Source organism: Mytilus californianus, unplaced genomic scaffold (genome assembly GCF_021869535.1).
Source record: "Mytilus californianus isolate M0D057914Y unplaced genomic scaffold, xbMytCali1.0.p SCAF_10, whole genome shotgun sequence".
In the NCBI taxonomy this organism is placed as follows: domain Eukaryota; kingdom Metazoa; phylum Mollusca; class Bivalvia; order Mytilida; family Mytilidae; genus Mytilus; species Mytilus californianus.
In genome coordinates, this window is record NW_026262582.1 from 56,064,476 (window position 1) to 56,136,564 (window position 72,089).

Consider the following 72,089-nt stretch of genomic DNA (forward strand, 5'->3'; position numbering starts at 1 on the left):
AAGTATTCTGTTAAGCAGGATCAATTTCAAAGGCGCATAAACTGTTCAATATCATATATGAAACATCTAAGCGACATATTGCGAAACAAAAATTTATCGCAAGAACAAAATTTGGCGGAAGAAAACAAAAAAAAATTAAAAACCAATTGTTCAAAGAACAATTGAAGGTCTTTCCACATCAATTTTCTAAATAATTGATAAGAAGCTACTTCTGGTTTACTCAAAGCTACTATTAGCGTCAAATCATAGGTTTCTTCATACTGATTCAACAGATATATGGTTTCTATAGACTTTTGCCTGAAATAAGGGAGATAATTGTCAACTTCCGGTTTAAAAAATGTCACTTCCGGTCTCATATGATAGCTTTATTTACACTGATTCCAAAAATATATAGTTTATATATACTTTTGCCCGTAAAAAGGGAGATAATTGGCTACTTCCGTTTTAGAAAATGTCACTTCCGGTCTCATTTGATAGCTTTATTAACACTGATTCCAAAAATATATAGTGTGTATATACTTATGCCTGTAATAAGGAAGATAATATGCTACTTCCGGTTTTAAAATGTCACTTCCGGTCTCAAATGATAGGTTAATGTATGACCATTCAAAAAATATATGGTTTTTATGTATTTTTACATTAAATAAGTGCAAAAATGACTACTTCCGGTTTACTCCAGGTCACTTCCGGTTGATATTTTTCAAGGTCACATGTCACTTAACATTTTCTAAAAGACCGTATTGCTTTATCATGTACCAATCTGAAGTAATAATCAATTTACCTTAAAATAAAACATTTCAGGGGCAATAACTCCTATAAGATGTCACTGGATTGTTTCAGAGCAAATGTATCATATCTTCATCACAATACAACAAACATTTTGCACTAGTTCTTTTATATATAACGTAAAAAATATCAGAGAAAATGCAAAAACAAGCAAAAGACAAAATTGAGAACATGACCTTGACCTTTGACCTTGACCTCATTTTCTAAGGTAGGCCCCAAGGACCTCAAATAAAAAGACTATAGGTTTATACGGCTTACGGTTTATGAGTTACAAAAACATAACGACAAATTTATTTCATAAAGGAAGATAACTCCTATAAAATTTAATCGAATCGCTTCGATCCAAATTAGCCAAAAATTCCTGAGGATGTAACAAACAATTTAGAAAAAGAATTTTGTCAATATCTTTTTTTGTTACGAAGGAGATGCACACACTTGATAAACAGTGAATAGGGAGATAACTCTTACAAAGAAAATTGTTCGTCTTAGCAGGGTGAAATTTAAAAGCGCATAAACTATACGATACAATATGAGAAATATCTAAGCGACATATTGTGAAACAAATATTTATCGCGAGAACAAAATTAGGCGGAAGAAAAAAATAAAAAAAATAATAATTAAAAACCAATTGTTCAAAGAACAATTGAAGGTCTTTCCACATCAATTTTCTATATAGTTGATGAGAAGATAATTCTGGTTTACTCAAAGCTACTATTGGCGTCCAATTATAGGTTTCTTCATACTGATTCAATAAACATATGGTGTCTATATACTTTTGCCTGAAATAAGGGATATAATTGTCAACATCCGGTTTAGAAAATGTCACTTCCGGTCTCATATGATAGCTTTATTCACACTGATTCCAAAAATATATAGTTTGTTTATACTTATGCCTGTAATTAGGAAGATAATATGCTACTTCCGGTTTATAAAATGTCACTTCCGGTCTCAAATGATAGGTTAACCTATGATCATTCAAAAAATATATGGTTTCTAGGTACTTTTCCATGAAATAAGTGCAAAAAATACTACTTCCGGTTCACTCAAGTTCACTTTCGGTTTACTTTTTTCAAGGTCATATGTCAACCAACAGTTTGCAAAAGACCCCATGGATTTATCATGTACCAAGATGGAGTAAAAATCAATTAACCTTAAATTGAATCATTTCAGGAACAATAACTCCTATAAGATATCATTGGATTGTTTCAGACCAAATGTATCATATCTTAATCACAATTAAGCAAACATTTTGTACTAGTTCTTTAATTTGTATCTTTAAAAGTGACAGAGGAGATCAAATAACAAGGAAAAGTCAAAATTTAGAATATGACCTTGACCTTTGACCTTGGCCTCATTTTCATTTAAATGAACCAAGGAACTCAAATCAATATACCTTAGGTCTATATCTCTTACCATTCATGCTATACATTTATATATCCCTTATGTCAAATACAGAAGGGGAAATAACTCTCATATGGAATTTACGTATCGCTTCGGTCAAAATTTGACAAAACATCCTGAGGATATAACGAGCAATTTGGTAAAATAAATTTGTCGCTTTCTTTTACGGTTACGTAGGAGATGCACACACAAGGAAAACAGTGTTCAGGGAGATAACTCCTACAAAGAAAAGTATTCTGTTAAGCAGGATCAATTTCAAAGGCGCATAAACTGTTCAATATCATATATGAAACATCTAAGCGACATATTGCGAAACAAAAATTTATCGCAAGAACAAAATTTGGCGGAAGAAAACAAAAAAAAATTAAAAACCAATTGTTCAAAGAACAATTGAAGGTCTTTCCACATCAATTTTCTAAATAATTGATAAGAAGCTACTTCTGGTTTACTCAAAGCTACTATTAGCGTCAAATCATAGGTTTCTTCATACTGATTCAACAGATATATGGTTTCTATAGACTTTTGCCTGAAATAAGGGAGATAATTGTCAACTTCCGGTTTAAAAAATGTCACTTCCGGTCTCATATGATAGCTTTATTTACACTGATTCCAAAAATATATAGTTTATATATACTTTTGCCCGTAAAAAGGGAGATAATTGGCTACTTCCGTTTTAGAAAATGTCACTTCCGGTCTCATTTGATAGCTTTATTAACACTGATTCCAAAAATATATAGTGTGTATATACTTATGCCTGTAATAAGGAAGATAATATGCTACTTCCGGTTTTAAAATGTCACTTCCGGTCTCAAATGATAGGTTAATGTATGACCATTCAAAAAATATATGGTTTTTATGTATTTTTACATTAAATAAGTGCAAAAATGACTACTTCCGGTTTACTCCAGGTCACTTCCGGTTGATATTTTTCAAGGTCACATGTCACTTAACATTTTCTAAAAGACCGTATTGCTTTATCATGTACCAATCTGAAGTAATAATCAATTTACCTTAAAATAAAACATTTCAGGGGCAATAACTCCTATAAGATGTCACTGGATTGTTTCAGAGCAAATGTATCATATCTTCATCACAATACAACAAACATTTTGCACTAGTTCTTTTATATATAACGTAAAAAATATCAGAGAAAATGCAAAAACAAGCAAAAGACAAAATTGAGAACATGACCTTGACCTTTGACCTTGACCTCATTTTCTAAGGTAGGCCCCAAGGACCTCAAATAAAAAGACTATAGGTTTATACGGCTTACGGTTTATGAGTTACAAAAACATAACGACAAATTTATTTCATAAAGGAAGATAACTCCTATAAAATTTAATCGAATCGCTTCGATCCAAATTAGCCAAAAATTCCTGAGGATGTAACAAACAATTTAGAAAAAGAATTTTGTCAATATCTTTTTTTGTTACGAAGGAGATGCACACACTTGATAAACAGTGAATAGGGAGATAACTCTTACAAAGAAAATTGTTCGTCTTAGCAGGGTGAAATTTAAAAGCGCATAAACTATACGATACAATATGAGAAATATCTAAGCGACATATTGTGAAACAAATATTTATCGCGAGAACAAAATTAGGCGGAAGAAAAAAATAAAAAAAATAATAATTAAAAACCAATTGTTCAAAGAACAATTGAAGGTCTTTCCACATCAATTTTCTATATAGTTGATGAGAAGATAATTCTGGTTTACTCAAAGCTACTATTGGCGTCCAATTATAGGTTTCTTCATACTGATTCAATAAACATATGGTGTCTATATACTTTTGCCTGAAATAAGGGATATAATTGTCAACATCCGGTTTAGAAAATGTCACTTCCGGTCTCATATGATAGCTTTATTTACACTGATTCCAAAAATATATGGTTTATATGTACTTTTGTCTGTAAAAAGGGAGATAATTGGCTACTTCCGGTCTAGAAAATGTCACTTCCGGTCTCATGTGATAGATTTATTTACACTGATTCAAAAAATATATGGTTTGTTTATACTTTTGCCTGTAAAAAGGGAGATAATTGGCTACTTCCGGTTTAGAAAATGTCACTTCCGGTCTCATATGATAGATTTATTTACACTGATTCCAAAAATATATGGTTTATATATACTTATGCCTGTAATAAGGGAGATAATATGCTACTTCCGGTTTATAAAATATCACTTCTGGTCTCAAATGATAGATTAATGTATGACCATATAAAAAATATATGGTTTCTATGTACTTCTACATGAAATAGGTGCAAAAATGACTACTTCCGGTTCACTCAAGTTCACTTCCGGTTGACATTTTTCAAGGTCATATGTCACCCAACATTTTGCAAAAGATCTTATGGCTTTATCATGTACCAATATGAAGTAATAATCAATTTACCTTAAAATAAAACATTTCAGGGGCAATAACTCCAATAAGATGTCGCTGGATTGTCTCAGACCAAATGTATCATATCTTCATCACAATATTACAAACATTTTGCACTTGTTCGTTAATATATAACATTAAAAATATCGGAGAAAATGCAAAAACAAGCAATAGACAAAATTCAGAACATGACCTTGACCTTTGACCTTGACCTCATTTTCGAAGTTAGGATCCAACGACCTCAAATAAAAAGACTGTAGGTTTATACGGCTTATAGTTTATGAGTTACAAAAACATAAAGACAAATTTATTTCATAAAGGTAGATAACTCCTATAAAATTTCATCGAATCGCTTCCATCCAAATAAGCCAAAAATTCCTGAGGATGTAATGAACAATTTAGAAAAAGACTTTTGTCGATATTTTTTTTTGTTACGAAGGAGATGCACACACTTGATAAACAGTGAATAGGGAGATAACTCTTTCAAAGATAATTGTTCGGCTTAGCAGGGTGAAATTTAAAAGCGCATAAACCATACGATACAATATGAGAAATATCTAAGCGACATATTGCGAACTAAATATTTATCGCATGAACAAAATTTGGCGGAAGAAAAAAAAATAATAATAAATATAAATCAATTGTTTTAAAAACCATTGTTAAACGGTCTTTCCCCTCCGAAATATGATTAATTGGTTTTTTGGTTGGTTGGTTGGTTGGTTGGTTGGTTGGTCGGTCGGTCGGTCGGTCGGTCGGTCGGTCGGTCGATTGATTGATTGATTGATTGATTGATTGATTGCATGCATGGCACTTTTTCTGTGCGACGCAGCTAACTTAAATAACGCCTATATTCTAACCGAATGTGACTGCGCACCTTATACATCCCACACAGCCAAACGGACGCCTGAGATGTCCTCATAAAAATTGATCCTAGCATCATTCGTTTATAAATTTTCTCTAGTTTCTATGTTACCTCGGACTTCCATTGTTCATCTATTTGTTGTGTATGCATTTTGATTGAATTTGTAGGAAAACGGAGTAAATTTTATCTTGGAAGTTTTATTTTCCTTATTTGGATATGCAATGTTTTATTCTAAATTTAGGTCCGCGCGCGTGATGATGTTTTGAAGTCACGTGACGCTCGAATATATATGTCTGGAGTTAGAATATTAATTTCTTTTCAGGGGAGACCGTTGAACAGAGCACATGTGTATTGATCAGAGAAACACGATAACTATTGTTTTTATTTTGTACAGGTCATTGATGTCGGATCATGCATACATATCACGTACACATGTTTACGGGAGCACAGATTTGTATTTTAATGTATGATTAAAAAATTTGATTGTAGGATTTCAGCAATATTTACGATTTTTCTACGTCATTGAATTTTATTTCTCAATCAAGCGGACCGCGTCTAACGGGAACATGAATCGGAGCCGATTTTTGCAGGAATGAATTTCTATTTAAGAAGTTTGTACATCAGAAGGATTGCATTTTTACAGTCGAATGTACAGGACTGAACTTCAAGGCGAAATGGGATTCCTCAAAGTAGAAGAAGAAAAAAAAAGGGGGTGGGGGGGGGGAGAGAGGTGGAGGATGGTGGACCTTGGTTGATAAATTAAGATAAGATGCATGTATACATCATGATAGCTGCAAAGATTGAGGCTATAATTAGTTTATTTTGTTTATTTTACTATTTCAGTGGCATGGAACCCCTAAAACAATGACGCGTACCATTTTGACAAAAACTTTCCAGTTATATCATGTCGCAACTAACATTTTGGTCAAATTTTTTTTATACGGCTTACGGTTTACGTGTTACAAAAACATAACGACAAATTAATTTGGTAAAGGCAGATAACTCCTTTAAGATCTCACTGGATCGCTTCGATCCAAATTAGGCAAAAATTCCTGAGGATGTAACAAACAATTTAGAAAAAGAATTTTGTCAATATCTTTTTTTGTTACGAAGGATATGCACACACATGATAAACAGTGAATAGGGAGATAACTCTTGCAAAGAAAATGGTTCGGCTTAGCAGGGTGAAATTTAAAAGCGCATAAACTATACGATACAATATGAGAAATATCTAAGCGACATATTGCGAAACAAACATTTAACGCAAGAACAAAATTTGGCGGAAGAAAAAAAAAAATAATAATAATAATAATAATCAGAACAAATACAACAGGTCTTTCCACAGAAAAGTGGAAAGACCTAATAATCAGAACAAATACAATAGGTCTTTCCACAAAAAAGTGGAAAGACCTAATAATCAGAAGAAAACCAATAGGTCTTTCCACAGAAAAGTGGAAAGACCTAATAATAATTAAAAACCAATTGTTCAGAGAACAATTGAAGGTCTTTCCACAGCAATTTTAAAATTTATTGAAAAGAAGCTAATTCGTGTTTACTCAAAGTTAAAATTGGCATCTTATCATCAGTTTCTTCATACTGATGCGATAAATAAATGGCTTCTATATACTTTTGAGTGAAATAAGGGAGATAATTAGCTACTTCCGGTGAAGTAAATGTCACTTCCGGTCTCATATGATAGCATCTTTCACACTGATTCCAAAAATATATAGTTTCTATATACTTTTGCCTGTAAACCAGGAGATAATTTGCCACTTCCGGTTTATTGAAAGTCACTTCTTGTCTTGAAGTGATAGGTTAATGTATTTAAATTACAAAATATATGGATTCCGAGTACTTTTCCATGAAGAAAGTGCAAAAATTGATACTTCCGGTTTTCTGAAGGTCACTTCCGGTTGTCATTTTTCAAGGTCATATGCCACCCAACCTGTTGTAAAAGGTCATATGGCTTTATAATGAAACAAGTTGAAGTAATAACTCCTATAAGATGCATTAGATTGTTTAAAACCGAATGTAACATATCTTCAATAAAGCAAACATTTTGCACTTGTTCTTTCATAAATATCTTTAAAAGTGTTGGAGAAAATGCAAAAACAAGGAAAAGTCAATATTGAGAACTTGACCTTGACCTTTGACCTTGACCTTATTTTCTAAGTTAGGACATAGGGACCTCTAATAAAAGGATTCCATGATTATACGGTTAACAGTTAATGAGTTAAAAAAACATACCGACAAATTTATTTGGTAAAGGTAGATAACTCCTATAAAATTTCATCGAATTGCTTCGCTCCAAATTAGCCAAAAATTCCTGAGGATGTAACAAACAATTTAGAAAAAGAATTTTGTCGATATTTTTTTATGTTACGAAGGAGATGCACACACTTGATAAACAGTGAATAGAGAGATAACTCTTACAAAGAAAATTGTTCGGCTTAGATTGTAAGAAAATAAAAAGCGCATAAATTGTATGATACTATATAAGAAATATCTAAGCGACATATTGCGAAACAAAAATTTTACGCGAGAACAAAATTTGGCGGAAGAAAAAAATTATAATCAGAACATATACAATAGGTCTTTCCACAGAAAAGTGGAAAGACCTTATAATCAGAACAAATACAATAGGTCTTTCCACAGAAAAGTGGAAAGACCTAAATAATAATCAGAACAAATACAATAGGTCTTTCCACAGAAAAGTGGAAAGACCTAATAATAATCAGATGAAAATCAATAGGTCTTTCCACATTAAGAAAGACCTTATTAAAAACCAATTGTTCAGAGAACAATTGAAGGTATTTCCACATTACATTTCTATATAACGGATGAGAAGCTACTTTTGGTTTACTCCAAGTTACTATTGGCGTCCAAATATAGGGTTCTTCTTACTCATTCAAAAAATATATGGTTTCTTTATACTTTTGACTTAAATATGGGAGATGATTTGCTACTTCCTGTTAAGAAAATGTCATTTCAAGACTCATATTATAGCTTCCTTTGCTCTGATTATAAAAATATATGGTTTTATATACTTTTGTCTGAAATATGGGAGATAATTTGCTACTTCCGGTTAAGAAAATGTCATTTTCGGTTTCATAAGATAGCTTATTTTCCACTGATTCCGAAAATATATTGTTTCTATATACTTTTCCTTCAAACAAAGGAGATAAAAAAACTACTTCCGGTTTGTGTTAGGCGACTTCTGGTGTCATTTAAAAGGTTATTGTATGCTGATTTTAAAAATATATAGTTTATAAGTACTTTTTCCTTGAATCAGTGCAAAAATAGCTACTTCCGGTTTGCACAGGTCACTTCCGGTTGATTTTTGTCAAGGTTATGTGTCACCTAACCCTTTGCAAAAGACACTATGGCTTAATCATGTACCAGAATGAAGTTATATTTGATTTACCTTAAATTTCAACATTTAAGGGGCAATAACTCCTATAAGATATAATTCGATCGCTTCGGACTAAATTTAACATTTCTTCGTCTCAACAACCCAACCATTTAGCATCAGTTCGTTTATATGTAGCTTTTATAGTATAAGATAAGATGCACACACAAGCAAAGGGCAAATTTAGAAAATGACCTTGACCTTTGACCTTGACGCCATTTTCATGCTGGTGTACCAAGGACCTCAAATCAAGATACCATAGGTCTCTATCACTTACGGTTCATGAGTTACATTCATTTATCACTTATGTGAAACGCAAAAGGGGAAATAACTATCATATAAATTCTCAGTATCGCTTCGGTTAAAATTTAGATAAGCATCCAGAGGATTAACCAAGCAATTTGGAAAAATAAATTTGTCGATTTCTTTTACGGTTGCGAATGAGATGCATACACAAGAAAAACAGTGTTTGGGAAGATAACTCTTATAAAGAAATTAGTTCGGATCAATAGGGTCAAATTTAAAAACGCATACACTGTTCAATAACATATACCAAATATCTAAGCGACATGTTGCGAAACAAAATTTACACGGAAGAAAAAAAAAAAAAAAATAAATAAAAACCAATTATTCAGAGAACAATTGAAGGTCTTTCCACTTCTTACGATTCATTTTGATATGAAAATATTAAAATACGGTTTAAAATGTCATTTCGAGTGTCAAATGATACCTTTATGTACGGTGATTTCCAAAAATATATGGTTTCTATACAATTTTGTTTGAAATAAGGGAGATAATTTGTTACTTCCAGTCTGAAAAATGTCACTTCCGTTATTATTTGATAGTTTACTTGACACTGATTCCAAGAATATATGGTTCTATATACGTTTACATCAAATAAGTACAAAAGAACTACTTCCGGTTAACACAAGGTCATTTTCGGTTTTATTTTCAAGGTCATGTAAATTGCAACCTAATGAAAAAAGTCCCATGGCTTTATCGTGCTTAAATATGAAGTTAAAGCAAAGGTCAAATCTAGAACGTCAAATTCAACTTTGACCTTAAGCTCAATTTCAAGGTCATAAACCAAGGACCTTAAATCAAATTACCCTAGGTCTTTATTATACTTGGTAAATGAGTTATACCACCATACATGTAATTTTAAATATAAAAAGGGAGAAAACTCCAATTCACGGTCAACGTACCCTCGCATTAAAAATTTAGGTGTTACGACATGTCACAACTAACAATTTAGTAAAAAAAAATTGTCGATATCTTATACGGTTTTTTGAAAATAAGTGAAAATAAGCCAAAATCAAAATTGAGAATATGACCTTCACCTTTGACCTTGACCTAATTTTAATTTTTTTTTACCAAGGACCTCAAATCAAAAGACCCTAGGTCTCTATCACTTATGGTTTACTAGTTAGAAATGCATATCACTTATATCAAATGCATAAGGGGAAATAACTCTCATATGGAGTCTCAGGATAGCTTCGGTCCAAATGGTCATCCTAATCCTAAAGATGTAACGAGCAATTTGGTAAAATAAATTTGTCGTAATCTTTTACGGTTGCGAAGGAGTAGTGGACAAGAAAAACAGTGTTCGGGGAGATAACTGTTACAAGAAAAAGTTTTCGGTTAAACAGGGTCAGTTTCAAAAGCGTATAAACTGTTTGATACCATATACCAAATATCTAAGCGACATCTTGTGAAATAACAATACTGCGCAAGAACAAAATTTAGGCGGAAGAAAAAAAAAATAATAATCAGAACAAAAGCAATAGGTCTTTCCACGGAAAAATGGAAAGACCTAATAATAATAATCAGAACAAAATCAATAGGTTTTTCCACGGAAAAGTGGAAAGACCTAATAATCAGAAAAAATAAAATAGGTTTTTCCACAGAAAAGTGGAAAGACCTAATAATCAGACCAAAACTAATAGGTCTTTCCACAGAAAAGTGGAAAGACATTATAATCAGAACAAAATCAAAAGGTCTTTCCACAGAAAAGTGGAAAGACCTAATAATAACAATGATATGTTACAAATTAAATGTTTTCGACAATTCTGAATGTCCATGCATGTTTTATTATTCAATAACTCTGATGAACTGTTTACATAGTGTCTAAATGCTTGTGGCTAAACTGAAATAAAGTAACTGTCATTTTAGAAGGAGTGTGAAATATTCTCATATCTGTAAGTTGGACATGAATCATTTGTTTACGACATAAGAAAGTCATTTAAGATAAACAAACAACCATTCAGTTTTTTCATCAATAAAGTTGTTTTGATATTTTGTTTATCCTGACTTTTTTTTATATCTCCATTACAAGTAACTAAATGTGTTGACAAGTTCTCCACAATCTTTAAATGAAATGGATCGACTGCATGTCAATAGTATATCATATTTCAGCATATGGTCCGTATTTTCTATCTGCCATATTCTTAATTTTTTTTTAAAGTCGATCGTCCTCTTTGATTTTCTGCATTTGAACATAATTAGGCGTTAACATTTCATCTTTACTTGATTCCTCTCATGAGTACCTCGTTTACCCTAATATTATAATACGGAGAGTCTGGGGCTGTCTACGCCCGTATGTATTTAGAGAATGCTATACGCTCCATCATACGTAAAAAAAAAAGAACCTTTTGTAGATTTTTATAAAAAGTCCGCGACAGAAGGTTAACTTTCCCCTCTTCTCTCTTGTAGTATTAAAAGTTTATAAGCCCCTTTTTAATTTAAAACCCCAAAAACTGCTTCTAACAAACAAATTGACTTCTACATCGACATGAAAAGCATTGGAAATATAGAAAATGTACTAGTAGTTCATCGCACTTCAGCGTTACCACCATCGCACTTCGGTGTAGCTATCACCAAGATAGCGTCACAATGCCACCAACGCACTTCAGCGTGATCAAAAATACACTTCAGCGTCAAACATCGCACATCAGCGTGACTATCGAGGTTCGGAGTACCATCGATGTTCAGAGTCCTACATTTATACTATCAAGGTTCCGAGTCCTACATATACCGGTATACTATCGAGGTTCAGAGTCCTACATATATATACTATCGAGGTTATGAGTCCTACATATAAACCATCGAGGTTCAGAGTCCTACATACTATTGAGGTTCAGAATCCTACATATATATTATCGAGGTTCAGAGTCCTACATATATACTAGTCTTATTCAATTTTACATGACATTATACATTGCCCTAGCTCAAGTTAGCTATTGCCATATCTTGGCATCCTGCGTCCGGCGTTTTCAAAGATCTTCTCCTCTGAAACTACTAAACCAATTTCAACCAAACTCGGGGTGAATGATCCTTATGGTATCAAGTATATAGATTACGGTTTTTCTTACAGCAAGTCAACAAACATGGCCACCATGGATTAGAAAAGAACATAAGGGTAAAATGCAGTAATTGACTTATATCTTGAAAAATATAATGGATAGAGAAATCTGACGGGACACAAATGCTCAGCATGTCAGAAGTAACTACTTCCTGTCTGCACCAAAATAATCAGATGACACATTGAAGGTTGCACTTTGTAAATACAGCTGTTTCACAAACCACGCCTCTTTTGGGGAGAAATTTAATATTCATAGATATTTTGTTTTGTTTACCTACTGGTTCCCAGATATGATCTCTATGTTTCATCTCGTAGAGACACAACTTGGGAATGTTACCAGTATAAATACACATAAGTAGCGGCCAAATTGAATTCTGAGGAAGACCCAAAGTGAAAGGAGGGGTAGTACAGAATTTTAGTATAAGTTTAAACTCTTCGAAGTTCGAGGCATATAAATGTTGAAAATATGATGCACAGCCCTATGTTGTGACCTTTGAATAAAATAGTAGTGCATATAAACTTTCCAGTCTAGGATATAATTTTTTACCAAACTTCATAGTAAAAGTGGCACAGTTTTAGCCGTAAAAGGAGTTCCTATGGGAAATTGCATTGTAAAATTGAGAATGGAAATGGGGAATGTGTCAAAGAGACATCAACCCGACCATAGAGCAGACAACAGCCGAAGGCCACCAATGGGTCTTCAATGCAGCGAGAAACTCCCGCACCCGGAGGCGTCCTTCAGCTGGCCCCTAAACAAATATGTATACTAGTTCAGTGATAGTATATATTTACAGAAGTGTAGCCTATAGATTTATTGCTCTTAAATGACGATTTTTGGCTAATTTTCATGTTATTAGATGTAGTATGATTGCCAATGAGACAACTATCTACCAGAGGTCAAAGGAAGTGGATGTTATAGCAACTAAATATAGACAACCGTACCGCCTTCAAATATGAGAAAAACCGACACCGTATAGTCGGCTTTAAAAGGCCCCGACATGAAAAATGTAAAACAATTAAAACGAGAAAACTAATGGCCTAATTCATAACAAAACAGTTGGCGAAAAACAAATGACAGACATGAACCTACGACAACCCCTGAACAATATGCCCCTGACATGGGACAGGCACATATAGAATGTGGCGGGGTCAAACATGTTTGTGAACGTTCAACCCTCCCCTTACCGGGGAGAGTGGTGTTACAGCACAACACAAGAACATAAATAAATAAATAAATAAAATTCTTTATTTAACGAAGGTTACACATTTAACCATTACATGTTAATCTTCCATGAGGCCTTCAAAAACTATTAATACAAATAGAAAAGAAAAAAAAAAAAATACAAACAAAATAAAATACATAATACTGTTATACATAGCAGCTTAAATATTGAATAAGTACATATGCATTCAATAGAAGAAGAAAAAATACATTAGAATCAAGCATCTTCATTCTGTACAGTTAGAAAATAGTTTGAACATTTGATCTTAAATGTATCTAAATTATTTATTTCTTTAATATTATTTGGTAAATTATTCCAGGTAATAAGACCAGAATATTTAAATGTTCTTTTTAAAAATTCAGAATTAGGTCTTGGTACATGAAGAAGTCTTGATGTTTCGACCTGAGACAATAATTATAAAGATCAGTACAAGCAGTAAATTTAATAGATAGATAATCAGGTGCTAGACCATTCATACATTTAAACATTAATACAGCTTGAAAATATTGTATTCTTGTAAATATAGTCATCCATGCAAGCTTTTTAAACATTAATGTTGATGGAAAATCAAAAGAAACAGATAAAACTAATCTTGCAGCACGTTTTTGGAGCTTATGTATCCTCTCCAGATTACAGTTTGTGGTAAGACCCCATACTGTACAACAGTAGTCAATAATGGGTAATATATAGCTATTGTAAAAAAGAATAAGACCCTTTGACGGTAAATAACGTTTCAACCTTTTTAACAGGTATATTCTGGTTGAAACAGTTTCGCATATTTTATCAATTTGATTTGACCATGATAGATTTTTATCAATATGAATTCCAAGAAGTTTTTCAACTTCAACATTATCTAAAGTGATATTATCTTGTGATAAAACACATAAACATTCATTGCAGCTTTCCAGTTTCTGTCTGATCCAACAAGCATACATTTTGATTTCTTGCTATTTATCATCATATCATTTTCTTTACACCATTTAATAACATTGTCTAAGTCTTTATTCAAACATATATTTAAATTTACAATAGATTTAGATGACAAATGTAAAGTTGTATCATCAACATATAGATCAGATTCTGTATATTCTAAGGTTAATGGTAAGTCATTGATATAAATAAGGAACAATAAAGGTCCAAGTATAGAACCTTGGGGAACTCCAAAAGTTACAGTTTTATATTCTGATTCGGTGGTTCCTAACTTAACTTTTTGCATTCTCTGAGAGAGGTATGATGAAAACCATTTTACAGAGTGTTCATCACAATTGTATAATTTTAGTTTAGATCAAAGTATATTGTGATTTACTGTATCAAATGCCTTCTTAAAATCTAAAAAAAGAACAGCGGTAAAATTTCCATTGTCCAATTCCTCTAACCATTTATCAATTATTTTAATGAGTGCTGTATGACAAGAATGTTTTTCTCTAAATCCAGACTGCTGTTGTATTAATAATTTGTGTGTGGTTAAGAATAAATATAGTTGTTTAAAGACAGTTTTTTCAAATAACTTGGACACAGTGGGTAAAATTGAAATGGGTCGATAATTGTTTGGATCTGTTTCATCCCCTCCTTTAAATATGGGAGCAACTTTAGCAAATTTTAATATATTAGGAAATATTCCTGTACATAAACTAAGGTTTATTATGTGAGCAAGGGGGCTTGCTACAATCGATCTTGATAATTTTAAAATTCTTGGTCCAACACCATCAGTTCCGGTTGATTTAGTTATGTCTAGATTTTTTAGAGCTTGTAGAACCTCATCATTTGTGACAGTATATAATGAGAATTTAGCATCATCATTTATTTTTGATTTGACATAGTTGTTAATTTTCTCAGATTTAAAACTTTTGTGAGGATTTTATATCAGCTTCTCACCTACTGTGCTAAAATGATCATTTAAGCAGTTAGCAATTTCATTTTTGTTTATAAGTACTTTTCCTTCGTGTGTTAAAATATATGTCAATTTCCTGTTTTGTTGTTGAATTCATATCCTTCAAATGCCTCCAAAGAATTCTACAGTTTTTATCGTTATCTATTGCATCCATAAAATATTTTGATTTTGCAGAACGAATTAATTCACTAGTTTTATTCCTATATTTTTTATAATTTTCAGTGTCTTTCTTTTTGTGAAAATAACTCTTTGGAATTTTGATTTACCAATTTCATTAGTATACCATTCTGGTTGATATTTATTTTTTACACGTCTAGTAACAACAGGTGCATGTTTATCTAAAACATTGACAAGTAAGTAATGCCACATGTCCATTGCTTGGTTTGAATCATTGATTTCGTGTATTATTTCGAATGGTTGATTTGACAAATCTTGTAAAAACATTTCATCATTAAATGTTTTGAAGTTTCTGTATTTGATCTCAAAATGTGAATCTGATTTGTCTTTAATAAGCTTTGCAAATTTGTTTACAGTACAGCTAACAGGATAATGATCACCTGGGGCGTATGATAGACTGTAACATTGATAAGACTTGTAGGATTAGTACTGTAAATATGATCAATTAAAGTGACACTAGTAGAAGTAACTCTAGTAGGGTCAACTACCATTTGATGAAGACCATATGTTGTAATAAAAGATGACCATTTAGAAGGAAGAGGCTTCAAAAAATCAATATTAAAGTCACCCATTAACAATATATTATCATTTATAGATAAGCCATTTACAACCTCATTTTCAAAATTAGTATACCAAGAGGTTTGGCTATTAGGTGGTCTGTATACAAAACATAATAAAAATGATTCTTTGTGTTTTGGAAAAATCTTAAACCAAACAGTTTCTATGTTTTCACTCTCTAATAAAGTCATCCTTTCATATTTAATATCATTATCAAAGTAAACTATCCATTCCCCACCTTTTTTATTTTCCCTATCTTTTCTTTCATTGCTATACCCCGGGATGTTAATCTCATTAGAATCCCGCTTACATTTTTTAGTATTCAAAAATGTTTCACACATGCCAATAATATCTGGTCTTTGGGTTTTCCCAAGGCTTTCAAAATTAGCTCTGATTTCATCAATGTTAGGTAAAATATGTTGTATATTATGACATGTTAATTTTATCCCCTTTTCTGAATGACCATACATATTATAATTACATGTATTTATATTCTCTTGATCTGAAGCATTTTGATCATTCTTGATAATGGATATTTCACTTTGATATTTATTACCATTTGTACAAGATTTACTATCATTTGTAGAAGGCCTCAGATTACAAATACAATCTAAATAATCATTTTGACAGAAATCACAAAAAATTGAATAGAGTATATCAAAGTCATTTTGTACATTTATATCATTGGCTTGATCTTCTTTGCCACCACTTCACTCAAAAGTTTTATTCCAGCAGTTACGTTCTTTATGTCCTAGACCATTACACCAGAAACATTTGATCCTTTTGTCAAATTTGCAGTTTGAAAGTGTGTGGTTTTTTTCACCACAATTATAGCAGTAGGGTTCCCACGCATCTGCATCATTTGTTTGATAAGACCTATTTGACAGATTGACACTAGCGCTCCTAATTTTTATCACTCTGTTGATGTTATCTATTAATTTCTCTGTCCCAGCCTGTGTGAGATGAACACCATCAGTACTAATTAACCCTGGTACAATTTCTCCATTTCTCAAAACAAAATTATCCAAATGGCTGATAAATTTGATGTTTTCTTCTTTACTGATTTCAATTAATGCTTTGTTAATATGGTTTAAATTTGTTTTTGACCTTGGTAAGCAGCCTCCAATAATGATATTACTGATTCCATTCATTCGCGCACTTCGAACAACATTTTTGTATTTGCTTTTGAATACTTCTTCTCTCATTTTTGCATCATTTCCCCCAAACTGTAGTACAATTGTTGAAAAAGGTGACAAATCAATCTCCGCAATCTTTTTCTCAAAATCAGAAACGGTAGCACCCCGATTTGTGTTGACGCATACATTTTCTTTCAAATTTGTTGTTTTAATGCCTTTAGTTATGGAACTTCCCAAAATTAGAATGTTATCAATTGATTTGCTTGTTTGATGGCTGCGTATTTTGAGCTTTAGTTTTTGTCTAGGTGAAGTCTTGGACTCGCTGATATGCTCTTTATCAACTGTGATGGACCTTTGCTCAACAATAGGAGTCGACGATGACAATAGTCCACTGTTAAAGCTTGCGCGGTTTGTAGATTTGACTTTTTGCTTTGGAGTTTGCACTCTTAGAACGGCTTTTTCATGGATTTTGTCAGTGAGAGGTTGTTTTGACAAAATTTCAATCTCATCGTGTAGACCTTTAATTGTTTGTTTTGCAAGTTTGAGCTCACTAGATAGTCTGGAAATTTGAACTTGTAGTATTTGATCACTTCCTTTGGACTCTTCACATTCATGTTGGAGTTTATTAATTTCAGTTTCTTTGTCGTGAAGAATTTGGATAAGAGTTGCATTTTGTGAAGTCAAGGTCGAAATTTTTAAATTTAAAGATTGTAATAAATTCACAACTTTGTCAGGAAAACTGTGATAGTTTGTCTGATCAGAAGGTACGGCGGTACTATGAGAAGCGGTATTTACGTTTTGAAGAATAATTGTATTATCTTGTATTGATGATATATCTTTTGGGACTGTTTGACTATCAATCATAGAATCGTTTTCTGGTAGTACATCTTTTTGGTGTGTTTGGTCATCATTAATACGTAAAGTATTGCTTACCTCATTTTCTTTGTAGTTCACTATGTCCTTAATTTTAACAAACTGTAAAAATCATGAAAAAATGTTTGCCTATTAACTAAACACCAATATTGAATAGGTAGAAAATGTTAAATAAAATAATAAAGATCTACAACAATGCAAATAACACCAAAACCATTGAATGACTCCTTAAGGAGTTATTGTCCGTAATTGATGACTTGAGACAAATGTTTGTGTTTTTGACTAATAGATAGATAGAAACTGTAAAAAAAAATATCAGGTAGAATCTGTAAATTGCAAAAAATATCAGAAATATAAGATCTACAAAAATAACAAAACAACGAAACAATTAGATTAAAGATTACTCCTTATGAAATGATGATCCTGAAATGAAGATTTTTGACGAATTTTGTGTTTTTGGCACTTATCTCAAGAACTATAGAATAAAGATTACAAGAGTGCATACGGCAGAATTGCCCTTAAATGTCGATTTTTGACTAATTTGAGTTCCAATGTCCGCCGCGTTGCACATATTTTTAAAATCTGGCAAGAATTGTACTTTTGAGAGCGCTAACGAGGCCATTTTCCATAAAATTTAATATTTCCAAGGGGCTTAACTCTTTTAAAAAAGTCGATCGGCCACCATTATAGAACTTATCCGAGATATTGCTGATATTTACCTATAGTATAAGTTTTATAAAAATCTGGCAAGAATTGTACCCGTGAGAGCGCTAATGAGGCTATTTTCCATAAAATTTAATATTTCCAAGGGGCTTAACCCTTTTTAAAAAAGTCGATCGGCCACCATTTTAGAACTTGTCCGAGAAATTTCTAATATTAACCTATAGTATAAGTTTTATAAAAATCTGGCAAGAATTGTACCCGTGAGAGCGCTAACGAGGCCATTTTTCATAAATTTAATATTTCCAAGGAGCATAACTCTTTTAAAACAAGTCGATCGGCCGCCATTATAGAACTTGTCCGAGATATTGCTGATATTAACCTATAGTATAAGTTTTATAAAAATCTGGCAAGAATTGTACCCGTGAGAGCGCTTACGAGGCCATTTTCCAAAAATTTAATATTTCCAAGGGGCATAACTCTTTTAAAAAAGTCGATCGGCCACCATTATAGAACTTGTCCAAGATATTGCTGATATTAACCTATAGTTTAAGTTTTATAAAAATCCGGCAAGGATTGTATCCGGGAGAGCGCTAATAAGACCGGACAGTTGGACGGACGGACACACGGACGGACGCCCGGTATTTCCATGTCCCCCGCAGCGCGTTACGCGGGGAACAAAAAAAAAAATACCAGGCTATGGCATAACTTGACCAGTTGAGCGATTTAGACTCTTATGAACCTCTTTTTTACATATCATTTTCACGTTTCTCAGAACATGCACTAACTAATGCCCCCTTCACATGTACGGATTTTTCTTTCGAGTCCTTTCCGATCGCACAAATTCACGGATCCTTACGATTTGGCCACTTTTATGACCAATTAAAGAGTTGTTACGAGTTATTACAAGCTATTTACGGTAAAATTCCACGATTTGTTACATTATGTACGAATTGTCACGGAAAACTACGAGCAACTTTTAGGCATTTTACGAGCTTTTTACGGATTGTTTCGAGTAAATTACGAAATGTTACTATCCATCGAAGTTTTAATATGTTTATTACGAACTGTTTACGTGCTGTTACGAATAGTAACGAGATAGTTACGAGTATTAACGAGTCCTTACTATTTTGCAGCTTTATAATCTTTCCCCAAATCGTAAACAATACGTAAGAATACGTTAAGTATATTAAGTATCTACTCGTAACTACATGTAAAATGCTCATAAAAACTCGTAAAATCCATAAAGCCACCGTAACACGACCCGTTTGAAATCGTAAGCAACACGTAAGCACTTGTAATAATCCGTAAACAAATAGAAAACTAACCGTAACAAATCGAAAACTAAACCGTAACAACTCGAAAAAAAAAAAAATTGTAACGAGTCATTTACGGATTCTTGAGAGCAGTTTACGGTGGTTACTTGTTGTTGCGAGCGGTTTACGAACGGTTTTCGATACTTATGGATCGTTACGAGTTATGCACGGAAATATCAATCCGTGGACAATCGTAAGAAGATTTTTGACATGTCAAAAAATTTGCCTCTCCTTTCACGAATCCTTAAGAGTGCCTGCGAGTTGTTGCGAGTTGTGATGAGTTATTCACGACACCAGCGAGTTATTCACGAATGCTTGTGATTGACTACGAGTTGGGAATCCGTAAGGACTCGTAATAAAATTCCGTGTATGTGAAGGGGGCATACAGAAATACATATATAGTCATGATGTAGCAGCTGGTTATAATTAACTATTAATTTAAGAAAACAGTTGTTAATATTTTAACATTATGCAAATTATTTAAAAAATCAAATTCAAACAATATTTAAAGAAGGAAATAGTATATTAAATTAATGACATAATATTCAAACCATAGATATATGATGACATAGTTTGATCCACTTTCAATTTTGTTTTATTTAAAATAAAAAATCTTGACGTTAATAAATCATTTTAGGATCTCATGCATAATCAAAATTCCCTGTGTCTTTTCATCAAACATTTTTGTCTTATGTTACGGTACAACGGTGTCTAAACAAGCATTATACTTTATGCAAATAAATTAGAAAATGTAACAGCACAGATGAAATGGAATATCCTTGTCTTATACTGTTTATGATTATGAACGTTTGTTTTTAAGTAAAAATAATCTATTCTTTTTAAGTACCGCAATATCGCCAAATTTATAGACAAAAACATTTAAACAAATATAGCTTTCAGAATGGAACTCGACAAACATTTTAAAGGAAGATGATTTTTATACGATAAAATTGAGTGATAAAAAACATCTACGAGAAGGGAGAATCATGAAGTATTTTATTCTTTAATTATAACCATAAATATAAAATAAGGAGATGTGGTAAAGTTTGTTTTATAATATTTTTTTTATCAAAGATACGAGGCTTATAATTTGTTACGTTAAATGCGCGTTTAGTCTACGATAGACTCATCAGAGGCGTTTCAAAAATGAGCTACTGTCTCTTGTCAGTGACCAATGTCATTACCATACGACATTCCGTCAATAAGTTTTACTCTAAGTATTCTATTTCATTAAACTTTAAGAATGATTAACCCATGAATATTTGTAAATTCTACCGCACTACATATGCTTACAGGTCGTCTGAAAAGCTCAATACTAAATCTTAATGTCTTATATAATTATATGCTGGGTTGAATGGATGCAGTTTTACATTAGCAGTTGCTTATGAATAGTAGTTCACTGAATAGTAATCTCTTTTTACATAACATTGTAAACTCTCTAAACGGTACATGTGGTGGGTTTGTGCCTATATCTATTTCTGTTGTATTTGGCAACAAATAAAAATTAATGATCTGCGCAGTGAAACATATTACCTACTATTTGTCCAGAGATTTCTTAATCAGAATTCTGAACACTTTAAATCTCAGATATTGCATCAATGGTATTTTTAAGATTCTGATATTACAATTGTTTGTTTCGAGCTAAATGTACCTTTGTGTGTACATATTTTAGCCAACGGCATGGTCAGTTCTAAATCACATTTATTTCATACTAATGGCGAGTACGTTTATGTCTGTTTGTGCATCCATTATTTCTCCACCAATTACGTCTGGAAAACAAAACCAGTCAGGTGACGTTTTAATTTAACACATGTGACATTAATTAATGCAGATTACTTCATACTATGAACGACAGATACTGTCCCCTGAAGGTATATCTAAACAGTTGGAAAACGTGTATAAATACTATCGCACATATAGAAAAACGTTATTTGATTGAATGACATATAAAGACATTTTTGTGCAATTCACTTACATGCAGAAACCTTTCGAAATTTGGAAATATATGATTGATTTTCTTCCAAGGCCTGTCTAATGCATATGCGCAATTAAGTAATATGTCACAGTGATGCATAAAAATAAACCTCATATCCATCGTTATATGCATGGCGATTATTTTACGTAGTGATATTATTCACGTTTTACAGATATAAAAAGATAGAATTTATCGCCAAACAAAGAGATAAACTATGGAAGTCGAATCCGGAAAAGAAAATAAGAACGAAAAAGAAAAATCCGAAGTTGAAAGAACAATGTCAACCTCATCTGCTGTAAGTTTAAAACAATATCCTTCATCGTGGAGTTTGAATTCATCATCGCCTTTGTTGCCGCGTCCAAGGAAACGTTCTCTAACCATCTCGTCTCTTCCGCCAAATCCTGAAGATATTTTAGACAAGAGAGATCCGAAAGGGCGAACACCCCTTTTCCTGGCTGTTAAAGAAGGAGACTTACCGGATGCTAAACGTCTGATGGAAATGGGATGTAAAGTAAATTTAACGGACAATTATAATGTCACACCTCTCCATGCAGCAACAGAAAAATTAAATGGGGATATGATAGAACTTTTAGTTGAGTACGGTGAGTGCATTACTTTTATAAAGTAGGACAAACATCCTTTACAATTGTGTTTTATTTGAAATTTTAAAAAATGACTTAAATAAAACATTTTCTAGGATCTCATACATAACAAACAATTCCGACTTCTAACGTAATACATGCTTCTTTTAAAATTTAGCCCAACAAAGACCTGCAAATTTTCCCTACCACTTTCTTGTTCTTCCATGGGCTAGATTTACGCCTGCTTCAGTGATTCATGTGTACACGTATTAATGTATTATACCATGTATCCAGAGAGGCAAATACAAAATCCTGCAAGACAAACGGAAGTCGTTTGATTTTCCTAAAGAGGGATGATTAGTTCGGGTATCTTCTCTTACTTTCTAGAACCAAAATGTGATATTTAATCTAATAAAAGATATCAAGGGGCAACCAAAAATCATAAACATGACAGATAACACCATGACCAAAAGAAAAAAAAAGGATCTGAAATAATGTACACAGATTCCAACACTGAACAACACTCATACGATCCCGGACACCGTACACCGGAAAGGTTATTATTTCCGTCTCCGCTAGAGGCATTCGTCGAGTGGTTCATGTCAGTCTTTGTAGTTGATAAGTAATGCAAGAGGAAAAGATAATTCACCAATTCGAATATATTCGAATTCGTGATCATCTGTGACAAAGATATTCTTAAAGGGCACTAGCTACGAGATATGTAAAAAATCTAATATATGATTTTGTTTTGTTCAATCATAAATGAAAGTGAAATAGTGAAATAATTATTCGCTTTTAGCCGCCAGTATGGTTCAATTTTGTCAAAATAAGCTAAGAAACATTGATGATGAATTATTCACTTGCAAGTGAATAATTCGACCTCATTGAATCCGTATTCATGTGAACTTCAATTTAACCCCTTATCTAGAGATGGATAACACGTGAATTGTATGTGTAAAGTTATTTAAAGGAAAAGAATGTCAACATTGAAAGTGAAACAAAGGTAAATCATTTGATTGACTGATCCGATCCACAAAAAATCATTCTTATGCAGGTAAAAACGATGATAAACATATATTTTTAATCAATAATATGAAATTAAACAGACCTAGAAAAATCCAATAGCACGAGTTCGCTTAATCGATTTATATCTTTATTTATGTTTACATCGGATGACTTTGTAGGTCAACTCGACAGTTAATTAGATGGCGTCTAGACTAAAATACACACGAAACGAAGCTACGTGTTATCATGCCCATGTCCTGTTAACTGCTTATTTTAGACTTTTAATAGTTTGGATAAATGTTTTACATTGTTATAAATCAAATATGAGAATTTGAGTCAAATCGGTGAACATGAATTTGACAGCTAGTGCCCTTTGTCCATTGTCGGAGAAATGCCATCAACTTTATACCATTGAGAACCGTTTGTCCAGTAGCTTCTTTTTAAAAGCAGCAACTATCTCTCAAAGAAATCATGATGGAAAAAGAAACTCTGGAGTATCATCTCAACCTGGAATGTGTGCTCCATATTCAGGTACTGTTAGAATGTTGCTACATCAAATGGGAAGCTTACAACTGGAATATTAAGCATATCTCTTTTTTTTCTTCTTCAAATATTAAAAAAATATTGATGCGCCACATTTTTTTCAAATGAAAGTATATAAGAATGAAACAATTAAATTCTGCAAATTCGTTTTTTAAGATACATGTTTCCGCCGGTGTCATTTCATCATTGTATTGTGTTAATACATGTATATGCTTTATTATGTAATAACTAAAACATATTTTTCTCTTTATTTTCCCTCTAAATGTAATGAAATAAAAATAAATTTCTAGTATAACCTTCAACATCTGATTATAGTATTTTTCCAATTTCTATTACAAAATAGGGTTCTTTTGTAAGTCAAACATTGCATAAATCTAGGTTTTTAAGATAACGTATGGGTAACGTTTTGAAATTTGCGGAAGTTATTGTAAGAATTTCGATATCATTCAATAAAATAACATATAAACGAATTATTAGATAATGTTAATGTTAATTCACCTCTCAATTTAAGTTTAAAAACCATACAAAGGGCTAACATAAATTACGGAGAAAAAAAGTATACGACAAGTACATTTATAACAGCTTTATAACAGCACAAAAATGTAAGCACGTCGTTATTGTTCATTAATAACAACATTGTCAGACAGGACATTCTTAAGATTTCCCTGTTTTATTGTAGTTTCCTGATTGTATATGTACATTGTATTTATACATGTCAATTCCGGATTGACATTGCCAGTCTAATACTTACATTTTATGAGAATGTTGACGATGATGTTGACATTTTTCTATAATGTTGAACGCTGTAGTATTGCGTATAAATGCATGGCCGAATGCTGAAAAATCCTGATACAAATCTTAATCACAGTCGCAGTTAAGGAAAACGTATATAACAACGGAGGTCGATTGAATAAAGATTGATTGATTGATTGATTGGTTGTTTGTGTTTAACGCCACTTGCAGCATTATTGACTTTAGCATGGTGGTCAGTTATTTTTGTTAGAGGAAGCCGGAGTGCCCAGAGAGAACCACCGACCTTCACCAGGAAAACTGACAATCCTAGTAAATTAAGATTGGCGTCGAACGCATCTGCTAAATGCGGGGTTCGAACTCACAACCTCAGTGTTGACAAGCTAGTTGGCTTGTGACATGGTAGATGAACTACTTAGATCACTAGGCCACCGAAGCCCCTCAGATAAATTTAGAAGTTGAAGATAACTTTCAAAACAAGAAATTTTAAAAAAGTTGTGTTACACCTGGATAATGCCATTTCTGCCTAAGTGTAGGAAACCCTTTGTGTTTCGAATGATGCTAACATTTTATGAACAGTAACTTTAAAGAAATGACCGCATCATTGATATTCCATGTAGGCCCAGAAGCGCGACTGCTGGGCTGGTGATACCCTTAGGGACGAAACATCCACCAGCGGTGATATCGATCCACTTATCGTACAATCTCATCATTAAAACCAGGCACTTAACATTAAAAATTACGAAGAAATTACCCCTCAAGTATGCATTATTTGTGTTGTAACGTCAGTTTTGGTCAAATTTTCAATCTTTTTTAACAGTTTTTAACATAATTTACTTTGACAGCCACCCCCGATCCAGAAAGATTTTGTTTCTAGAGATTTAATATCATCAGTGGCAACTTTTGGCTACAGAACATTTTGGATGCTAGGTTGCGGCCAAGGGTTTTCTCGGGCTTGTAAGTCCGAAAAATGCACAAAATCATCGTTTTTTGACAATATATTCCACAATGTGCTTACTTTGAAGCCTAGAATGTACTCTAATGAAGAGATTTGTTTAACCTAGTAGTAAGGCTTTTGAAAGAAATCCATTTAAGAACCAAAGTATGGCCATTTTGATATTTTATGATAAAGTTGAATTTCAAGGCCATATTAGACAAAAAAATCATAAATATTTTTTTCATAATTGTTTGAATATATATATAAGAGAAAGTTCTTGAAATAATTTCTTTTTATTACATATATTCATTCTACAGTTTAGGGAATTGTTCATAAGCCTTGATAAATGAAGATTTATCAAATTTTAATCATGCAAAGAATATGTTTCTTGGCACCATGAAGCCATTTAAGTACCAAGCCACTGTGACAAATTGTTTTCTTTACACTTTTTTGATCATTATTGACTTTTTAAAAATTAATTTAGTTATACAAAGTTGCTTTATATTTAACAGTTACAGAATTATACAAAAATGTTATAAAAAAAGAAGTGTTGTCTTATTCAAAGAATGATCTCAAAACTGCATCGTGACTTTTTGTCCTGTGATTTTCTGTCCTACATTCTATCTAAGTACGCTAGATCCACGAAAGCCGTGAATAAGATATTTTGTATATGATATCAAACAGGACGCGTTTGGAACTCGCACTTTTTAATCGAACACTTTTTCTTTGTAAGACTCAAATTATCTCGGTCTCTAACACTGTTTTTCTTATGGACGCACAACAGAAACAAAATATCGTCTAACTTCTTTTTTTAACTTGTTCATTTATCCTCATGATGTTTCGGTCAATTTTGACCAAAGCGATCCATTGATATATAATTGGATTTATTACCAGATTTGTTTTTATTTTACTGAGTGGTATGTAGGGGTTACAAATAATCTGAAATCCGTAATCACCTAGGACCTTTTTTTATTTGAGATCCATAGGCCATAACTTGGAAATTTAGAAAAAGGTCAAAGGTCAAGGTCATGTTCTAAATTTTGACCTTGCGTTGACATTGCACCTTATTTGAAAGTACAGATAATAGATGTAAAAAGATTGTTGCAAATGTTTTAGGTTATTGAGATGAACATATGATGCATTTGGTCCGAAGCAATCACATGACATTTTATAGCAATTATTGTACCTGTTTGTAACTTTAAACTAAATGATAAAGTCATGGGATCTTTTGTACACTATAACGAAGTAGCTGATATTCTACCTTATTTCACGGGAAAGTACATAGAAACCACAATGTTTGTGAATCAGTATCAAACAACCTATCATATGACACCAGAAATGACTTTTTATAAACCGGATTAGCTAATTACCTGGTTTCAAGTAGAAGTACCTAGATAAAATATCTACTTGGTATCAGTGGTAAGGAGGTTATACATCATTTAGCTAGACCGACTTTATCGAAAGTAGTGCTATAATGGTGGCACGGTAGTATTTCCTGGCCCATAAGGGATAATGATAGCCTTTTTAGAATTTTCACCACTTACTAACACTGCTAAAAATTCTACATTCACAGTTTACTGAAGTACTTTCATTTTACTATTCAGAAATGAATTTGAATATGTATCATGACTGTTTACTTTTTTTGCTATCTTTAAGAACCTAAGGCCACTAGTGCTTTTAGGTCTTTTATCGTGCAGTGAATACACGATTTAAAAAAATTCTCAAAAATTCATTTTCATCTGTATGTAAAATTATTTCTGATTTTTCTACACCTGATTAATCCCTCAGTTTGGGAAAGTATGTTCAGTTGATACTGTATTTTTTGTCCAATCATAATGTTCAGATACATTGACTTAAGTAGGGTACACAAAAGAGCAACCTAAATTCTGGAATGCAAATACTACCGTGCTACCTTAACCAAGACATTTCAAACTTGAAATCAGTCATGACACCTATGATGCATAGCCTTCTTACTATGTAACATATTACAATAAAGAATACTAGTCTGCACTCATTTCTTACCAAAAAAAAATGAAAGATTACACCCCTACCCCAGCTGGCAGATTTTCATTTTTTTTTTCATCCTACCATTTTTACTTAAGGAGTGAACAAAATCCAAATATATGATGTTTCAAATCAACACAGAAGTCAAACATGGTGATTCAGGAGGAATTATTGGATTGCCAACTCTATTTATAGTTAATCTGACTGAAAGAAACAGTTTAAGCACCAAATCATGAAAAATGATATTAAAGTCCATTCCACATTTTACAGCATGCCTTACATTACTTTAAGCATTTCCAGATTATGAAGGCAACACAACAAGATTCTTTAGATGGCAGTTAACTATCATTCTGAAATCTTTTTGACAATATATGTACTAGAATATATCTCTAAGTTGACTGTTTGTCTATTTCTCATGTATGCATTAAGTTAAATTATGTCCCCTTACATAATCATTTTACCTTTATTGTGCTTTTCATTGTCAGAAAATCAAAACAATTAATGACATTTGCATGGAAAATGAATAAACTATTTAATCTTGCTGATAAACAGTCATAATTACATTCTTTGTCAAAAAAAATGTCTTGTCAGTGTAAAGAAACCCCTATTGCTATCTCTTTTTCAGTCAAATATGAGGGCTAAATGAATAAGTAAGGACCCCTTAACCACTTGCTGGTTCCAAAAAAGCTCATACTGGTGTCATGTTACCACAAAACTACAAATTAAACCTAAAGAAAACTAGTAAAGCTGTACTTGTGTGGAAAAAAATAAGAAATTATGCAATTTATTTATTTTGGTGAAAATAATAGGATGTACAGGCAAATAAAATATGTCGCGTCTCAAATTCCAGTAGTTGCACATGTGTCAGACACTGCGAAAAGTTAAAGTGAGCATTTATAATTAAAAATGTATTGCAAGTTACATAAAAATAATGAAGTTCTACTTTCTAGGTAAATTTCTACTTTATTACCCACAGATCAGGCAAAATTTGCTGAATCAGCAATTTTCACTCCCAGGGGTGGAATTTAAGGGCTGTTTTTATCATAGTTGCCCTTAATCAACTTTTTATTGATAAACTTACAAATTGCATAGGTAAAAAAAAATCCTTCATTGATTTAGTGTAAACATGTATATCCCCCTTAACCAAGACATTTCAAACTTGAAATCAGTCATGACACCTATGATGCATAGCCTTCTTACTATGTAACATATTACAATAAAGAATACTAGTCTGCACTCATTCCTTACCAAAAAAAAATGAAAGATTACACCCCTACCCCAGCTGGCAGATTTTCATTTTTTTTTCATCTTACCATTTTTACTTAAGGAGTGAACAAAATCCAAATATATGATGTTTCAAATCAACACAGAAGTCAAACATGGTGATTCAGGAGGAATTATTGGATTGCCAACTCTATTTATAGTTAATCTGACTGAAAGAAACAGTTTAAGCACCAAATCATGAAAAATGATATTAAAGTCCATTCCACATTTTACAGCATGCCTTACATTACTTTAAGCATTTCCAGATTATGAAGGCAACACAACAAGATTCTTTAGATGGCAGTTAACTATCATTCTGAAATCTTTTTGACAATATATGTACTAGAATATATCTCTAAGTTGACTGTTTGTCTATTTCTCATGTATGCATTAAGTTAAATTATGTCCCCTTACATAATCATTTTACCTTTATTGTGCTTTTCATTGTCAGAAAATCAAAACAATTAATGACATTTGCATGGAAAATGAATAAACTATTTAATCTTGCTGATAAACAGTCATAATTACATTCTTTGTCAAAAAAAATGTCTTGTCAGTGTAAAGAAACCCCTATTGCTATCTCTTTTTCAGTCAAATATGAGGGCTAAATGAATAAGTAAGGACCCCTTAACCACTTGCTGGTTCCAAAAAAGCTCATACTGGTGTCATGTTACCACAAAACTACAAATTAAACCTAAAGAAAACTAGTAAAGCTGTACTTGTGTGGAAAAAAATAAGAAATTATGCAATTTATTTATTTCGGTGAAAATAATAGGATGTACAGGCAAATAAAATATGTCGCGTCTCAAATTCCAGTAGTTGCACATGTGTCAGACACTGCGAAAAGTTAAAGTGAGCATTTATAATTAAAAATGTATTGCAAGTTACATAAAAATAATGAAGTTCTACTTTCTAGGTAAATTTCTACTTTATTACCCACAGATCAGGCAAAATTTGCTGAATCAGAATTTTCACTCCCAGGGGTGGAATTTAAGGGCTGTTTTTATCATAGTTGCCCTTAATCAACTTTTTATTGATAAACTTACAAATTGCATAGGTAAAAAAAAATCCTTCATTGATTTAGTGTAAACATGTATATCCCCCTTAAGGTGGCACGGTAGTATTTCCTGGCCCATAAGGGATAATGATAGCCTTTTTAGAATTTTCACCACTTACTAACACTGCTAAAAATTCTACATTCACAGTTTACTGAAGTACTTTCATTTTACTATTCAGAAATGAATTTGAATATGTATCATGACCGTTTACTTTTTTTGCTATCTTTAAGAACCTAAGGCCACTAGTGCTTTTAGGTCTTTTATCGTGCAGTGAATACACAATTTAAAAAAATTCTCAAAAATTCATTTTCATCTGTATGTAAAATTATTTCTGATTTTTCTACACCTGATTCATCCCTCAGTTTGGGAAAGTATGTTCAGTTGATACTGTATTTTTTGTCCAATCATAATGTTCAGATACATTGAACTAAATTCTGGAATGCAAATACTACCGTGCTACCTTAAAATTCATTGCAGATAGTAATGTTTAAAGACAAAGTAATTAATAATACGGCACGTTTGTGAAGAAATTTTCAAAATGGAGTTGGCGACATATATCATTTCGAGACCATTTGTATACTTTTTAAAAAAGTTTACGTCTGTTAGTAATTCGCATGACGTATTTAGAAATGCTGAACAGTCTGTGAATTGGCTTCGTTTCAGTTGAACAGTGCAACTTTGAAGGTCATATGGAATTCTATAAGGTCGAAATGTATTAAGATACTCAAGTATGAAATTAAAAAAGACAATACATGTAAAATACAGAAACAAACAACAGTGCAATTAACAACCATCCAAACATTCAGAAATTCTGTAAAGTATGGGATTACCTCCCTTTCTTGTAAAAATAAAGAAAATTGTCAGCTGCGGTCTATGTTACAAAAGAAACAAGGATTAATTTTAGTTCAACATGGAATATGTTTTGGGGAGAGAGCTTGGTGGCTATTCTATAATTTCTAAGTTCACAGTGGTCTTTGATTATAACCTGTTCTTTCATGGAAAGATTTGAATGTACAATAATATAAATAAATTGCCAAATAGGTACTACGATACAAACCCTTTACTACATAAAACTAAAGGGTAAAATTTGACAAAATCTGACCGTGTTCCTTAAAGGTAGGATTGTTGGGAAAAGGGTTGAAGAGCAATAACGATATTCAAGAAGAGCAATAACAATGTTAAAAAAGAACAAGTCTTCGCTTCAACAATGTCAGGATTTCAACAAATGGCAATAGTGATATAATAAAGCCCATTAATACTGATTATGCAGTTAGGTCTGGATGTAAGTGTAAAAGATCTTGGTAGAACATATCCAATGGGACAGACCAAGAACGGTAAAATGTCAGTAATTGTTCGTTTCTTGTTATATCGAACACGCTACAATTATATATCTCAAACAAAAAGAAACTAAGACACCACAAGGACAAAAAAACAACTTTTCATTACAGAAAACTTTACAAGATACCGCTATGGGCTCCTGAAACATTTGAATATTCTACGATTTACGAAAGAATGGACACATGATGGAAAAATTATAATAAAGGAAACACTGATCAGAGTCGGATTATACCGTAATCACTAGTAACCAGGATATTCGAGATCTTGGAGGTAAAATTTCAGAAGAGGACGACGATTATTAAACTATTAATCGCTACAAGTGTATATACCGGTATACAAACTAGTCTTAAAATAGCTATTTATAAATTTGGGTTCTCGATATGTCAATTTGGTATTGATTTTGTTTCTGTTGTTACAAGGATGATGTAAATGTACACGGACGGATGACCTTGAGGTAATCCAATTTATGACATGGCGTAGAATTTATCAACTACATCTTTTTTGTTGGTGTCTTTGTTAGATTTATTTGTATGTTTGTTTGATTTTTTAGTCGGTTGTGTTGTATGTCTGCGATATATGTTTACACAGTGTTGGCTGCTGGATCCCAATTATTGTCACATTAACCTATAATGTCTGTTTGTGTTGCTCACCCAATTCTGTCAACATAACGGAACTATAAACAACTGTCATACGAGTGGGAGGTTTTATTTAGCTATAAAACCAGGTTTAATCCACCATTTTCTTCGGAAAATGCCTGTACCAAGTCAGGAATATGACAGTTGTTTTCCACTCGTTCCGTTGATCGATAATGTTTGACTTTGTCAGTTTTTATGGACTTCCCCTTTTTGAATTTACATTGGAATTCGGTATTTTTATGACCCCGCCGTAGGCGACGGGGGCATTAAATGTTACCCTTGACTGTCCGTCCTTCCGTCTTTTCGTCCTTACGTCTTTCCGTCCGTCCTTCCCATTTTCGTTTGTTTGAAGCTTGAGCGGGGGCATTCGTGTCATCAGACACATCTTCTTTTATTTTTGTTAAATTGTTTTTAGTAACTCGAAGAGTTTCAAACGTACAGTGTGGGACTATAAAAGATAGGTTTGATTTGCAGAAACAGATGGTTTCAGAGGTCGAATGTGATAAATTACTTTTAGATAATGAAATTAACGTCCATTAACCATGCAATGCCATGAATACGCATGAATTTTTAAAAATTACCGAAGGTTGCCCCCCCCCCCCCACCACCGACTTCGATGATAGAGGTAATAACGTTTTGTCAGAAATTACTGTAACTGAATAAAAAGTTAGAGATATTATTTCTACTTTAGATCCAAATAAAGCCCCCCCCCCCCCCCCCCCCCCACCACCGACTTCGATGATAGAGGTAATAACGTTTTGTCAGAAATTACTGTAACTGAATAAAAAGTTAGAGATATTATTTCTACTTTAGATCCAAATAAAGCCGTTGGACTAGACAAAATCAGTAATAGAATGCTGATAACAGTGTAAAATGAAATTGCACTTCCCTTATGTATTCTGTTAAACAAACCACTCTCTCAAAAAGTGTTTCCGAGAGATTGGAAAGTGCCAAATGTTATTCCTTTATTCAAAAATGAAGATATGTCAATGCCATCTAATTACAGACCAGTTTCACTTCTTTCTTGCGTGAGCAAGATACTAGAAAAAATAATATTTAAACACGTGTTACGTTCAATCATTTAGTTTCTAACAAACTTTTGTGTAAATTTTAGTCTGGTTTCATGCCCGGCTGCTCTATTTTTCTTCAATTTATATGTAACATTCTATCTTGTATGCTTTAGACAATAAATTTTATACAAGTCTTACATCCGCTGATGTAAATAAGGTATTAGACCGAAGGTGGATCAGGGGCCTACTTCTTTAAGTAAGAAAGATATGGTATCAAAGGCAAGCTGTTATTATTGCTTTAAAGTTACTTTTAAACGTAATATAACTAAAATGGTAGTATTAAAAGAAGCGTCTTCAGAATTAGGTAATCTTAAAGCTGGTATCCCACAAGGCTCGGTACTGGGCTCCCTTTTATTTCAAATCTTCATTAATGACATTGCAAATACTATGATTGGATTGAATAGAATGTTTGCAGACAACATATCTATTGGACTAAATTACTCTTCAGTCCATGATAAATATCGATTACAAAATATATATCCCATCACTGGTGTTAAACTGATAATCGTAACTGGAATTACGACGATCCCAATATGGCGACGGCAGAAATAGGTAAAATCTTTTCAGTCATTTTTCTCAAATGTAGCCCGTTGTTGTCAAGAGTTACTCAGCTGCAAGGTTTTTCTATACCATTACATCCTATGTGAATCGTAACGGTGCACTATAATTGTCTAAGCGTTTAGACAATTGCCGTCGAAAAATTCGGGATGATAATCGTAACTCGCAAAAATGATAATCGTAATTTCGGTATTAATAAATAAGAAGATAATCGTAACTGGATAGTGTTTGATTGGTATTGACACGAAAAACGTCTATCTAATAGCATATGATGAAAATATGGTGATGAATTAATCACGAAAACGTTCCCACATCTTATGACATTTCTTTTTGTGCATATATGATTAACAGTTCTAATGTAAACAGCTACATACTAGTATATATCATAAAATTGGAAGGGGGACCAGCTTCAATAAATTTGTAAATGGGAAAACACGAACTATGTTAAAATACTGAAAACTCCAGGAACTAGGATCGTCACAAAACATGGGAGAAAATTTTAAAAAATGTCATCATGATCTCTTCATGTTTAGAGTTAAAAAGAAATATTGTTTGGTATTCTATTTAAATACGGACTTGAAAACAAATGTCACACCTTTTTGAATGTGTAAAAAGTTGTATAGCCCATAAATACTATAAAAATACTTAGCTACTTCATGACAGTCACTGAAATTTCGATATCTCAGAAATTAACTATAAATTTTAACAACACCAATTTAGTTTGGCATTCTAATACTATAGTTAACATCCTTAAAACGTTTATGATAATAAAAGATATGTTATTCGGTATGAAATATTCAAAAAATAACCTGGTTTTTTATTTTGTTGGAGTTCAGGTTGATACGGATACTAGTCACAAACATTTTGGGTTTATTTTTTGGTAGTGAATGCAAGTGGACTAAGCATATATAGATAACTTATTAGAAAAAATGTAAAAACAATTAACTATTATTAGACGTTTGAAATTCCTGATAAAAAGGGAACATGCCTGTTTTGAATATTCTTTTGAAGGATAATTGCAGATAATCGAATTCTGAAAGATAAGAAACTATAGGCCCTAAAGAGACTGTGTCGCTCACCTAGGTCTATGTGCATAATCAACAATGGACTCTCTCCAACATTGTAGACAAGAATAGAATTCATGACAAAAATTTCTGTTTTGTTAATCTTGTATTGCTGATCATTTTGTCTGTTTAGTTTCTCTCTATCTTCTTTTATTTTTGTTCAAAACACTAAAGAGAGTAAAAAAAAGCAATCACTCCTATGAGGAGTGACAGTCTACTAACTATATCGGCAAACTTTGACTTGTTTGTGGATTTTGCCTTGCTGATCTTATTTGGTTTTTATCAAGAATCTTTTATTCCATCTAGTTTCAAACTGTGGAAGTCTCTCGGTATAAGCATTAGAAATGAACTCTCTTTGAATACGTTTAAATTTAGAATTATACAGAAATATTATAAAACTACCCCCCTCCCCCTTTTTCATTTTACACATTTAGCGAGAAATATTTAAATGTTTTGTGCGAAATATTAAGAAATAAATGCAGCGCGCTCAACATGGATTTGTATCATGCAAATATTAAATCTGCCAATGTGGATACTTATATGTAAATTCTCAACATTATTTCCTCTCATGTAAAAATTATACAGCTATATAATACCTTATATTTTTATTTAAGAAAAGAAAATATACCTACTGACCTAAAAACTCTGATGTTTGGTAATAGCATGTATAGTATAGACTTGGACACGTTAATTTTATCAAAGTGCAGAACTGTATTAAAGCGACCAGTCGCTTTTCATAGTGTATGGACATAAATGCTAATTAGATAAGCTTTTATAGTTTATTTACTTGTTTTGTTGACTTCGAATGAGATTTGTCAATTTATTCAAAGACATGGATCATTAACATGATTAATAGAACATTCTACTGTTTGACAACAACAATTTGTTAACTTTAAAAATAAAAACTTACCTTTTGAGTGAATTTAAACATCCTTATTGGTTTATGATAAATAAATTTACGGTCAACTCGACTTTTAGAACTCCAAATTAATATTGTGTATGACTCTATTCACATGTATTTTATTTTGTTCCGTTATGTATTACTTGTATATAATGGAGAAGACTTCCTAATTTGAAAAACTTGTGTATGATCCTTTTGTCTGTTTTGGACAATAAAATCTGTTTAAACTAAATTAAAGGTAAGATACTTACACCTGGACCATTTCAATTTTTTTTCAGTAGACTTTCTTTAAATACTATATGACCATCTAATATTTTAGATCGACAACAAAATTCATAACCTAATCACAGTTCGAACGGCGAACTCAAACTGGTGTCGATATGATGATTGGGCTTCAATCGGATAAGCTAAACATGAAGTAAGTCAGAAGGAATTAATGGGAAGTGCAGGAAATGGGTGACTTACAGCTCCCCGAGTAGCGCTCAAACATCACTGCCAAGCTGCTGACTAAATATGAAGTCATTCTTTTCTGTAGAACTTTAGAAAAATGTAATTAAAATGTTTAACGTTCATTCAACATATTGCAAAGTTCAAAGTATCGAGAATCATGAAACAGGAAATAGGTGTAAGACAGATTCGACAAGCAGACACACGTTACAACTCATCACTGTTAAGTCTTGGAAGAGTGTGACAGGAATATTTGTTGAACGAACGGACGAACAAACGGACGGACAAGGTGAATGCAGTGTATATTGGAGTTTACACCCCAGTTCTATTGTTATACTTCACAGTTTCTATTTCTGAAACAAGTGTAAATTGACTAGATCAATTGTTACGAATAACAATGGATTTTGACCACAGGGTGTGACGAGCGGGGTTTCTGGAAACCCCTGCTTCTACATCCCGAAAACACAGTCCATTGTTATTCATAACAATATGAATTGTTTTTTTAATAGCATGAACATAAGAGATTACGAATAGACGAGTGTTCACTACAAGTTGTTTCAAGCCGTATTAAAAAAACATATTTCAGGAAATTCCAATAGCGAAAAAAATCTTTAGCATCTATTTTGAATGAAAAAAATCATTTAAATACTCCTTAGCTTGAAGCTACAATTTTAATCCCATATGGCAATGTCTTAAAAAACATACATAAAAAGAACTTTTATGTAAATTATACATTAAAACATATAGTTTACATTTGGACTAAGTCTTAATCATAAAAATTAATTTATTAATGTTTGGATTGTTGAAGATAATGATGGCACCCAGGGGCGGATCCAGCCATTTTAAAAGGGGGTGCCATCGCAGGATAAAAAAAGGGAGGGGGGGGGTTCCAGCAATATGTCCCCATTCAAAAGAAATGATCGTAAAAAGGGGGGATTCAAACGCTCGGAAACCTCCCCCCAACTTTGGATTGCCCCCAAAACGGGGGGTTCCTACATATGCAATCTGTATTTTTGTATGTTAAGCGTGTCCGGTCGTCCAGTTTCTAATCCAGACACACCTATTCCTCAGTATGTTCGAAATGAATGTTTGTTTGTTTAATGATGAGAAGAGGTTGGGGGGAGGGGGTGGGTTATAAAACCGTAAGTTACATGTAAAATAAATTTATGATTAACTTTATGGGTTATAAATTATATTGCGTTATCTTTAGACTCTTCTGCCAAATCCAACGCCTGACTCAAAATGTCGTCCGTCTCATACCCGTCCATATTGACAACTGCATACAGGAGCATGATGTTTTTTTATTTGTATTAAGAATGCACGATATGGCCAACCTTGACCTGCTGATCCATATTAGCACATGGATTTAACGGGAATATGCAAAACGGCAACTTTGACATTTGTAAAATCTACTCACTTGTCAAAGTTCGAATGAAGACCATCAAAGTAAGGTTACTAGTGGGGTTTCATTTAAACACAAAATTCTTATTAATCATGGTTTGATGTTGTCAACAAAATGCTATCTCTTCTTTTTCATTTAATATTTAATGTAAAAAAATATAGGGTTTAGCATCCGGTGTAAGTTAGTTATACACTTCGGGATACGGTGTGTCTGGATAAGAAACCCCTCCGGCCTCCGGCCGTCGGGGTTTTTTATTCAGACACACCTATCCCTCAGTGTATAACTATTACATAATTATTTACTGTACCACTGGTTACTAATATATACACAAAAGTAATCAGTATATATTGTTTACAGCAAACATCACTGATTGACAAGCACTAAATTGATAAACTCTGCTGGCGCCTTTTAATGACAAATAAGGAAGTTTTTCAGTCAAGATCTGCCAAGCACTGATACCAAAATCTTTAATGAAATCGACAAGCCATGTCGTGTTACAAGAACAAAAACATAATCAGTCAATTAATTTTATATAAAATTTGTTTACATAAATTTATAGGAAAACAATAAGATCTGTAACGGAAATTATGACACATTTTGGAAATATATATTATTTTTCAGTTATATGAGAAAGAGATATCAGGCAAAATATTTATAGTTCATTATATTTAGAAATGTTGCAATTGATGTTTTCATTAATGTTTCTTTTATTCTCTGTCCGAACTCAGCATCTGTAAAGGTAAAGGGGCATTTAATAGCACAATCATTTGTCTCTGAAAAAATATACCTATAAACTTAAATATAACACAAGGTATTTTTGAGAAAAGACATTCGGTCGCGAACTTCCGTTATATTTTGATTCCGCTTTTGTCGATCCCACTGAAACTTGTTATGTCGTATATGTACATTAGATTATCTTCAAAATAGTGCATAACACGCCTATTTCTGTGGTCGGGAACCACTCGTAGAAGGCCAAAATATAAGATGAGTTGAGTACCTTGTGTTATATTTAAGTATAGAGGTAATTTTTTCAGAGGGGCATTAGCTGTCAAATTCACGTTCAGCAATTTGACCTAAATTCTCATATTTGCTTTATAACATGCTAAAACGTATATTCAAATTTACAAAAGTCCAAAAGAAACAAATAACAATGCATGGACTCGTTAAAACGTATCAGCATTGCGTGCGTATTTTCGACTATACACCATTTAATTTGAAGACACTGTCGATCCAATATACTGGTAAACATAAATGAAAATATAAATAGACAGTCAAGCACGTGCAATAGTATAATAACGATTTTTCGAGGTCTGTTTGATTTCATGTTATAGATTAAAAATAAGAATATTTCATCGTCATACCTGTAAAAGAAAAAAAAATTGTGGGCCGTGTTTCCCGTGTTTCCTTTTTCAATGTGACATCTTTGGACATAAGATTGTATGCAATTAAATCCAAATAAAATGCTCTATTTGTGTGGGGAAAAAATATTTATGCTCAACCAAAATAAACACACTGCTTGTTAATCAGTTTATATTCTATATATAAATAGTATTTTCATGGTAAGTATATTTAACCAAATTCATATAAAATGTATATTTTTGAAATTTCAAGAAGAGATTTTATATGAACGCATAGGGTTAAATATGAAAAAAATCTATTGCGATGAGAACAACCCTATAAATTCATATAAAATCTCTTCTTGAAATTGCAAAAATATCCATTTGTTTTTTTGAGAACTCAGTGAATTATATGCCACGAGAAAAAATATTCTCATGCATTCACACAGTGTTCCATGTGCACTGCTCGAATAATTAAGTATAATTATTTCGTAATGATTACATGACAGCTTTTCATTTTAAGACGCCAGTAAAGTTTCTGTTACATAACGTATTGCCCTTATGCCCAATTATTTTGTATAATAATATTATAATTTTACATCATGTTTTATTTCAATACTGCAACGACCTATAGGTCCTAGTTATGTGTGAACTATTCACCACTCGATATTATAAGCAATCATTTAATCAATGACATTTTCAATTGTATAAAGCCTAAACTTGTTACTCTACTGTTAATTTGTATAATTTATGTTATCTAGGGTTATTATTTAATATAAATGATCTGCGGTTAAGACTAAATCTGTCACGCGTCTACATTGGCAAATCACACAAAGGAAATATGTAATTAATAGGTTTAAGGTCAGCATACTGAGGTCAGAGTATTTATATTAGTTGATGGTTTTCATTTGGATTATTTATTGCCCGAACGCTCGATTTCATTTTAAATCTGAGGATCTGAATTATTCATGTAATATTACTTTCTTTCTGTCATTGTGAAGCTTGAAACTTTGTGTCGTGGCAATTCGTATGTGTATTAAAGGTCACTTCGTGGACATATTACCAACGTTTGTATAAATGACGATAGAAAACGAAAACTAACAATGTTTCTGTCGCCAATTTAACGAAGTTTGGTTAAACGACATCAATTTTGGATGTTAACAAAATTGTCAATCACAGAAACCCAGCAATATAAAAAACAAAGGACACACCAACCCGTGAAAAAAACCACAAACACATACACATGTCATGAAATAGAAGTTCTTTCATAATATAAGTTCCAGTTGGAATAAATATTCTGGAATATTATTTCCACTGGAACAAATACTGCAGTATATGTTTCTAACGGAATAAAGGATATAGATTTTTTGTTCCAACAGGAACAGATATAATGACATTGTTTATAACAAAGTTATGCTTCCATGCAGACCTTCTGGTATGCGGACCAAATATACGTTGACACACAAACAACCTCTCAGTATTTATGTGGTTCGTGGTTCTGACTCTTTATAACCCGGTATGATGTTAGTGTTATTATATAGGACGTTGCCTATACTAACGGTAATTTAAGTGGTACTATGCCTTAATAATTTAGACAAATCTTGCAGTAAACTATGTAGTACTGTCTACTTTTGCTTTATATCTTTCAGTTTTACGAGACGCCTTATATCCATACACCATACTTTCCGTAATTAATGTAGTACTTTTCCTTTGGCTAAAACCCCCGTCGCATTCCGAGATGGCCCCTTTGCCCACCAACCCCATTGCGTTTGGCCGTATGCGGTTAAGTACTAAATGTTTTTTCGTAAACTTTTCGGTATCAAACCATGTAAATCAAAGTCAGTATAGATCCTTAAAATTATGTAATTCCACAGATTGAGATTATTATAACTTTCTGGTATTGGTTCTACATGTTCTAGATATGTTGATTTTTATAAGCTATTGCATGTTGTTTTTATATTTATAAACAAAATGAAATGATCGATTTTTCAGGAGCAGATATAAATGCTAAGAACATATTGGGCCAGACTCCGTTGATGAGAGCTGTATTATATGACGATATTGATGTTGTAAAGCTGTTGCATCATTCAGGTAAGTTGTTTAGAATACATAGTCAATACCAATTCGATTCATTATATTCTTACTGCACACTTTTTAATGCATCGTAACGATGTGCAAAACCATACCGTACAGTCAGTCTTAAACAAAATGTGAAACTTTTCAAACGAAAACAATAACGGCCTGATTTATGAAAAAAAAAGTTCATCTCCAGTAGATAATTTCTACGTCATTTGGTAATTGGTGGAGAGTTGTCTCTTTGGCAATCATGCCACATCTTCTGTATTACAATTAAGTTGGTCTCATTATAGTGTAATGGAATAAATCTGTGTTTAGACGTCCCGCGCCGGTTTAGACATATAAAGTAGTTTCAGATAGTAAATGATTTATTCTATATGTCATATAAGAAATAAAAATTAATTTTACTAAAATTTATTTTGTTTGTATTGAAATAAAGCATAACTTAATAAGTATTGCTATACAGTTGCGAATAATCATTGGTCTACATCCTGTCCGTGCTTATGTTTTAGCATTACACTAGGCTGTGCTATTATCTTGCTGTTAATGATCTCTTTATACTCAATCCTTTGGATATGTTCGGACTGATATTCAAAGTCTTGTAAACCATGATTTATTTGTAAGTTGTAATTAGCTTTAACTGGCTTTAAGTAACTGTGAGCTCTCTTAGAAAAGTGCTTTGTCTCTTTTGTATTTTTGTTAGTTGTTTTTGTGCTTTGTGTCGATCTGATCAGTCAAACTATTTCCAACTGATTTTTACAATTTTTTGTATGTATTGCTGTTACACCATAGTTCTCAGCCACATTCTGTATGACATGAATATGCCAAGTCAGGAGGCTGTAATTATGTGGTTGTCGTTGATTGCGGCATGCAATATTTTTTGGGGGTTTATTGTTTTATCATAAATCAGTTCGCTGGTTTTCTCTTTTAAATTTGTTCACACTTTGTCGTGTCGGTAACTGGTGGTTTTCTAAATGTTGAAGGTTGTATGGACTGAGTTGACTCTATTGACTGTCCTAGTTGTCTCCATAGAAGGTCCAAATTGTCTTTTGGAATATATGTTTCTTGAAATCGGTTAACAAAATACACCATTGTCTGTAGGACTTGTCTCTATAGGCGATCTGAGTTATGATTTTATAGAATTTCCTAGTTGTCTTGTACTCGGGCCTGACTGCTATTCGTTTAAATGTACCAGCAAAGTATGACTAATGGCAAGATGCAGAGTTTTTTTCGGAATAGCATAAAAAATTTACGGAATATGATAATTATTTGTGCTATTTTATGCACATCAGCAAATAGTCCCTATATAGTTTGTAATGATTTGAGGTTAATGAATTTATCTTTTATGATAACTGTCAAAAGATTTCAACCTTGTAGTATTCAGGTGTTATCGCTATATTCAAGACGTTTACTTAAATAGTAACGAAATTAGCATCGTAATAGATAACAAATCAAGCGCCCTTTTTCCTTGAATAAAAAGTAAAATTGAAAAGTAAGTCCACCATGGTATGCTTTATTGCATCGCTCGAAGAATTCTAGAACCAAATTTAATTAATTTGTATCGTGTAATACATGATCAAACTTTTCATAGATTTGTTTTCTAGGTTTGGATAAGTCCTTTCTATTTATTATAAAGACAAATTCTCAAACGTTTACCCAATATTATCAAAACCAAAGTACATTGTATTTAGCTTTTATACGCGGCGTTATAATCACAATGGTGAAACCACCTCAAAGTTAGTACACAATTTTTTTTAAAAGAACTAAATACAGGAGAAACAAGTTTTATTAAACGCGTTACCAGTCCATATAATGGTCTTAGGGCTTTGGGATAACCGAATGTAGTACATTTGTACATATTTAACACAATATAGTTCCTACGCATAGCTGCTCTAATACATGTATGTAATTAAGGGTACTATGTTGATTTTTACAGCACAAGTCACAAGGAAGTATAGTGTTTTGAGATGGAAAGACTATCGCTTAATTTGAACTAAATACATAAGAGCTACATGTATGCAGAATTTACTATAACTTCTCTGTAGATATCACTTAGACTACAGGGAAGAATTATCCAACAAGTTTGAAGTTGAAAGGCCGTGTTTTTACATTATTTTACATTATTTATTTCGCAGATTAATTTCTGTTGTCTATATGAAACATTCATGGTGTCATAATTTATATTTTGTTTTTCAATCGATTATCTTATAAATAAATATTGAATATAGGACATTATTTTTTTACAAAACAAATACATCAATGTGTACATTACAGGTGCTGACCTAAACGTAACGGACTGCACTGGAAAGACGGCCCTGCTAATAGGTCTGCAAGAAGGACGAGTAGAATGTTGTTCATATCTTATAAAACACAAATGTGACGTGAACCTTGTAGACAAACTTGGACAGTCAACACTCTACATTGCTATTCGTTGCTGCAAGAATCCGTCATCTGTTATTGTACGAAAACTAATGAAAGCCGGATACGATATAAAGCGTGATAACTCTATATGGCTGAAAATGTCTGAATTGAATCGATATACTTTCAAAAGAAAGAGTTTTCTCGATAAGGTTAAAGACAAAGTAGTGAGAAACCGCAAATCAAAAACAGAGGAAGAACTTGTTGATTGACTCTAAGTAGTTCCACACCTTCGCAACTTATTCAAAATAATGTACCCCGCGAAATTTTGTTCAGCCGTGTGAAAGAAAAAAAAATCTTTAAATATTTTTAGTAGTGTGAATGATGTAAATACTTATGCAGTATCTTTTAATGAATAATTTCACAGTTTTGACTTATTTGAAATTTCAAAAAAGTCTGAACAACTATATTGAGATGTATATGTATCTTGCATAGCTTTTTCGATTAGGCATTTATCAAGAAAGTCCCAGTTGATAGGAAACTAACTGACATTTTGTTAAACATGTGGTATTTTGTCTCGACTGTATGTAATTTTGATAGTATAAATTCAAACGTTCAAATTAAAATGTCAAAATCTAAACATGTAAATGTTGCCAATCTTTCAAAGTAAATGAACACTGACTATAGGTGCAGGGAGACATAATCTCCTTTGGAATGAACAATACTAATTTAAAATGCTTACACAACTGCATACAACATATCAATGCCTTGTTAGAAGTGGACTTTCCCTTACACTGACCTTATCACTGAATTTAAAATTTAAACTTATGTAAAACTTTCAAAGGCAATTAACCATTACTTGGGAATACACTGTGTATCATCGCCACCGGAAATTGGGTACTAACGAAGCGGAGAGAAATGGAAAAAAAAGTAAACAAGGTAAGAATTCATTCAATTTAAAGCATTTCTACTGATTTGACGTGGGTACCGCTTAAGAAATGATTTTCTGATATATAATTCTTTAAATTATTAGGCCGATAAGTACAAAATTAAGACAAGATTTTGTGTTATACTCAAGAACTTGCCACTTAGTACCTGAATATTTCGAGGTCGATCGTCCTCTGTCGCCCCATTGGCAAGATATTCAACTGTTTTTCATTATTTTTCCAGACACTTTTTTAGATTATTATAGTGTGGTATCATATTTTCTGAAATTTGTTGTCAAAATGAACGTTTTTAAGGAATATAGACCATAAAAAATAAAGTCTAGGGTACGGCAACTTGCTCATGTTGACAAATTTACTGTATGGCAACTTTTTTTCAACTGTATGGCAACTTGCTAATTTCAAAATATTTATTTGCCGTCTTTTTAAAGAAAATAAAGTATTAGGTTCAAATATCTAATTATGCATTTGATAAAAATACAATTCGCTTGACACCATTTAAGATGTATACACAATATAAGGCTTGAACACAGTCTTATTACATCTTTTACATACACGTACCTGATGTATACAATATGAATACGGCATATACAAAAGCTGGCAAATGTTGTAACTTTCGGAAAGGCATGTCACTGTTTTACTAACCTGTTGTTCTGCCCTGACGTAGCGTTAAATGTTACCCATGTCCGTCCGACCCCTCTCTCTCGTCCGTCCAGAAAGTCCCAATAATTGGTTTCCGTTCTCTAACTTTAGTATGCCTTAACCAAATGTTTTAAAACTTACACGAAATGCTTATCACCACAAAACACAGATCAAGTTATAAATTGGGTAGCGTCACTGTTACCGTTCTTGAGTTATGCCCTTTGATAAATGAAAAAAAGCTAAAGCTGTCGTTTCTGTTCTCAAACTTTAGATTGCCTCAACCAAATGTTTTAACCATACAACATTAGTCAGCATTTGCATATAAGTGATGAACATTTCGGGGATGGGTTGTGGGTGGAGGGAAGGAAGGAGGTAATGGCAGGAGAATTTTTCCGCATTGAATATTTAGAACCATTAAGTGAATGAATTCTCTTTCAACTTTCAGATAAAATGAAATATAAATGAATTATCATTCTCTGCAAAAAAAAAATTGTATTGCTACACCACGGCACCATGTTAAGGGAGGTTTGAGTGCTCACAAACATGTTTAAGCCCGCCTCAATATATATGTGTCTGTCCCCCTGGTCAGGAACATGTAATATAGCGGCTGTCGTTAGTTGCTGCCTGACATATTTGTTTATGATTTTGTCATAAATCAGGCAATTTTGATACGGTATGGGTTTTGTTCATTGTGAAGTGTATAGTAACCAATAGTTGGTCAAATCTATTTCATTTGGACTTTGTTTGAAAGTCCTCTCAGTGAAAACCGTTCCACGTCTCCTTTTTCAATTAATGTTATTGTCTTATTTGTAAAAGGCAGATACAGCCAATATATTAGAATAAAGAACATTAATTTTCTAAAAAAAAACTTCATCTCTATATAGTAAGAAATGAACAAGCTCGGTGGCTTACACTGTTTAAATTCAAAAAAAATATTAACCTTAGATTAATCATTTTTGGAAAGAATGAAAGAAGAATCCGATACAAGGGATACAAATCCGGCTGTGGCTACGGCATAAACTATTTATATAAACTTTCTACATGTACTTGAGAATAAAGATGACATTGTATGAAGTTTTTTTTGGTTGTCATCTTAATATTATATACTTATTAATACAATTAACAAAAGCTAGCATCTTCGACTTGTAAATTTAAAGAATTATAATGAAATAACAACTTATAAGGACAGGTTGAAATATTTTTGAATCCTGATGGTGCATACTCATAAATTCTTTTGGAAAAATCCACGTAAATTTAAATGTTGATTTGATAGCGTTCAATTATTTATTCGCCCTCGTAAACAGTTTTGTTAAAATACCGAAATCGGTAAAATCGGTAAGTCGGGAACACCTTTTTACATTCCGGCGTGCTTAAGTTGCACTTTTTTCTTCTTATTAAGAAAAATGATTTTAATTTAAGCATCTATCTAAAGATTAGATTATTTACACACACACACACAAATAGGCTTACTGTTGATTTTGAAACTCTATGAATTCAAATTTATATTCAACCAAACAGATAGACCGAGATCAGTGGCGGATCCAGAACTTTTCATAAAAGGGGGGGGGGGGGGGGGGGGGGGGGGGGGGCTCCAGTCATGCTTCAGTGATTCCCTATATAATCAACCAAATTTTTCATGGTTGATTATATAGGGAATCACTGCCCCCCCCCCCCCCCCCCCCCCCCCTGGATCCGCCTATGGAGATCCATACCTTGTTAAGTTTCAAAACAGAGAAGGTGTGTTTGAAAACAAATAATCACGTACTGCTATATCTTTTAAGGCAAATGCAAGTCTTACTTGTATTAATTATATAATTTTAATTGGGACAATATCACATAAACAATTTACTGAGAAATATTATACATAGTAATCATGAAAATGTACTACTGTAACAATGAAAATTCGGACGAATACACTCCTTTTTCACTACCCCTCCATCTACTCCTTTAAGTTTAAGCCAAACAGCCTTAGCAACAGTCTTTTATTATTTTTTCCCTGTAAATAAAAAGATTGATTGAATTTACTTAAACTAAAAAAAAATGCAATCTTATTTTCAATAAGAAACAAGAAAATTAATTCGAAACACAATTCATGATTTATTTCTCCTAATTTTCAATGAAAACAAAGTATTTTCTTCACTCTTCTTTTAACAAATTATTCATTTCAGAAATTTAAAAAATAAACAATAAACAATGTTGAAGACCGTACCTTGACCTATAATGGTTTACTTTTATAAATTGTGACTTGGATGAAGAGTTGTCTCATTGGCACTCATACCACATCTTCCTATATCTATTTAACCCAGCACATTCTTTATGTGTCTGTCCGAAGCCACGAGCCTGTAGTTTGGTGGTTGTCGTTGGTTCATCTCTATCATATTTGTTATTTTTCGTAAATTGTTTTGTTATGAGTTAGGCCGTTAGTTTTCTTGTTGAATCCTTCCACAAGTTTCATGTCGGGGCTTTTTATAGCCGACTGTAAGGTACGATTTTTCGTTGTTGAAGGCCAAACGATAGCATATAATTGCTTACATACACTTTATTTGACCCTGGTGGATAGTTATCTTATTTGCAATCTTACAACATCTCCACTGTTTATATTAAAAAAAAAACCAGCAACAACAAAAGATGAATGGTCGGTTTATTTTATTGAACTTACAAAATTTCACCCTGACAACAAATAAGACAACAGTCGTTAGTATTATAACAATATATGAATGTATTTAGGATAATATGGTTGAAAAAAACCTTTTTGTCTTTAAAAACACAAAGTCAAACAGAGGTACGCAACGACGACTTCTGAACGAAATTAACGGCATATATTTTATAATATTTGATAAGTAGTTTATTTTGTATATTTGTAAGCCGGTAAAGCTTTGATACAGCCAAAATTTCGTCACTTGATATTATCTAAACAGTGATTAATTTCATCTTAAAATTACAATATATTGCAAGACGCCGTATAGACAAAAGTTGTTATTTTTGCAATTCGCCGTACAACGTCCTGCAATTCGCCGTACAATAAACAAACAATGTTTTGGTCCATATTCTTTAAAAACATCTTTATGACAACAGATTTCAGTCAATACGATGTCACACTATCATAATCTAAAAACGTATCTGGAAAAATAATGAAAAACAGTTGAATATCTTGCCAATGGGGCGACAGAGGACAATCGACCTCGAAATTTTCAGGTACTAAGTGGCTAGCTTTGGAGTATAACACAAAATATTGTCTTAATTTTGTACTTATCGGCCTAATAATTTAAAGAATTATATATCAGAAAATCATTTCTTAAGCGGTACCCTCGTCAAATCAGTAGAAATGCTTTAAATCGAATGAATTCTTACCTTGTTTACTTTTTTTTCCATTTCTCTCCGCTTCGTTAGTACCCAATTTCCGGTGGCGATGATACACAGTGGAATATACTGGGTCATATTAAAATTCCATGGAAATGAGATGTGCTAATGTTAATACAAATGCAAACCAAATATCATTGACTTGCCATTAGTTGTTCTCTTCAAATGACATAATCACAAACTTTAGAAAAATGTTGACGCCGCCGTTGCTAGAAACAACACATACAACTCTCGACTCCGCGACTTTGTCGAGTCGAGACATAAAAAACCCTGAGAATATGGGTTATTATAGGATCAGCACATAAACAACTGCTTGTTAAGGAGGGACCTTACAGCATGAAATACTAGGAATTTACACAGTTGGTCTTTTACAGTGTTCTATTTTTGAGACATTGATGCAACACTGCATGTTAACATATTTAGACATTAAACGTTGTATATTGAATTATATATATATAACTAGATCCATACACGGATCGGATCCTCAATATTTTACACAAAAAAAAAAGGAAATGTTGAGTTAATCGTATGAGAGATCACACCAACAACCGAAGTTTTACAACAAGAAATATTTTTGAAATCAGCATACGGTTTTGTTTATGTAAATGTACGTTTTCAGTAGGCAATAAATGCGGCCCATGCTCCGATCTTTAACAATTGAAACAATATTTACCAACACTATTTTCAAATGGGGAAAACATATAAAAACATATAACAAGGATGAAATACAGGCTGCAAGCTTGGGACCACACCTTAGATATGTGTCCGGATGAAAAATCGTTTTGAATTTAATCATAAAAAAATGTAGTCAAGGTCAAAGGATAAGGTCATGTTCTAAATTTAGATTTTGGTTTCTCCACAGAAATCGTATAAGATATCGACCAAATGTATTTTATTAAATTATTAGCTAAGACATGTCGTAACATATGAATTTTAGTTGAAAGGATAAGTTAACATTTAATGGGAGTTTCTCTTCTCTTTTATCTAAAATTAGCTGTAAGGTGATATAATTCATTAACCATAGATAGTAGAGACCTAGGGTATTTTGATTTGAGGCCCCTGCTTTATAACCTTGAAATTGAGGTCAAAGTCGAAGTTTAATTTGATGTTCTAGATTTTGAACTTTGTTGTAACTTCTTATTGGCACATGACAAAGTCAAAGAGTATTTTACATTGGGTTGCAGATATATGACCTTGAAGAAGGTCAACTGGAAGTGACCTTTTGTTGAAATAATTACGGTTGACATACTTTGGTAGGCCTGCTACGAATGATTCCGACAAAAAAGGTAGGCGTGTTATACACCATTGTGTGAATAAATCAATTTAGATTTACGGCATAACAAGTTTTAGTGGGGTTGACAACCGAGAAATCGAAATATAATGGAATTTCGCGACCGGGTGACATTTAAAAAAAATGAGAGTTAAGTACCTTGTGTTATATTAAGGAATATAAGAATTTTTTTTCTGAAATAAGTGCCTGTGGAAAGACCTTTTGATTTTGTTTTGATCATTATTTTTTTTTCTTCTGCCATATTTTTTCTTGCGTGTAATTTTTGTTTCACAACATGTCGCTTAGATATTTGGTATATGTTATCATACAGTTTATGTGTTTTTCATTTTGACCCTTCTAAACCGAACATTTTTCATTGGAAGAGTTATCTCCCCGAACACAGTTTATCTTGTGTGCACGTCTCCTTTGCAACCGTAAAAGAAATCGACAAATTTATTTTTCCAAATTGCTCGTTAAATCCTCAGGATGCTCCAGTAAATTTCAACAACCCAACCAAAGCGATACTGACACTCCATATGAGAGTTGTTTCCCCTTTTGTTTTGGTTGTTGAAAACAAGAGATGGTACATTCAGTCCAATACGATCTGATAATATCTAAAAGGAGAAATTGCCCCATAAATACTAAAATTTAAGGTAAATTGAGTATTACTTCATTCTGGTACATGATAAAGCCATAGGGTAGTTTGCAAAAGGTTGGGTTACAAATGATCTTAAAAATATCAACCGGAAATGACCTTAAGCAGACCAGAAGTAGCTTTATTTGCACTAATGAAAGGGAAAAATACTTACAATCAGCATACTGTAATCTTTAAATGACACCGGAAGTCACCTTTTGTGAACAGGAAGTAGCTTTATATCTCCCTTATTTGAAAAAAAAAATATACAGAACCCATATATTTTCGGAATCGGTTTTAAGTATGCTATTCTATGGAACCAAATGTGAACTTCTGTAAACCGGAAGTGTCCGACTATCTCTCTTATTCAAGGCTTAAGTGTAAAGAAACCAAATATATTTGGAATCAGTGTAAATAAAGCTATCCTATGAGGCCAGAAAAGACATTTTCTGAACCGGAAGTAGCAAATTATCTCCCTTATTTCAGACAAAAGTATAAAGAAACAACTTTTTGAATCAGTATGAAAAAACCTATGATTGGACGCCAATAGTAAATTCGAGTTAACTGGAAGTAGCTTCTTATCAATTATTTTGAAAATTTAATGTAGAAAGACCTTCAATTATTACTATTTTCCTTCCTCGAATCTAATTTCTTGCATATTAATTTGGGCTTTGCAAGATGTTGCTTTGATATTTGGTATATAATATCGAACAGTTATTGCACTTCTGAACCTCACCCTTTTTAACAGGATTCTTTTTTGTAAGAGTCATTTCCCTGAATACTATTTTTCTTGCTGCCGCTACTCCTCTGCAATCGTAAAAGAAACCAACAAATTTGTTTTTCCAAATTGCTCGTTATATCCTCAAGATATTGTCATTTTTACCTAAGTGAGCTGGAGACTCCACATGAGAGTTATTTTCCTTAATGTATTCAACATATTTGAAATGTAATTGTAACTAAAAAGAAGTCTTGTAAACTCTTACCGTTAAAGATACCTAGGGTCGTTTGGTTTAAGGTCCAAGAACTACCAAAAAAAAGAAGAGGTGAAGATCATAAGTCAAGTTCATGTTCTAAATTTTGACCATTGCTTATTATTGCTTATTATCAAGAAACAATAAATGATACCGAAAACAGTTTTTTTTTCCAATTGTTATTTGCATTATGTCGTAACTGCAACACTTTCAAATCTAAATAGTACAGCGACAATTTATAGTTTTCTTCCCTGGAATGTTTGAAATAAGCTATATAAGATAATCCATAATCTGTACATGGAGACCTCTGATCTTTCGATTTGCGAATGTTGTCTAATGACCTTGAAATTGAGGCCATATTCACAGGTAAATTTGACATTCTATATTTTGACCTTTGTTATAACTTCATATAAATACACGATTAAGACATAGGGTCTTTTGCATTAGGAAGGATATATATAACCTTAAAATCTTAACCGGAAGAAACCTTATGTTACCCAGAACCAGCCATTTTTGCACTAATTTAATGTTAAAGTATCTAGAATACCATATATTTTGGATTCAGTGTCAAATAACTTATCATGTTAAACCGGAAATGACATTTCTCTAACAAGAAGTAGCATCTTATCACTCTTAATTCAAGCAAAAGTATATAAACACTATATATTTTTGAATCAGCGAAAGCAAGCTATGGTCTGACATTTGAAATGACATTTTAAACCGGAAGTTAACATTTTCGTATCAAAATGTGTGTATAAGTGTTTGAAAGACCTTAGATTGTGCTCTGAACAATTGGTTTTTAATTGCATTTAGTTATGTTTAATTGTATTGCGTTGTAGTCTCACTGACGCTTATCCCTATCTCTCCAGTAAAAGCATTTGACACATATGGACACCAAGTAGAAGAAGATTTTGAGATAAAAAAATATTTCCCCCCATGCGGCTGATACTTAATAACTTAACTTTTTTTATTCCAATATTGTATTAACGTTGAATTGAATGGAAATAATTGACGTCCGACCAACATGTATAAAGGGATAAACCTATAAATCGTTCGAATGCTTATCGAAACTATTTCCCCTATCTGTGATCTGAATCAGAAGTACATCTATTCACTCTCCATATGTAGACGCTTTTGTAAATATTATTTTTACAATAATCAATGAGCAGTAATCATGTCGTTATCTAAGTTGTTGTGGAAATGATAAAATAACATTTTAATTGTCGTAAGATGTGTTCCTTTTTACTGAAATACTGAGCAAAAATACTCTCAGGTACAAGTATAATTCAAAATAAAATAAGAAATTAATGCAAATCAAGAATTAAAGAACTACTTCAAATGTTATATTATTTGATAATCAAAGATAAATATTCCTTCGTCACAACCAATCCACAAAAAGCCAAGATCTGTTAATGCCAACGAGTTTACAGTTTTATCTTGCACTTCCTCAATATTGAATGTATCTATGAAATCTCCACTCTGGTCTAGAAGACACACGTTATCCAAGTTTTTATTTGAAGGCTTACTTATATTTTGAGAATATATGAGAATGTTGCCTTGTAAATCACAGACAAATGTATGATGGCATTCCATTTTGAAGATGTCATTTCCTGAAAACCTGTTTTTCTGTATACCGTTCCGATTCAGCATGGTGATCGATTTTGTTTCTGGATCAGATACGACTATATCAGTGTTAGAATTTTTTAAGACTCGAAGTGGATGAGAAAACAAAATTTCGTGTGTCAGATTTCTAACATCCAGCGTTTCAGAGACTGAATATTTCTTTATGCAATCAACAGAAGCAACACCTATTGGTATATCAAACGTTTGTTGATTCTGACAGACTATTAATGTATTATCAAGTATGTCAAATGCTAGTCCGAGGGGGAAAAAGTCACAGTCGACAAAAGCTGATATCTGACAAAAATAAAAAAAAGGTCATATTAGTAACGTAAAATTACAAAATTAACCATAATCATTTTGAAACTAATGAAGCACCATTGTTCAGTATAGTATGACATTACGATATAGGAATTGGAGTTTACCTTCCCATTTGTTTTAAACTCGAGTACTTCTCATCAACAATGTCGCCTGAAATTTTAATATTTTTTAATTAAAAAATTAAAAACAGTGCCTATTTGAACTACTGCAATTCATTAAAAATCTGTTGCGCCAAAGAGCAAATTTTCTATCAAATGTTAATTTGTTTTCAACATTATCTTCTACGAGAATAGTCAGGGAAAAGTTATAACAAGAGTGCACACGCTGAAATGTCTCGCCTTCTTCTCTAATCATTGATATTATGTTCATAGTCCTAAATATAAAGCTTTACTACAACTATCACATACACTTAACATGATCCAAGAAAATGAGGTCAAGGTCATATAAACCAAATAAGAAATATATGTACACCTTACAATCATTCAATACAATAATTATAGTTGACCTATTGTTTATAGGTTCTAAGATACAGACTTAACCAAGAAAACTAAACATTGACCAATGAACCATGAAAATGAGGTCAAGGTCAGATGAACAATGCCAGGCAGACATGTACAGCTTGCAATCCTTCCATAAAACAAATATAGTTGACCTATTGCTTATAGTATTAGAAAAACAGACCAAATCACAAAAACTTAACACTGAGCAATGAACCGTGAAAATGAGGTCAAGGTCAAATAAAACCTGCAAGACTGACATGTACATCATAAAATATTTCCATACACCAAATATAGATGACCTATTGCATATAGTATTAGAAAAAAAGACCAAAACTCAAAAACTTAACTTTGACCACTGAACCATGAAAATGAGGTCAAGGTTAGAAGACACCTGCCAGCTAGACATGTACACCTTAAATCATTCTATACACCAATTATAGTAGACCTATTGCGTACAGTATAAGAAAAACAGACCATAACACAAAAACTTAACTATAACCACTGAACCATGAAAATGAGGTCAAGGTCAGATGACACCTGCCAGTTGGACATGTACACCTTACAGTCCTTCCATACACCGAATATGCTAGACCTATTGCTTCTAGTATCTGAGATATGGACTTGACCACCAAAACTTAACCTTGTTCATTGATCCATAAAACGAGGTCGAGGTCAAGTGAAAACTGTCTGACGGGCATGAGGACCTTGCAAGGTACACACATACCAAATATAGTTATCCTATTACTCATAATAAGAGAGAAATTAACATTACAAAAAATCTTAACTTTTTTTTCAAGTAGTCACTGAACCATGAAAATGAGGTCAAGGACAATGGACATGTGACAGATGGAAACTTCGTAACATAAGGCATCTATATACAAAGTATGAAGCATCCATGTCTTCCACCTTCTAAAATATAAAGCTTTTAAGAAGTTAGCTAACGCCACCGCCGCCGTAGCCGCCGCCGCCGGATCACTATCCCTATGTCGAGCTTTCTGCGAAAAAGTCGCAGGCTCGACAAAAACGAAACGGATCTAACCACTTTTGTCTCCCCTGAAATCAAAAGGATCAATGAATAAAGTCAAATAAGAAATTAATTCCACATCGCCATTTTCAGTTAACTAAGTTGGTCAATCATTTCACTATGTCATAATTTCACCCTAATTAAGAACATCGATTGTTTTTGTAATATTTTAACATGTTACTACAAAGGTGTAAAATGCCATATTGTTCCAAATGGCCTACTATTGACACAATTATGGCATTAATAAACAATTACATTGCTTCGATTCTACAGCCTGTGTTACATAGATATATGAAGCTGAAATTTGGCTTATAACTAAAATATCGAGATACAGATTGCATATGAGTTTCCTTCTACTTAACGTTCTTTGACCTATTTATGGAAATTTAATCAAGGACATCTATTAACATAACAATTTTCATATCCGTCTTAGCTGATATTAAAACTGATAGTTACTTTGCAACTGTGTAATAGTTAGTTACATATAACATATAAACTCGTGTTGATTGACCTACGTTTGACCCAATCATTGGCAATTAACTGACAATTTCATTAAGATAAGTGGTTTTGTCCCCGTTTTGCATCTTCTTTCATGATACATATCTGATATGTTGGTTATAATTGTATGGTTATTTTCATAACATTTTAATGTTTTAATATGACTTGAACTGCACCAGATGGGAATTTCGACAATAAATGTCTTTTCAATGATGCTCGCGGACGCAATATTTCAAAATCCGAAACTTATTCAAACATTAAAGAGCTCATCAAACCAAAAAGACAAAAAGTATAGCAAAGGAAAACATTATCAGTTTATTCCTAAGAGGACATACTCCTGGCCATTTTATATCCATTTGATGAGAGATAATTCAATGAAGTAACAGTTTCTCCTACATTTTCAGTCCTCATTTAACCTAACGAGGGTATATTGTGTATGTATATAATGGTCATTCCTCATTAAATATTGTTGTAAAATTTTACATTCAAAGAAATACCAATATTTATCATGTTCAAAATGTCACCTATTATTCAAATTGTTTATTCAATTAACCGGACCAAATAATCCAAAAACATACCTCCCTTTGATATTACAGACACGATTAGATATTTTTCCAGTTACCCAACTTTGTTTGATAAAAGGCTACTCCTTTCAGTTTCCATTTTTTTGAATTTCTTGCTCAAAGACCAGCGGTTTAATCCCTGCCGATACTTTTTCGTACATAGATAGTTGCAAATGACACAATATGCCATGTATAATTGTAGTTTTAAATTTTTTTTTATTTTAGTGAATACATGCAAAAGAACCATAATGACTATTTATGAAAATGCACAGTAGAGCCTCCAGTATGTGTTGTTGAATATCATTTTCCTATTCCGGTTTTGTTTTCTTTGGGCGATGGTAATGGTGTTATATGGTTTTAAATTACCCTTTTGTATCTTTTCATAATTTTGGACAGTCCTTAAAATATCCTAGGTATTTAAGTGTTTCATATTAGGATTTGAAACTGGAGTCTACTTACATATCCGTTATTTTCAATTGTCTCTGTAATTTTTTGCACTAAAAAGCATGAAAATTGACTTATAAAGATCTACATAGCTTAACATACCTGACATAAATTCCTTGTGTCAATTTTAAATATTCTTCTGGTGTCTTTGCAAGAAACGTACAGAGAACCTTTATTATCATATGCCATATCTTCTCCTTCGAGTCCTATGTATATGGACTCAGTTTCTGAACCCTGGGAATCATACATTCTGATCTTCAAATCGTTTTTGCAGATAATCCAACATTTTCCATTTACATTTGGTAGGATAGTCTTTACAGAAGCAGACACCTCACCATTTATTCTTATCGGAAAATTATAAATAAACGAAAAAGGATAAAATACTGACTTTTCCCTTTGATGCTGGTGAGACGACTGCATTTTTGTTACCTTTGTTATCAATCCTTTCATTCTTGTTTTCAAAGATATCTTAGACTTTTCAGATTTTGTCAATATCGGAGGCTTTTCAGATGTCGTTTTATCATTTATTTGTCTGTACCTTTGTCGTTCAATTTCTTCTATCGTGGAATAATGATCATAGTCTTCTGGATCAAAATCTTTGCATACGGCACCACATTGAATCTCTGTCGCACAATTATCATTAAACGTACTTTCAAGGGTAGCATAATCAGAATTACTATCTATGAACACAAAATCTATATTATGTGCTCCGCTTTCATCTTCTAAACTATCACTGTTTTCAACTCGTTTTTTAATTGATTTAGTAAGTGGCCAATTTTCGTAGCGTCTGGGTTTACTTACTTTCGCATATGTGTAGTTTAGTCCTAGACCACTATCGGGTCTTACGGATTTCTGGATTATCGTGTTTGTTGTATTCAATCGTGAAGAAGCAAGTGAAAAGAATTCGTCATTTTCAGTTATATCGGTATCTACAGCAGATTCATCTAACTTTTTGATGTCCGTTTTAAGTACCTTTGCATCAGTTGGAATCTCCTCTATTCTTCTCGTGATTGGTTTAACAACTGTTGCATATACTGGTTCTTCAGTTCTATAATAGTCTTTTGAATTTTGAGTTTTTGAAAATTTGGACTTTGTAGTCATTTCTAGTGGATCAGATGGAACAGGCAATTTTGACCGTTTAGATAAATTGTCTACAGATTCATAAAGTTGATTATCATGTAAAGTTTGAAGAAATGTTTTGTTTTGTTGTGCTCGATCAAGAGAAGTTGTTCGAAACTCGTCTAAATCTTTTTGAGGATTAGAAAGTTCATAAATACCGTTTTGGATTGTATTATATTTTGACGTTAAACAAATCTCTCCTATAAGAAAAGGATGTTCCATTGCGTGACTATAATTTAATCCTGTTTTGCCTCCCATGTGCGTTTGTTTATTCAAACACGTTTCCGGTCTAGCTAATTCATATAGACTTTCTTCGATATTCATTCTAGATTCTGGTCTACTGCTTGATTGCTGTGGAACATTATCTTGTACTTGTTCATAATCCAATTGAATAAGGATATCATTTTTCTTATGAAACTCGTTCGAGCTACTTAACGAATTGATCGCTGTACTTGGAGAATATGTCCAACATGTTTCTCTCACAAACCCATCACCTAAATCGTTTTCTGACTTTCTTACCGAATTTGAAGGCAAAGTTTGTGAAAAACGCCAATTCGATTCGGATATGAACGATTTATTCTTAGTACAATTCACTTCGCGATTGATGTTTGACCTTATTGCTTGTCCTTGTGCAAGATCTAACCAGAAATCATCAAGATTTTCGAACCCTTCAGCTATGAAAGGAGTCGAAGTAATAGATGGCAAATCATTAAAGCTGTTATCTATAGTCTGTTCAAATTCCTCAGATAAAGGCTTAACACATAAAACAGTCGGTTCACTTGCTTCATACACAATATGGCCAGTAGAACAGATCGGTTTGGTCAATTGATTATATGACAGATTTCTTTCAACAGACACATCAGCAGGTACTACCAATTCTTCTCGATCCCTCTTTAACTGAGCTGCTGGTTGATGTAGTTTCGCAATACTCTTTGTATTAGCACAAACGGTGGGCAAAGACATGTCTATATCGCTAACTTCTTCATAGTCTGAAATAACGGATGGAATGGTCGGTTCCAACAGCAATGCTCCATAGATTTCGTTAGATACGGCGAATGAATCACTTTTAATGCTGGCATTGCATTTAAACATGTTTGGACTAAGATCCCTAATTTGGTTTACATTTTCGTAGGTTGCCATTATTATTCTAAATTCTTTTATCGATAAAATAAAACTAAGAAAATATTAACGACATTCGCAGAATACAGTCAACAACAAACTGACGCACACTAAGAATCATGTGCATGTTTTAGGAAGTCCGGGATTAAATATAAAGTTCGTATTAAGATCTTATAGGGATAAACATTTACACATTTCCGTTGAATGTAAGTATTGTACTTCAGTTAAACGACTTGCGAGAATGTTTCTTTCTTAAGAGGCAAACAAGTGCTAAAAAAAACCCAAATAAATAAAAAGGCAATTTTAAAGAGGAAGATGTGTTAAACGGTATAAACTGATTACTTGACAGCGACAATATCAACGAAATGGCATTGTAAGTCCTTTTATTGGGAGAATATAAAAGATTTTTAAAATGAATTAATAAATAATTAAGTAATTTCATGTTTTAGGTTATTTATACGGCAAGAAAAACCTTAATTTGCATTATCTGACTTGTGTACCATTAAAAGGTATTATTTTCTGCAAAATTTACAGAAAATGTTATCCCGTTTAACCGAAGTGGGATATTCTTTTTTTATGCCTTTAGATATAACCACGCCCAATAATTAAATTTTGGTGTGAAACGATTACATCTGATATACACAGAAGTATTAAATAAATATTTTATCTTTAATCTTGTTTAAAAAAAGAGCAATTAGTTTTGATAAAACAGGAAAAGTGTCATTGTCAGATGCAGTAAAACTAATTGCGTCTATTTCTCTGTCATCAAATTGATACCTTATATGACTCGCTCTAATTGTAACTAGTTAATTGCTTAAATCTGAACTTTTTGCTGATAAATGATAACACTTCTATGTAAGTATTAAATGTAAGCTTTTCATATATGAGGGGCATTAGCCCCGAAGATATGAGACGATTACATCTGATTGACATAGAAGTAATAAATAAATATTTTATCTTGTTCTAAAAAAGAGCAATTAGTTTTGATAAAACAGTAAAAGTGTCATTATTTCAAATTTTCCAGTAACACTTCCAGAAGATGTTTGGTAGTTGTGGATTTGGAATGAAATCTTAATTGCGTCTATTTCTCTGTCATCAAATTGGTACCTTATCACTGCTTTTGTATGGCACTATGACTCGCTGTACTATCTTTTTCTTTTTCTGGTTTAATAGCCAAAATCTGAACGTTTTGCTGATAAATGATAACACGTACTTCTATATAAATGTATTAAGATAGAGCAAAAAACTATAAAATGTTATGGTGAATGAAAAAAAAAATCAGTTCGGTAAGTAATTTTTGTCTCGCCTGCGACAAAAGTCGCAGTATGCGAGACATATAGATTACTATCCGGCGGCGGCGGCGGAGGTGGCGATGTAAACAATTTGTATAAAGCTTTACATTTAAGAAGGTATATCATGTATGAGACCTAGATGCTTCATACCTTGTATGCAGATACCTTATGTTACGAAGTTTTCGGCGTATGCCCATTGTCCATGACCTCATTTTCATGCTTCAGCGACTGCTTAAAAAAAAGAGGGCACACGCTGAAATGTCTCACCTGTTTTACTGACTTGATTTTCTGTTGAAAGTCTTAAAGATAAAGGCTTTTCTACAAGTATGACATAAACTTAACATTTCTAAAGAGACATGACAACGAGGTCAAGTTCAGATAAAAACTGCCACACAGGCATGTACACCTTACAATTATTCCGTACACCAAATTTTGTTGACCCATTGCTTATGGTAATTGAAAAACAGACCAAAACACAAAAGCTTAACTTTAACCAATGAACCATGAAAATGAGGTCAAGGTCAGATAATACTGGCTAGACAGACATGTACACCTTACAATCATTCCATACACCAATTATAGTTGACCTATTGCTATTAGAATTTGAAAAACGGATAAAAACAAAAAAAACTTAACACTGACCATAAACCATGAAAATGGGGTCAAGGTCAGATGACACCGGCTAGACAGACATGTACACTTTACAATCATTTCATAAACCAAAAATAGATGACCTATTGCTTATACATGTAGTACTTGGAAAACAGACCAAAACACAAAAACTTAACATTGACCAATGAACCATGAAAATAAGGTCAAGGTCAGATGACACCAGCTAGACAGACATGTACACCTTACAATCATTCCATACACCAAATATAGTTGACCTATTGCTTACAGTACTTGCAAAACAGACCAAAACACAAATAATTAACAATGACCAATGAACCATGAAAATGAGGTAAAGGTCAGATGAAACTTGTCAGTCTGACATGTACCCCTTACAATCATTTATACACCACATATAGTTGACCTTCTGCTTGTAGTATCTAAGAAACGGACCTAATCACATAACTTTAACCTTAACCACTGATTCATGAATTGAGGTCGAGGTCAGGTTAACCCTGTCTGACGGACATGTAGACGTTGCAAGGAACCCATATACCAAATATAGTTATACCATTACTCATAATAAGTGAGAAATTCACATGACAAAACAACTGTACAAGCAGTCGCTGAACCATGAAAATGGGGTCAAGGACAATGTGCATATGACAGACGGAAACTTCGTAACATAAGGTATCTGCATACAAGGTATGAAGCATCCAGGTCTTCTACCTTCTGAAATATAAAGCTTTATACAAATATTTTACGCCGCCGCTGGATAGTAATACCTGTGTCTCGCATACTGCGACGAAAAGGCGAGACAAAAATTACATTTGTTTTGTCATGTGAATTTCTCATTAATTATGAATAAAAGGATAACTATATTTGGTATATGGGTTCCTTGTAACGTATACATGTCTGTCAGACAAGGTTCACCAGAACTTTCTGGATTTAAATATTTGAAAGCCAAGGATGTATTAGTTGAAGAGCTATATATTCAAAAAGGACCTAAAAATGGCCAAATACATCTAAGGTCAACTTTGCCTGAGGGAGTTGAAACCTTAGTTTGTTTATAATTTCAAAATTTATAAACGGAAAATTTTAGAAAGGATTGTTATAAATCATGTCAGTACCGAAGTACTGACTTACTGAGCTGATGATACCCTCGGAGACTGATAGTTTACCATCATAGGTGTCGACCCAGTGATGGTAAAATGAAAACAACACGTTATAAATTTCATGCGTCCGAAGCGCTTTTCATTAAAGTCATATTTTAATGCTATCGAGATTATTGAGCCAATGCATGCCTATATACTAAACTAAGTCCTTTATTCACGTTTTTTCATATTTATTACGAATCTATATCGTATTATCGACATATTATATTTCATTCAGTGATTGTCGATCGCAAGCTAATTAACTCTCGAGTTTGTTGTCGAAGTTTACCGGATCGTGACATTGATAAACAATCAATACAGAGCATTGGAGCTGACAAATAAGTGAATTTTTAGCGCCATGATATTTATTTTTTTTATATTTTCCATGCGTTCCCATTTGTTAATTTAACTTTTCCTTAACAGTTTGTTTTAAATGATTTTGTATTAAATTTGCTCTTTCAGAATCAGTTATTACTTTTAACCATGAAGTGCACGTTTGTTTACATTCTTCCATCACGGTTTCCCTCCCACTTGCACTGTGCAGTGGCACGAAGTTTTAACGAGAGGTCTCGAAGTTAAGGTCAATGCATATGGGAAAATATCGGTGAATTAGTGTACGGGAATGACCATTATTCAATAGCAGTACATTTATAAAGGATTTTCTTTTACCAGAAAGTTCACATACACTTTTGTTATAGTAAAACTTTTATAGTAAGCCATTTTTTCAAGTATAAAAAAAAATATTCAACTTTTATATTTAAATTTAAGTTTCATATGACTTTAAATTACGTGGCTGTTCCCCTTTAGCAAATGAAAATATTTTGTAATTTGAAAGTCTAACAGGTATATGTATATATAAATGTAATTAATTTGTAAACTGGTACTTTAAATTTGTTTTTTTTTATAATCATACACATGAATGGGATAAAATTTTGCTTGTTTTCAAAGTTTTTTGAAAAGTTTTTCATTATTCATTTTATCTTATGCAATTTTACTTTAATGTAAAATAAAGTAAAAAAAAATCACATTATGTGTTTCGATGCATGTGTTTACAACGTTTTCTAATATTTCAGTCTAATGAATTGATGAAATAAGTGTATTTGCCCAAACCCTTCAAAGACTATTACAGATTAAAAATTGCACAGTAAACCCCAATTGGCAACAACACACGACTACTTTCAAATGAATCAAATGTTTTAACAAACTGCATTTAAATCAGGGAAAATAATGACCTTACACAAGTAATTTTTGTCATGCCTTGAATCTTATTTCAATGAAACTTGGTATCGTTCGACTTGTTTCTTCAAAAGAAATACCTATCTTTCTAAACAAAAAATACTCCGTATAGGTATATAATTCAAGAGGATAACTTCATCTGCCAAAGCTTATTCTCCTGTGGGTCCTCAAAATCTCCCAAAAATACATACATTACACAACATAAGATAAATGTATTTTTTTTACACAAATAAAACATTCATATTATCATTAAACAACAAAATCTTCCACAAAAAATTCACAGATTACTCATAAATGCGAAATTATAACATTGCTATTAAAACTGTTTCAACGATTTTCCAACAGTTTACTTCTGTTGGCAATTTATTCCTGATTTTTTTAATTTTTTTCTTTCTAAAAATGGTTTGATTTTGGCAGGTGTAATAACATTAACTGTACCAATATTACTACACCGGGGATGCATTTCTGTAAGTTTACTTTAATGGAACGTAACTGGTAATTTGAAATATTTACATGTTGAAATATTTCTTATAAATTCGGAGGTGCAAATCCATTAATAGATTTGATTATAGTAGAAGCTGACATAATCAAGGCTGTCATTCGGTATATCGAGAAAAATGATCGTGAAAGAATAAGTAACGGTGGTCAAGTATTGCGATTGGATCGTGAAAGATCTGGTATAGGATCGTGAAGGAAATCTTTTCGAGAAGATACACGCAAAGTCAGTAAATAATCTAATTTTATCAATAATAATGACAAATATTGGAAAAAAAACTGTCTGTCAAAATGGTTCAACATTATGATCAGTATCCGAGAAAAATTAAGTTTTAAAAGTACACCATTTTTATAAAACTACAAAAGACAGAATGCTCTTCGAAATTTCAAAGAAATAAAAATGTAAACAAACATGATTTTTTTCAAATTTTTAATGCATAAACTACCTTTCTCTTATTAAAAATTTTGTTTAAGTTTATTCGATAATACCACACCGACTAGTTTTCTTATAACAATATATTCTTATAAGTCCGTCCTTCCTGCTTTTATTAATCTGTCTCCTAGTAAGCAAATAAATTTCTTATATGGTCATAATAATGTAAGTATGGCATGTTCTGAAATAGTCAGTTTGTAAGAAAACAATGTAAGATATTGAAGTTTCATTAAAAAAAAAACAAACTGAACAAACGTGGTAAATAGTATAGAGTGTTGTGTGCAGAATGAAATGCTTAGGTTTTATAAATGATCGGGCATTGGCATCAAGGATTGAATCGTTTGGTTTTTATTATATACTTCTGTACTAGAATAAATAAAAGGCTGTTTTGCTCGTTTTTTGTACGGTTTAACCAAATAGCAAGATATTAATGTCAAATTGAACTAGAAAATCTGAAATTGAACCCAGAAGTTCCTGCCTTAAATTGGTATATAGTGGACAGGATAATAGGAAATGAGAATTTGTTTCCAAGTTACCACAACGACAGTTTTGAGAGTCTACTAAATTCCGAAGAAATAGATGAGAATTTAATGAACTCGCGTTCATCCTTAAGCGAGCTTGAAGAACTTGTCAAAATCGATTTCCTACATAGTAATAAGGAGGGACTTTACTATTTTGAGTACTCCTATTGCTTGACGTAATAAAATTTGTATAGAATCAAATTTAACTAAAGTTCAGCGTAAACAAAAGTAAATATGCAGAAGCATGACAATATATTAATGATAAAATGTGTATATATTTCTGTAAAAGAAGTTGCCAGTATACTTCACTAAGAATTACATTTGAGCGCAAGGAGATCTCTATTAGTGAATTGGTATATTAACACCGGTTGAACCCGGGGTCGAAGTTCAACATGTTAACATATTAACGGAAATTTACCTAATTGCATTCGGAATTCTCATGACTTTTTATACCTTCAACGTATTTTGCATTCAGAATTCTCATGACTTTTTATACCTTCAACGTATTTTCCAAATCATTTATTTATTTAGTATATTTATATATAATTTATTTATTTATTTATTTATTTATCTATTTATTATGAGGGCATTTTTCTGATATTTACAGGTTTTTGTAATATTAATCCATTTAAAGCTGGTTAACAGTAATGCTGATTATATCAGCTTCTAAAAAAGACTCTTTCTTATCTCTTTAATAATTTGTCTAATTTAACAGTGCCAAATGTTTTTTAAATGTCTAAAATGCAAACCAATAATTTTGCGCCCCGAAAAAATCAAATCACCGTTCAACAAATATTTATATTTCAAACTTGGGACATTTCACGTCAATGTTATTTTTAAAATGTCGTAGTGCACGTACAAGTAAAGGACTGACCTGGGACTAGTCTACTATATTTAGTATAATAGTCCCAGGACTGACCTATAAATTGGTTTGATCAAAAACAGACAGACATGAGTTTTTGTTTTATTCCAGACTACATTTGATATATTTAGAATGTTCGTTTCAAGGAAATACGCACTGTATTTGATTAAAGACTGGGCTAACTTACATGTATGTGCTATTAAAAGACAACTTACAACGACAATCAGAGATATTTGGTATGAAATCAGAAACTTTAGAATATATAACTTCGTGAAAAAGGTCTATGAGACTATCACAAAATCAACTACACTTGACTCATAAGGTTTTTGGAAAGTAAATTGCCTTATAAATCACCAGTTTCACCCCGTATAACCCCGATACCAATGAATCCGGACATTGACGAAATTGAAGCGATAATCAGGACATTTTGGATGACAACAATTTCGAATGCCTTTCTAGAACTTATATTTATAAATGTGAGTATATATTAATGTGAACATGAACATGGTAGTTTATCTTATCAATTATGAAGTTGTTGCAAGTTTAAGATTTTGTACAAAACCGTTTGATAAAACTACTAGATGCAACACGCACAGCTTGGTGCAATTTTCTGCGTTTTATGAGGTAAACTACAATGTTCAGTATATTTTATACAGTAACTTTTCCGTAGCAATACTTTAAGCATCAAGCTTTAAATAAATAACCACACGTAAAATTACCACGTGCCTTCAAATGTTCCCTAGAACTCCAAATAAACACGATATCGTACTAAATAAGTTCATCCTATACAGTATCTTTCGTTTCACCAAACATGTTCGTTGCTCTCTTAACAACAACCAAACACTAAAACGTTCGTTGCTCTCTTAACAACAATCACTGTTCAATTTGTTGACAAAAACCTTCATAAATCCCTGTCTTTTTAATGTATTCGTGATGGCAGCAGCAACTGTTTTTCTGTGTTTTATTGTAAATTTGCTCTATAATTGAAATGTTTTATCCAGCGAACATCTGAAGGCAATTTTCTGTTGAAGACTAGGAATTTTTTCACGTTATTCCAGATGAAATAAAGTAAAAAAAAAAATATATTAAAGCTAATAAAACTTCAATATCTCTTACTTTTCACGATTTTGAGCCTCTATCAAATGCAGATGTTGGTCCAAGTTCGCCTAAACGATAACAACCAGGTGAGCTCGTTGAACATTGTTTGCAAAATGCATTAGATGACGAGTCAAGCCCTTTCTAACTGTTTAATAGTCAATTCTTATCTTGTGTTTTCACATCACCATTTTAGGTTGGGTATAGGATTGACTTGCAAACATGTTTAACCCCGCCGCATTATTTACCGGTATCATTGACAAAGGCGGACACATACATTATTCAGGGGAGTGTCAGTCACCAATACTAACTTTCAAAACGTTTCATTTTTCTTTGATAATAAAGGTTATGAAGGTAGTAACAAAGCAAATGGTAACCCATGGTTTACAAAATTGACTTAAATTTATTTTTTCTTTGATGTCTGCGAGTAAAGTGTAAACGAGCCCATGCAGTTCTTCATGTAAACAAAATTTTAAGTGCAAACCAAAAGAGTTGACTGGGTTGTAGAAAAATGGTCTCCCTTGATCTTTTTCCAAAGGGCATTAAACGCTTATCAAAGTCCGTTTGGCTGTGTGGGATGTTTAAATTCCCAGTCACGTCCGGTCAGAATTTGGACGTTAAATCCGATCCTTCGATTAGAAAGTGCCATGCCCTCCGAACGATAAAAACCCTTGCAACAATTCTTTGAGAGCTCCATAGGTGGTATTTTGCAAGGCTAACTTTCATTTTCCATTGGCAGTCACTCCCAAAATTCATCCCGATCAACCCTTATTATAGGACCTACCTATTGTATATATTGTTAATTTGTACGCGTCCTGAACATGCATGAAATGTTTCCTATTGGACACTACGAAAACAACAACCAATCAATCGTAATGAACGTGCATCAGTGTTAATACATTAAGTTTTTTATGTCCTATTTTTAAGTTAAATAAATGGAGAATGTGTCCATGGGACACAGATGATGCCCCCGTTTGATACGTTATTAAAGTACATTACTCAAGAACGGTAAAAGTGACACCACCCAAATTCGAACTTGATCTGAGTTTTGTGGTAATAAGCATTGTGTATAAGTTTGATAACATTTGGTTGAGGCAAACTTAAGTAAGAGAACGGAAACGGAAAATTCAGCATTTTTTTCCATTTGTAAAGGGCGTAATTCTACAACAGTATAAGTGACGCCACCCAAATTCAAACTTAATCTGTGTTTTGTGTTAATTAGCATTGTGTATAAGTTGTATAGCATTTAGGTGAGGCAAACTAAAGTTAGAGAATGGAACCTAAATTTAGGATATACGCACGGACGGACGTACAGATGAACAAAGGTACGCTAAATGCCCCCTCCGCTGCGGCGGAAATGAAAATAAATACTCAATTTTGATTTTCCTCGAAAATTCAAGATCAATGGGTATATTTCCATAGATTTTTTGGACAGGAAAGAAAGAACGCATAGGTCGACAAAAAAGTTCTTTCCACATAATATTTGTTATAACAATTTACATATCCGACTTGAATATTTAGTGTATCGACGCCTGCGCTTTATTGTCGAGCCTGCGAAATTTATTTCGCGAAAGCGAGTCATAGCGATCCTAGATTCCGTCGTTGGCGTCGGCGGCGTCAACATTTAAGTTCAGTCTGTGGTTAAAGTTTTTATGCCCCACCTACGATAGTAGAGGGGCATTATGTTTTTCGGTCTGTGCGTCCGTTCGTTCGTCCATCTGTCCCGCTTCAGGTTAAAGCTTTTGGTCAAGGTAGTTTTTGATGAAGTTGAAGTCCAATCAGCTTGTAACTTAGTACACATGTTCCCTATGATACGATCTTTCTAATTTTAATTTTAATTAGAGTTTTGACCCCAATTTCACGGTCCACTGAACATAGAAAATGATAGTGCGAGTGGGGCATCCGTGTACTATGGACACATTCTTGTTTTAGACATCAATACCTTTGTCAAAAGAGAGGCGAAAGATACCATAGGGACATTCAAACTGATAAGTCGAAAATAAACTGACAAAGCCATGGCTAAAAAAGAAAAAAGACCAATAGACAAACAATAGTACACAAAACACAACAAAGAAAACTAAAGACTGAGAAACACGAACCCCACCAAAAACTGGGGGTGATCTCAGGTGCTTCGGAAGGGTAAGCAGATCCTGCTCAACATGTGGCACCCGTCCATTTATCAGTAAAATACAGAACCTACATGGAGTTTTATGAAATTTGGACAGAAGCTTGTTTATGACCAAAAGTTTGTATCCAGAGCAAAATTATAAAAGTATTTATTTCCATTTTTACGTATAAAACTGATAAATGGACTAAGTTTTTTTTAACAGTAAACATTCAGATTTAGTCTGAGGTTAAAGTTTTTCAGTCATCAATAACTTTGTCAAACCTATATGGAATTTAAAAAAAATTGGACAAAAGCTAGTTTATGACCAAAAGTTTGTATACAGAGCAAAATTTTGAAAATATTCATTTTAATTTTCCCGTATTTTACTGATAAATGGACGTAAGTTTTTTTTACAGTTAACAAGTAGATACAGTTTGCGGTTTAAGTTTGTTACACATATATTACTTTGTCAAACCTTCATAGAGTTTTATGAACCTTTGGCAGAAGCTTTTTTAATGATTAAGAGACAATGTCTGAAGCCAACCTTTGAAAATATATTTTTTCATTTTTAGTATTTTTTTGGTAGATGGACTTAGTTTTTTACAGTTAATTTTTTCAGACAGTTTTTTCACCTGTTATATTTGTAAACCTTCATTGTTATGAAACTTGGACTGAAGCTAATCTTCAAGACCAAGAAATAGCACCTGAAGAAAATGTTTGATTTTTTTTAATTCTGTATTTTACTGATGGACTCACTTTTTAAGTCAACATTACACTTTTTTACACTGACAGCAGCAATCGCAGTGGAGACACAGGGTTCCGCAGAACCCCTTATGAATTTTGTTTCCTAGGCCTTAATTTGGTTGAATTTCGGATAATTTTGTCAAAATTTGCAAAAACCATTATTTTTTACCTATTTTGGATGTAACATAAAACATGGACAAAACAAGAGTGCACAAGCTGAAATATCTCGCCTGCTTTACTGACCATTGATTTTATGTTGATAATCCTAAATATAAAGTTTTACTACAAGTATCACATAAACTTAACATGATCAAAGAAAATGAGGTCAAGGTCAGACGAAACAAGCCAGAAATACATGTACATATTAAAACCATTCAAGTCACTAAATATAGTTGACCTATTGCTTAAAGTATACAAGAAACAGATCAAACCATGAAAACTTTATATTGAGCAAAGAACCATGAAAATAAAGTCGAAGTCAGATGAACCCTACCAGACAGACATGTACACCTTACAATAATTCTATGCTATAAATATAGTTGACCTATTGCACATAGTATCTAAGAAACAAACCTAACCAGGATTTTTAACATTGATCAACGACCATAAAAATGAGGTCAAGGTCAGATGAACCCTGCTAGGCAGATATGTACACCTTGTAATCATTTCATGCTTTAAATATAGTTGACCTATTGCATATAGTATCTAAGAAACAAACTTAACCAGGAAAACTTAACATTGACCAATGAACCATAAAAATGAGGTCAAGGTCTTATGATAACTGTCAGACAGACATATACACCTTACAATCATTCCATATACCAAATATAGTTGACCTTTTGCTCATAGTTTAAGAAAAACAGACCAAAACAAAAACTTAACATTTAGCAATGAACCATAAAGATGAGGTCAAGGTCAAATAAAACCTGCCAGACGGACATGTACATCGTATTGCATACAGTATTAGAAAAACTGACCAAAACACAAAAACTTAACTTTAACCACTGAACCATGAAAATGAGGTCACGGTCAGATAACACCTTCCTGTTGGACATGTACACCTTACAATCATTCCAAGCATTAAATATAGTAGACCTATTGCTTATAGTATCTGAGATATAGACTTGATCACGAAAACTTAACCTTGTTTACTGAACCATGAAAATGAGGTCAAGGACAATAGACATATGACAGACGGAAACTTCATAACATAAGGCATCTATATAAAAAGAAGTATGAAGGATCCAGGTCTTCTACCTTCTGAAATATTAAGCTTTTAAGAAGTTTGTTAACGCCTCCGTCGCCGCCTCCCACCGCTGCAGGATCACTATCCCTATGTCTAGCTTTCTGCAACAGAAGTCGCAGGCTCGACAAAAAAACTTCTTTTTAACATTCTCACATTTCTTTTCATCAGCTTAGAACATTTTTTATCTTGAAACATTGATCTTAATATTCGGGGCCAAATATGACCCTTACCGACCTTACTCCTTTAAGACGAGCTTGACCAATGTGACGTTCGTTACAAGAAAGTCAGGACATATATGTCATTTTTTTTACACTCTATTTACATCCCATCCAACCCAAATAACCTTCATATATACTACTAGTATTTCCTCAGTTCGTATTTAGTTGCGCATGTTGCATTTTGATGGATTTATATATATATATATATATCCATTTTGTTACACCTTGTGATCAATTTATTTGGCAATCGCCAATGGCAGTCTGCAGGGTTTAAGAACATCAGTTGTTCGACCTTCTAGTCAAATGCGTTTTGTTAAAATATATTTTTTCACTCTTTTGGTGTTTTGGAAAATGTTGTTTGTGCTGTATTTAGACCCTTCTACAACGAAATTTGTTACATGCACACGTATAAAAATTGCGGTTTTTATCCAACGCAATCATAGGTTTGAACGTTGTTTTCAATTTAGACTTGTTTATTTATATATATATATATATATATAATCCGCAATCTTTATACGTGAGCATGCAAAACAAATTTCTTGTTAGAGGGGTCTAAATACAGCACAACAACATTTTTCAAAAGACTAAAAAAGTGAAAAAGTATATTTCAACAAAACGCATTTGACTAACAGGTCGAACAACAAATGTCCTTTAACCCTGCTGACTGCCATTGGCGATTGCCAAATAAACGGATCACCGATGTAATAAATGGATCTTAATAATAAATTTAATACTAAACAGAAAAACAATAAACTTGCGGAAAAGTTGGTATGCCGCAAACAAAAGGTGCAAAGGTTTTGGTACACCATATCCGGATTTCGACAATTAATGTCTTTGCAGTGATGTTAGGAATCAAATCGGTATTTGGAAAGCCATACAATTTACCTCAATTTAGGATAGACTCTTGAATTTTGAGGAGTCAAAATAGGATGACGGATCATATAAACCCGAAAGCAAATATAATACAAGCCCAAACGAAAAAATATAAACAAGTCTAAATTGAAAACAACGTTCAAACCTATGATTGCGTTGGATAAAAACCGCAATTTTTATACGTGTGCTTGCAAAACAAATTTCTTGTTAGAGGGGTCTAAATACAGCACAAACAACATTTTTCAAAAGACCAAAAAAGTGAAAAAGTATATTTTAACAAAACGCATTTGACTAACAGGTCGAACAACAAATGTCCTTAAACTCTGCCGACTGCCATTGGCAATTGCCTTATAAACGGATCACCGATGTAATAAATGGATCTTAATAATAAATTTAATACTAAACAGAAACAATAAACTTGCGGAAAAGATGGTATACCACACACAAAAGGTGCAAAGGTTTTTGTACACCATATCCGGATTTCGACAATTAATGTCTCTTCAGCGATGTTAGGAATCGAAACGGTATTTGGAAAGCCATACAATTTACCTCAATTTAGGATAGACTCTGGAATTTTGAGAAGTCAATATAGGATGAACGGATCATATAAACCCGAAAGCAAATATAATACAAGCCCAAACGAAAAAATATAAACAAGTCTAAATTGAAAACAACGTTCAAACCTATGATTGCGTTGGATAAAAACAGCAATCTTTATACGTGTGCATGCAAAACAAATTTCTTGTTAGAGGGGTCTAAATACAGCACAAACAACATTTTTCAAAAGACCAAAAAAGTGAAAAAGTATATTTTAACAAAACGCATTTGACTAACAGGTC

General features: G+C 32.7%; 2 protein-coding genes across 2 annotated transcripts; one reads left to right on the plus strand and one right to left on the minus strand.

Moving 5' to 3' along the window:
- Positions 1-21,888: 21,888 nt before the first annotated feature.
- LOC127718908 (ankyrin repeat domain-containing protein 61-like) lies at positions 21,889-43,976 on the plus strand. Its single transcript, XM_052225001.1, has 3 exons — positions 21,889-22,611; positions 40,895-40,993; positions 43,253-43,976. Exons 1-3 carry the CDS (start codon positions 22,224-22,226, stop codon positions 43,606-43,608), a joined length of 843 nt encoding a protein of 280 aa, XP_052080961.1. The 5' UTR covers positions 21,889-22,223; the 3' UTR covers positions 43,609-43,976.
- Positions 43,977-52,358: 8,382 nt separating this feature from the next.
- On the minus strand, positions 52,359-58,466 carry LOC127718872 (uncharacterized). The gene is made up of 2 exons (XM_052224923.1): positions 56,230-58,466; positions 52,359-53,074 (listed from the first exon to the last, which is right to left on the minus strand). The coding sequence occupies exons 1-2, from the start codon at positions 58,384-58,386 to the stop codon at positions 52,499-52,501; spliced, it is 2,733 nt and encodes a 910-aa protein (XP_052080883.1). The 5' UTR covers positions 58,387-58,466; the 3' UTR covers positions 52,359-52,498.
- Between the last annotated feature and the right edge of the window lie 13,623 nt (positions 58,467-72,089).

What these genes read in the sequence shown, in the direction of transcription:
- LOC127718908 (XM_052225001.1), top strand. Translation starts at nt 22,224, where the DNA reads ATGGAAGTCGAATCCGGAAAAGAAAATAAGAACGAAAAAGAAAAATCC. An exon ending in AGAACTTTTAGTTGAGTACG is followed by an intron (nt 22,612 to 40,894) that starts GTGAGTGCATTA and finishes TCGATTTTTCAG; the next exon opens with GAGCAGATATAAATGCTAAG. An exon ending in AAAGCTGTTGCATCATTCAG is followed by an intron (nt 40,994 to 43,252) that starts GTAAGTTGTTTA and finishes TGTACATTACAG; the next exon opens with GTGCTGACCTAAACGTAACG.
- LOC127718872 (XM_052224923.1), bottom strand. Translation starts at nt 58,386, where the DNA reads ATGGCAACCTACGAAAATGTAAACCAAATTAGGGATCTTAGTCCAAAC. An exon ending in ACACAAGGAATTTATGTCAG is followed by an intron (nt 53,075 to 56,229) that starts GTATGTTAAGCT and finishes TATTTTTGTCAG; the next exon opens with ATATCAGCTTTTGTCGACTG.